Below are 71,929 nucleotides of genomic sequence, written 5' to 3' on the forward strand. Positions count from 1 at the left end.
AAAACTAAAGCCTACAATAAGTTAAGTAATTTCAAAACTAAAAAAACAACAACAACCCCCACGAAAAGACGTTAGCATCAACCCATAATAGTTGCAAAACATTTAGTTTCTTAATACAAATTTTGATAAAATCATAGAAATGAAAGAAGTAGAAGTTATACTATGAGCGTGATGGTAACACATTTATTAAGTTTAAATTCCAAGTAATTTCCTGGTCCAACTGAGAGCTAAGAGGTTCATTATGACTAGTTTACTAATTTATTAATGCAGTTCTTCTTGAAAACTACTCAATATTCTACAATTTGCTCAAATATAGAAGATGTGTAATTTCTTAAAATATTTTTATTCTTTTTATAAAAATGAAATGAAAATATGTTTATCAATATGAAACATTTGAAAGGGAATGGGCATTGGTCTCTTTTCTGAATAAGGGGAGAGAGTCAATGACAACAATTTTCTCTGTTCATAACTCTCTTTAATATTTTTTTTCCTGTTAAATCATTTAATACAATGTGCAGGAGCTTCATTTTTTTTACTGTGTTTTGACATTGGTTATATGCAGGAAGGTAAAAAGTATATTCCGAAATATTATTTTTAGCAGAAAATATGTTTTTAGAATTATTTTTAAGAGCTGACTTCAAAATTTTTGGACAATGGCTTAACCCTTCCAAAATTATCTTTCCACATAAAGAGTTTTCTCTTCTGAAAAATATTTTCGGGCAACTTAATAGTCAAAATATCAAATCTCCCTGAAGATAAACTACTAGTTCTCAAATTTAAAAACTAAATTTAATAACAATCAGAAGGGAAAAGATATATAACACAACCCTGCAATCAAAAATCAACATCAACATCATCAATTATTTTGTTATTAAAGTGAAAAACAAACAAATGAACAGAGTAAGAGCAACAAATTGCGGTGTCGCGGGTTAGTATGTGTGGGTGAGAGAGAGTATGGAGATGAGAGAGAAACAAATTGGATAAGTGAGGAAGGTGAATTAGAGTTAGGCGAGTGTTTCTGATTTTTTCAGTTGGAGCTACAATAGGGATGATAGAGAAAAGATTGGAGTGAAAGAGATCAAAGAGAAATGATTGAGAAGAACGAGGGAGGTGAACAAGGATTTGAGAGTTTCTTGTTTTTTTCCTTTTTAGTTTTGAGAATGAAAATTATTCAAATACTCTTTACCTTAAAACTTAGAATTCATAATATTTGAAGATATTTTTATCTACTAAAACCTGATACACATTTTTAAAATGTACCAACTGAAAAAAGATCGCATATGCAAGTTAGCAAATTCCATATATATATATATATATATATATATATATATATATATATATATATATATATATATATATATATATATAATACAAACGGTATTAACCTCATTACAAACTGGATCTTTATCACTGCATTCAAGTTTGCCGAAATAGAGGAGAAAAAGTGTGATCTAGCATCTTGTGCTTTCATATACTTTTTTTGCAATAATAAAAATTTTAATTTTTAAAAAAAATTTACTTTAATAGAAAAATATTTAAGTAATTTTATGAATAATAAATATCCATACATACATGCAAATGCGAGTCAATGATTTGATGAATAAAATTTGATTTAATGTGTTTTATGCACAAAAGTCCTTCTATAAAGAAAAAGTAGATAACTTTATTTTAGGAAAAGACAATTTTTTTTTGTCATGGATGTTTTCCACCTCATTTAGTCAAAGACTTGTTCACTTCTCATTTCCTTTATTACATCTTAATTTTTTTTTATTTATTTGATATTTATCTAATTGTGTAGTAATATTCTTTTTTTCTTTTATCTCCTTTTTTTATACCGAACAACTTAAAAAACAATCTAAGTTTATATTTGTTTTCTTTTATTTCCTGGGCTTTATTTTTTTTTTCCATTTAGAACCAAACATAACATAAACTAAAAAAGAAAATATTGAGTGGCTATTTAATGTTCCATAGTTGCATAGCTATTTCAAACATTGAAGTCAAATCATAATTAACTCATTAATCATGTAGGTTAAGTCAGCATGGGCAGGGATGGTTAACTAATAAATAAAAACCACATAACATATTAAACATTATATAATAAATAAAAAATACACATATCATAAATTAAATAAAAAATTATAAACATTAAGACATAACGTCAAATCTAAATAAAAAACAACAAAACTTAATATCAATTATATTGTGATTAAAAAATTTAATATATTCTAAATTAAATTAAACGCTAAAAATATTATTACATACTATATATTAACTAATAAATAACAAATAACAAAATACTTTAAAATTTAAATAACAATTACAAAATATCAAAAGGTAAAAAATATTAACACGTAAGACAAAATTAAAAATTAAAATATAAGAAAAATATTATGAACTAAATACTAAATAAAAAAACAAAAAGTTATTAAAATTTAAATACAACTTAAAAACATAAACATGTATAAAAGTAAACTGATTAATACAAAATGGTGATGTCGGTTAAGGATGTTCGAATATTTATACTACGAAAACCAAATTAAAATAACGAATATTTATAAACTACTTACAATGAAAGAATGAATATAAACTAGATACAACGAAAGAATGGATATGAGCTACTTACAATGAAAGAATGAATATAAACTGCTTAGAATTGAAAATTTGAATTAATACATCACAAACTTTATTTCAAAAGTCTTCGAGATCTGTATAAGTCGTACTAATTTCCATTAACTCAACAAATGATTGCATCCTATGTGTATAAAATGAAGACCATGCTCGCGCCTCTGGATAACAATGAGTTGAGGAAATGATGTCCACCATGGGTAATGGACAACCATCTTCTAAGTGAACCTGCAAAGTTAATATTAGTTAATGAATCATAATGGGTAATGGGCAACCATTTTATAAGTGAACCTGTAAAGTTGATATTAGTAAATGAATCATAATTGGTAATGGCACAAAAAAAATGGAACTTTACCTGTACGAAATGACATCCATTAATGAATCCAATGCATATCAATCGATGTTGTGTCATATTTGTAGGCAGTGAACTGCGTAGTGGGAATATGGTAAAATTCTGACCATAGGACAAACAGACTAAGATGACATTGTATCGATTTGCAATGGCATACCCAATGTCCGGTATCGTCATCCACTTCATACGATTAACCTGTAAGACATGAAGTTAAGTATTTATGCAAACAAATAGAGAACATATAATAAGTAATCTTTTTGAGCTAAAAAACAAATACTTGTGATTGATCGTGGACAATCAAGGATTGTCGTAGTTCTTCATATCGATCGTCGCTTCCCACTAATGTTGTGTATTCATCACGCCATAGAGTAAGTTCTTCAAGGAGGTCATGTCGGATAATTGGCCATGCCTCTTCACCTAGGCCCAACAAAGCAGCAATGCATCGATAACCGCAATGACCATCGGCTACAACATCGACAACATCGAGAATGTATGGATGACATATCGGATGGAACTGATCTAACATCGGTACTCGCATTCGTGGAACTTGTTTAGCCCTAGATTTGACTTGTGATTTCCGTGATGAAGGCTCTGTCATCAAATGGAAAGTGTCAACGTCCTCAAAATATGATAGGTCACGTTTCGTAAACCTTTCATGACGTGCAAGTTTAGTCTTTTGTGCACGTTTTGTTTTCACTCTATGCGAATGAGGTACCACAGATGTCATTTTTGGGCAAGCAAATTTCACTAGGTTCTACTTAATGTTAACCTTTTCTCCAATTTCAACCTTCTTTAATTGTTCCTGAACCATATAAAGTTCACAGTCAATGATAAAGTTTAAAAAGCCATTCAATTGACACAATACTTGAAAAGCTACATTGAGTCCACTGATAATGTTGTTGTTGATGGGATCACACAAATATTACTAAACTATACCAACTTTAGTATCGCTAATATAGTAGCCAACAAAATAAAAACGACAAATTCAACCATAAGTCGTCTCCCAATAAACACAAAGTTAATTATTACCAAATTAGGTATTATAAAAACTATACAAAACGGTTAGTGAAATAATAAATAAGATAAAGATGAAGAAAAGACTATAGAACGAACTATAAAAAAAAACAATGATAAAGAAAATAGGTTGATTTCACTGTTTTCTCAAAATATGAATCATCATTTCTTATTATCTTAGATTTTGAAATTTATCAATGTAAATTAATTTGTTTGCATTCTCAATCTTAACCTGGGTACAATCTCAATTTAATATTACTATGCATAATCATGTCTATTTTTTTTATTTCTTAAATCAAGTAACAAGCTAATTAACCAAAGTAAATACTTGATTAATTCTTGTTAAAGCTTTCACCTTTAATCAATTTACATTCTCAATTATTGGTAAAACTCAATCAATCACATAAAAGTTTCTAACTTTAATCAAAGTAACTTCTCGATTAAAGATAAAAACCCTTAGACTCTTATGATTGTTATGTTATGTAGATTTAAATCATGCTAAATTGCTGTAATGTAAAAATCATTACTTTTACTTGACTAAGAAGAAGAAAAAAACAAAAGATAAAAATAAATTACAACAACAATCAAAAGAATTAACAAATTTATTCATCTAACTTGAAAATCCAGTTAAGAAATTACTGTAGAATCAACCCCAAAGGCTTAGCACTCCATGGAATGTTGAAATAACATGAAAATAGAAGAAGAAAGGGTGGAGAACAAGAGAGAAGAGAGGGTGGACGAAATTTAAAGCCCCCAAAGTGTTCCTAAGCTCCCTAATTTATTTCCCCAAGGCTCTTTATATAGAAATTGGATTGGGCTTTGTTTCAGGCTATTGTATTGTTGTAATCTGCTTTATCATAATGTAATCTCCTCCAATTATCTTCTATATAATTGAATATCTTCAAAATATATTTGATTATTGTGGAGATCTAAAAATATTTGACAAGATATATGCTAGATTAAAAAAGATTGGGTAAATATCTTTTGATATTTATTAATATACTTAAATGAGGAAATTATTTAACAATATCAAATAAAATATCACAAGTATTTGTTTTTTAGCTCAAAAAGATTACTTATTATATGTTCTCTATTTGTTTGCATAAATACTTAACTTCATGTCTTACAGGTTAATCGTATGAAGTGGATGACGATACCGGACATTGGGTATGCCATTGCAAATCGATACAATGTCATCTTAGTCTGTTTGTCCTATGGTCAGAATTTTACCATATTCCCACTACGCAGTTCACCGCCTACAGATATGACACAACATCGATTGATATGGATTCATTAATGGATGTCATTTCGTACAGGTAAAGTTCCAATTTTTTTGTGCCATTACCAATTATGATTCATTTACTAATATCAACTTTGCAGGTTCACTTATAAAATGGTTGCCCATTACCCATTATGATTCATTAACTAATATTAACTTTGCAGGTTCACTTAGAAGACGGTTGTCCATTACCCATGGTGGACATCGTTTCCTCAACTCATTGTTATCCAGAGGCGCGAGTATGGTCTTCATTTTATACACATAGGATGCAATCATTTGTTGAGTTAATGAAAATTAGTACTACTTATATAGATCTCAAAGACTTTTGAAATAAAGTTTGTGATGTATTAATTCAAATTTTCAATTCTAAGCAGTTTATATTCATTCTTTCATTGTAAGTAGCTCATATCCATTCTTTCGTTGTATCTAGTTTATATTCAGTCTTTCATTGTAAATAGTTTATAAATATTCGTTATTTTAATTTGATTTTCGTAGTATAAATATTCGAACATCCTTAACCGACATCACCATTTTGTATTAATCAGTTTACTTTTATACATGTTTATGTTTTTAAGTTGTATTTAAATTTTAATAACTTTTTGTTTTTTTATTTAGTATTTAGTTCATAATATTTTTCTTATATTTTAATTTTTAATTTTGTCTTACGTGTTAATATTTTTTACCTTTTGATATTTTGTAATTGTTATTTAAATTTTAAAGTATTTTGTTATTTGTTATTTATTAGTTAATACGTAGTATGTAATAATATTTTTAGCGTTTAATTTAATTTAGAATATATTAAATTTTTTAATCACAATATAATTGATATTAAGTTTTGTTGTTTTTTATTTAGATTTGACGTTATGTCTTGTTTATAATTTTTTATTTAATTTATGATATGTGTATTTTTTATTTATTATATAATGTTTAATATGTTATGTGGTTTTTATTTATCTCCTTCATTACTTGTTGGATATCTGTATAAAAAAAATCTGCGAATTTTTTTCAATCCACGGATACCCGTTTTTCAAAAATATGTGTATTACCAAGCTCAAATTCTAGTCCAAGACTCTATTCTCCTTTCTTATTCAGAACTCACAAATCCTAGGGTCTTCAGTTCAAAGAAAGCAATCGTCTCATCCTCCACTCGCATTAGTCAACTGCCCTCTGTCCATCTAGCAGCGTCGCGTCCTCCTCCGGCCAGTCGAGACCGTCACCAACATCGCCGCTTGCGTCGGTCGTAGTGGCTCACTCCTTCGTTCTCCCATTCGCGCGCGCAAGAGAAGCTTCGCTGCTCCATGGAACGTCCTTCCACCAGCACGATCCAAGCTGGTCATCCTTCGCCAACCAACATTCGACACACCATGTCGTTACCTCTCGCCGTGAATGGCGACATTGACGGTGGAGCCGTTTACCTAGGGTTGAACTTCATTTTCTTCTCTTCTTCTATGACGACAATGTTAATGAAAGGAGAGTGTATGAAAAAAAAAAGTGAGATTTAGAGTTTGATGACAGCCTGAGGCCAAATGAGAAGGAATGAGACAACTCCTTTTTCCTTAATCTCATTTGAAGAATAAAACCCTAAAATGGGATTTGGGTTTTGACCCATTTTTACAGAAGATTGAACTACCCATTTTCACGTTAGAAAAAAAAAAAACTAATGAAATAAAATTGTAATTTCATTTTTTAAACGGATAACAAATACGGTATGAATAATGATGTCTGAATCCAATTCGTTAACAAGTGAATATTAAAATATTTGTAACGGATTTTATATGGAAATACGAGTGTTTTTGCCATATATGAAAAAGGGTTAAATATGTTTTTAGTCCCTAAACTATTGGTCGTTTCTGGTTTTCGTCCCTCTTTCAAAGTAAGGTACAATTTGGTCCTCATTCTTTTCGAAACGTTCGTTTTAGTCCTCGGAATTTTGGTTTTAGTCCTCATTTGTTGCTAAATGAGGACCAAATTTTTAAACAGTGTTTAGTTTTCGAGGACTAAAACGAACGTTTCGAAAAGAATGAAGACCAAATTGTACCTTACTTTGAAAGAGGGACGAAAACCAGAAACGACCAATAGTTTAGGGACTAAAAACATATTTAACCCTATGAAAAATGAATATAATATAAGTTATTTGAAAAAGAAAATTGTGCATTTATCAAATTGAAAACTTCGTATTTTCCTTGTGATATTATCATGAAATTAAAAATGAGAGTCAAATAAAAACTTTGAATTAATTGTACTACTGAATACTAACTCTCTGGACGAGAAATACAATTGTGTGTTCTTCCATCGTGCGAGAAAAAAAATATTTTTTAATACAAATATTTTCTTTTATGCTCACTTTCATTTCTTCTTTTACCACAAATTATTTTAAGCACAAGTAAAATAAAAGTCTACTTGAGTTTTTATTCTTAATTACTAAACTGTCTTTTTATTATTTTAATTTGTTTTGATGCAAAGAGACGTCGAAAACCATTTCTAGACCTATATTCAGACATCAACATTTTACGCCCAAATTGGACCAACCATAAGCGAAAAACAAAAACAATAACTTACCTTGATTGCTTTCACCTGTCTTTCACACCCAACGTTTCTTTCACGACCACCGCAAGGAACACCGCAACGCCCACCTTGATAGAATGACTCCAGTATAATGTTTCGAGTACAATGGTTGGAGTAAACCTAGTTTTCCCCAACTGAAAAAAAATAAGTTATGAACTCTAATTGCTAATCTGATTTCATAAACCTCACGTGTCAATGACTTAATCTCATCAATATGAAAGTGTGGCAGAGAATAAACTCATACCTAGCATCAGACGTGGGCTGGCCGTTAATCACGTCAAAATAAAGTTAACGCCATCCAAAATTAGGGACCATTTATAACAGTTTCAAAACTACGACTAAAATGAACAAAACTTTCGAGTAGGGACTAAACCCAAAATTATGTGATAGTTAAGGAACTAAAAACATATTTAAACCTTCATATTATAAACTCTAGGTTTAATACCCAATTTTGTCCCTAGTTTGGTTCGAAAATCTCAATTTAGTCCCTCTTTATAAAACTAATTGTAATGGATCCTTACTTGTAATTATGTGAGTCAAATTAGTCCCTTCCGTTAAATATAGGCAAACGGAGTTAATGGGCTGATAATGTGGCAGTAGTCACTGGTTAGGTGTCTAACACGTAATTGTGTGGGTGCTTACGTGGTGTTAGGGCAGCTGATTTTAAAATTGGATTTTAATTAGAAATTTGGTTTATTTAATTGGGTTTATCTACAACACCATCTCCCCAATCTCTCGCCTCCCTCAGCAACAGCGGACAAATCCAAATGCTCAAGCTTCCAACAATTCTCCCCAATCTCTCGCGGAACAACCCCACTGAACTAATTAAACGAAAGATACACCCCTTTTAGCCTCCCAACAAAACCAGGCACAGAATCATTCAATCCATTACCAGCCAAATTCAAAACCTCCAAACTCTCAAGAGACGAAATTGAACCAGGAATCTCCCCCACAATCTTATTAAACCCAAGATTCAAAACCCTCAACTTCCTCAAGCCGTTAATTCTAAACGGAAGATATCCACTTATTAGATTCCCTTCTAAATCGAGAACCTCTAGCTTTTCCAAGCCCCAAATTGCTTCGGGAATTTCCCCCTCCAACGCGTTGAAGGGGAGAGACAAAACCCTAAGCTCCGTGAGCACACTGATGAAATTAAAAGAAGAAACGTTTCCAAAGAGAGAACCTTTACTACCTTCGCACGTTCGCCGAACTCCGAATCCATAAAGAGGGAATTGAGAGAAACCTTTGCACGGGTGAGAGGTTCCGTTGCGGCGGTTGCCGCCGTTTCCGGTGACGTTGACGGCGACCACCCGGGAGTTCGCGTTGCAGAGGACACCAGACCAAGAGCAGTAGCCAGAGTCAGTGCCGGCTGCGGAGGTCCATGTGGAGAGAACGCCGGCGGGGTCGGAAAACGATGCCTTCAGACGAAGGAGAGCAGATTCGTCCGAATCCCCCAATACTGCGTCGCTTGGCGACAAGAACAGAACCACAAAGAAGAGAAACTTCACTATGGAACTCCATTTCATCACTGAACTGCAATGAGAAGAAGAAGAAAACATCTCACAGTGAAAGAAAACCGAATCGCACGGAAAACCCTTTCTTCCCCGTTGTAGGAGTGACGTCGAAGAGAAGAAGAAAGGGTTTTTGAAAACCCTAATCCTGTGATATGGAAGAAAAAAGACGATGGAAAATGATGGGGAAGAAGGAGAAACAAGAATCGGACTCAACAGTGTTCTCTTTGCTGAGGGAGGCGAGAGATTGGGGAGATGGTGTTGTAGATAAACCCAATTAAATAAACCCAATTTCTAATTAAAACCCAATTTTAAAATCAGCTGCCCTAACACCACGTAAGCACTCACACAATTACGTGTTAGACACCTAACCAGTGACTACTGTCACATCATCAGCCCATTAACTCCGTTTGTCTATATTTAACGGAAGGGACTAATTTGAATCACATAATTACAAGTAAGATCCATTACAATTAGTTTTATAAAGGGGGACTAAATTGAGATTTCCCAACCAAACTGGGGACAAAATTGGGTATTAAACCTAAACTCTACTATTTTTTTCAATTTTCTCTCTCATCACATCCGCTTCACTCTTTCTTCAAAAACGTTGAGTTCATTTATTATCTTTTCTCTAATCAAAAGTTACCTCTTAACATAAATTAAGATAATTTGATTTAATTAGATTTTGTTTTAGAGAAAATTTGATTTTCCATAAAATCTTAAAATTTTATTTCTTGATGTGGTTCACATGAAGTGAACATAGGTTTCACATATGAGATTTAAGTCTATTAGATTAATTAATGTCTATATTGCTATTGGTTTGGGAATTAGATACTCTGAGAGTAAGTTATGAATAATTAATGTTTGTTTAACATAATTTACAGTGGAGTTTTTACTGGTTGAGTTTAGAGTACAGTTTTTCTATTTTAACCGGAGTCATTTTGTGGGTTTTTTCAAATTGACTTATTGAATAATTTTATCAATCATTAATTTCGGAAAAAAGACACTTTTTTTTTTTTACTAAAATTGATGTTGTGAACTATTTAGAAAATTTGAATTTGAGGAACTGGGTTGATTGAAACCAAGATCAGAAAGTTGTTGATATTGTATTGGTTTTATGATAGTTTGAGAAATTATATGCAAAATAGATGTTTGAAAAGGAAGGATTTTGAAGACATTGAATATCTCAACAAACAATTTGATTTGAAGTACTATAGAGTGGAAACACATGGAGACGCTAACAAAATAACAACGACCTGTCCAAGATAAGACCAAGGCCGTTCAATTCCACCACTCTCGAATCATTGCTTCCATCCACCTCACAGACAAGAGCGCCACAATTTGATTAAAAAAGGAAAGAATTTTGAAAGAAAAAGAGATTTCTGTTAGTTGCAGCGTTGAGTCCCAAACCGAATCTAGGACGAGAACAACAACTTCTAGGGTTGTCTTTTCAGATAACACAACCACCTCGTTTTCGTCGCCTAATGTAACGCAAAAACAACAACATCATCGTCGATGAGCTCGAGCAATTTCACGGGGTTTGTGTTGGCCGTGGTTTCCAGCGCTTTCATTGGCTCCAGCTTCATCATCAAGAAAAAGGGTCTCCAACTCGCCAGTGCCAATGGCCCACGTGCAAGTCTCTGCTCTCTCCCTCCCAACTACTTTTTTCTAATAAGAAAAATCGTTTTTTTTTTCTGGGAAATAATGTCTCGTACGTGGTCGTGTATTGCGTTGTAATTTGCAGGCGTTGGTGGCTATGGTTACTTGCTTCAACCCCTCTGGTGGGTCGGAATGATTACCAGTACGCAACGTTTTCTCTGATGGGTCGGAATGATTTCCCGAATTTCTGTTACCGATTTTAATACAAAATTGTTTGCAGTGATTGTTGGAGAGATCGCTAATTTTGTAGCTTACATTTACGCCCCTGCTGTGCTTGTTACTCCACTCGGGGCTTTGAGTATAATTGTAAGGTAATATTTGTTATTATTATTATTATCATTATTATTAGCGATGTTATTGGGTTCAGCTATTCACTTCGGGGCCTGGATATCTCCATTCTAAGTTTTAGTCCTTGTGCGAGAAAAATGTAAGTTTTGGTACATATATCAGAAAGCTGTTAGTTTTAATCCCTTTCTTATTCATCGGTGCCAGAGTATTCTTTGGTCCTGGGAAGAGAGACCAAAACTTAGAAAATCATGCATGTCTATAGACTAAAACTGAAGATTTTATGATATAAGAACTAAAACTTAAAATGGAGACAAGTAGAGGAACCTATGAATAGCTTAGCTTTATTATTATTACAGAGCTAAGATTTTATATGGATATGGGCAGTGCCGTCTTAGCTCATTTTCTCTTGAAGGAGAAGCTGCAGAAAATGGACGTGTTGGGGTGTCTTCTATGCATTGTGGGATCCACTGTTGTGGTGCTCCATGCACCTGAAGAGAAGTCTCTTACTTCTGTGCTAGAAATATGGGAATTGGCCACTCAACCTGGTATTCTGTCAAGCTTTCTTTGGTTTTCCATGAAACTCCTTAGGATAAGATTTAGGTTCAGTACTTAAGTATTTTTTGTGGTGGTCTTCAGAGTTGGAGTTTTCCGTTGGTAACCTATGTTTAAACTTCATAAATTATTATACAGATTGTGAGATTACCAAGGAGAAATTATAATTGTGACTGGAGAATAATACTAAAAGCACCTAGAGAACTGTATCTAAGTTTCGTTCAATGGTTAATGAGTTTTTCCTGATTACTGCTTTCTATTTTGGCATCAGCATTCCTCTCGTATACGGCCTCTGCAATTGCGGTGACATTGTTCCTGGTTTTGTATTGTGCTCCCCGCTATGGCCAGACTAATATTTTTGTTTATATTGGAATATGCTCGATAATTGGGTCCCTGACTGTAAGTGACTTACTCGGTTAAGCTCTTCAGTTGTTACTACTTATGTGAAATTTATCATTTTGGATATTTCTGAATGTTTTAATTGTTGACTGATTTGCATACTTAGACCACCTTTTGTTTGATCTTTGTGATAAAAATCTTATTTATCAGGTCATGAGTGTAAAAGCAATTGGCATTGCGATAAAACTTACAATAGAAGGTTCAAACCAGGCTTTCTACTTTCAGACATGGATTTTTCTAATGGTTCTTGTCACCTGCGTCATTGTCCAACTGAATTATCTTAATATGGTCAGTGCCATTTTTTTTTGTGCGCATAATTTTTTGCGTTATGAACTTATGACATTAATTAACTGTTAAAAATATGCGTGCTTATTTCAAATACTTCTTTGGTGCATTCTGTTGCTTTATTCTCTATGCTTTAGACGTATATCATATCCTATTGAAGAACAATATCAGTTAAAAGGAAGTTAGTCTGTTTGTGTTTCTTTGACATAATACAGGATAATAACAGTAGGCATTTATCATTTTTTAATTGTAGCCGCAGTGAGACTCTGATTGCTGAAAACATTTTATTGTTTAATATCCTCTTAATTGTCCTCATTATGGAGGATCACATTCATTTATGCAGACTATTTATAAAGTCTTAATTATAAAAATATTAGTTTTAATATTTTCTTTGACATGATGCATTTGTCTGCATCTTTGTACGTTCTCATCCTCTAATCTAACCAAGACTTTGATGAATTCTAAGACAAGTATCACGGCTGTTTCAAAGTGAGCTTTAGTTATCATCTTCTATCCTATTATTTTGCAATCTTACCTTATATTTTTATATTCAATTTTTTTCCTACCAATTGACTGATTGAAAGTGACAGGTGCATTTTTCGTTGATGTCTAGACTTGTAATTTTGATTGTTGTAATATAATTATTAAATGTAGAAAACCCATCAAAATTTTCCGTCTACTTTCTTAATGTTCTTCCCCTTTTTCCCAGCCTAACTTGCATATTTGGAGGTGCAAATAAATAGTTTGGTTTCTAATCAGTTATCGCCTATATGTTGGCTGTAGTGCAGGTCATAGTGATTCAAATCATGAACTGCCTAGTTAATATTTTATCATAAATAATAAATAACTCATTGAATCATAAAATTTGGGGACACAATGAAAAGAATAACTCCTAATATATAATATGAATGGTATGTGTTGATATTGAACTAGGAAATGACATAAACAGCTTAACCATGAATCTTACAAAACAAAATCACGATCACATGGCATCTGTCAAAGATCAGCACATAAGATAAGCAATGGTATAGCCAAATAAGTAAGCCTTTGATTTAGAAGAATGAAAGTAGAAGGACCAAACAACTAAATAGGATGCATAGAGTGAGTGAGTGACTCTGTGAAGTCCTTTTTCAGGAAAAAGAACACATTAATGAAATGATCAAATAGGGTATGCTTTTTATTGCTCCTTCGATTTCTTTTCATTCAACAGGCTTATTTTACTTTTCAATTTCTTTGACGAAAATAGGTTAACGAAAAGTGCAAAAGGAAAAAATAAAAGAGAAGATTAACATATTAAATTTTTTGGTTTTTATCAGTGATACATCATAACACCAGTTCATGCATGCCTTGCGTGTTTGAAAACTATTTATGGTTTATTACGTGATATGAATGACTTACTAAATTGAATTGAATCACTCAATTACAATAACCATGGTTCATGTAGTTTTCAATTAGGAGCAGAAGCAACTAAGGTTAAGAGAACTTGAGATTAGCTTTGAGTAATTTAAGTACTGAGGTTAAGACTGTGCATATGCCCACACTGCTTATTTTTTTTTTTTAATTTTTATGTTGAGTATTTGAATAAAATTTTGAAGTCCAAAATAATATGAAATTATCTTCCTTTAGAAGAAAAGATCTTGCTCACGTTGCATCGTATCATGTCTATCATCTTATTATATTAGTATGACGAATTATTTTAGGTTGTAGGCTTCGGTCTTACTCTTCGTGGCTTAATGTCCACTTTCTTTTCTTTGATTCACTGACTATAATCATGCTTGTAGTGTGTTCTGTTGCAATTCTTTTAACTCCTTATGTCCATTTTTTTCCCTTAATGAAATCGTGTAATTTTTTAGTGGTTTGAAGGATGTGAAGTCATTTAGAAGTTTGAGATGTATATCCCTTGTCCAAATTGCATCCATGTGATGATTGAGCTTTTATTTACCGGAGTTTTTCTGTTCCTCTTTTTGTCATCATTTCCTTGTAATTTATCCTTCAATCCTGTCTTTTTAATGTACCAACTGTTTAATGGTTGCAGGCATTGGATAATTTTAACACAGCAGTTGTTTCTCCGATCTATTATGCATTGTTCACAGCTTTTACAATATTGGCCAGTGCAATTATGTTCAAGGTTGGTACTTTTCAGAAACAAAGTAATTTTGTGGCTGGAAGGAGACATTTTATGGATCGAGATTTTTTTTATATAATGTTGCCTCTTCTTTTCATATTTTAGGACTATTCTGGTCAAAGTGTAAGCAGCATTGTGTCAGAGCTATGTGGTTTAATCACTATTTTATCTGGAACGACTCTTTTGCACAGTACAAAAGAGCCAGATTCTCCAATCCTTACAGGTAATACTTCTTGCACTTTATGGTGGGGGACTTTGGTGATAAAAACTCTTCTTTATTTTGTGTTGCAATATACATGGTTGTTACGTAATAGGCTAAAACTGAATTCAAATTTAGATAGCTGGGAAGAATTGATTATATTTCAATTCTAAAAGACCTGACAAATATTTGCATGGAAGTGATTCAGCAAATGGAAATGTTTAAGCAGGATGGCATTTATATGATGAAATTAAGAATGACAGAGGTCAATCTGATATCTTAAACTATATAGGAGGGGGGGTTCTGTAGGTTTTACATAGCTTAGAGAAATGCATTTCTTTTTCTGGTTGAAGAATAAACGAAGAATGCATTATTAAAAAGAGGGAAGGGAGAGTACAAGTAGGAAGGGGGTGCGAAATCTTCCAAAGTAGAAGACAATTAGAGAACAGTGGGTCAAAAATACAACTAAGCAGCCGAGTTTCATTGCGTTTGAAGTGTAGAAATTCCTTTTGAAATTGATGTCAACTAGGACCGAAGATAAACCCCGTACTACAGTCATATCATGTGACAAATGTTAGGGCCCAGGAACACCATATAAAGTAATGGACATTTCTCTGTGGTTAAATTCACCAAAGAATTTCGTGAACTGCACACTGGAATCATTATATAGCCTTTGTTCATTCCAAAATATTTAAAAAAGATCACAGCAAAGTACAAGGTAAAAACACATACACAGTGTTTGCAATAAATTTATCACGGTACTGTATTACAAAACAGGCAATTTCCTGTGTAAATGAGGTAACAAAAAGTGTCGAAATATCTTCTGCAGTTTGGGCAAAAACTCAAACTGCGAAGATACTAAAAGGGGACCTTATTGAGTCATGAGAAGTAAGCCTTCGTATAGTTAGATTTACAAGTCTAATAGCTTTAGATGCCCTAATAGTGTACCAAGATAAGCTGAAATACGCTTATAGCTCTATGTGCTGAATGATTGTACATGAAGAAATGGGATAGTTGGTTTATTTGCCTTATTGACTAATCTTGTCATTTATTACTGATGCTATGACCGTATACAACTCAGCATTAAAGAAAACTCTCTGTATAACGTAGCTACCAAAGTCATCTCACAATGATCTTCAATGCAATCAGCCTTATGTAGAATTGAGAGGGGGTTTCCAGGGTATTGTGTGCAGAAAAATTAACTTATACGACAATATATTAATTAAACCAAAGAACTAATCCACTAGTTAGGTTTTGTTAAAAAGTTGACTTTAAGCCTAACTTAATTCTACAAAACTAACTTGTAAGGTAGTTTGCACCTATTTATATACTTTAAATTGGACTTAAAATTTTTATCAGGTTTAATCAATTACACAGTGACAGTGGTATGTGGACAATGAATATTGCTCTCTACTCAATAATTTTATGGGTTTTGCTTACAACTTTTTACTTTACGCACGAGATATCTATTATAAAAGTAAAAGTTAAGTATGTAGAGGTCTATTGAATGCTTACTGTTGTATCAAAGAAAATAAATTTATTAATATCTTGTGCTTGTGTAAGACCTTTCCGTTTTGTACTGCTGAATAATATACCTTTCTTGTATAGAAGGGGTAACGTAACATACTCAACAAGGAAATTATTTGCTACTTTCTAGGTATCTTGAAATGAGGTAACTAATGCTGTTTTCCAGCAGTACATATATTTTCTGATTTTTCTCCATACACAGATTTATACACACCATTGTCTCCGAAAGTGTCATGGTACATCCAAGGCAACGGTGATCCTTGGAAACAGAAGGAGGAGGATGCGCCGCCACCCTTTAATTTGATTACAGTCATACGGCAAGACCATTTCAAGTGACATGTGCCTAAACTGCTAGAGGTAGATTTATCATGTGCAATCCTTCCATTGAGCAAGAGACAGCATCTATATTTTTCATGTTCTTTCAGCTTATTTATATATTAATAAACATGAATGTGCTAGCATTGTGCAGTTTCACTCTGTAATCTCCCACAATATTTGTTTCTCTTACGTTGTGCAGGCAGAGAAAGCTTGTACCATGTTTCCAAGGAGTGAACTATAGTCTAGTTTGCTTCCTTTTTTGTCCCTCCTGTATTTTTCCAATGATTTTGTTCCTTCCACATCAGCCTGTCTTTTCTACTTCTATTTTTTTTTAAATGAAGAATATTTCACTGTTCTGGTGATTAGTAGGCTGAGGAAGCTAATCAATGTATATTGATCAGTGTAGTTTCAACTTTCAACTATTTAGTTCTTGCTTGGACATTATTGGTAGTATATATGCAATATATATAATACATATATATAATTTCTCACTTTAATTTTTTGAAGTAAATGCTATGTTTTGGAAGAGATAATCTTAAAATACACTGATTGTTATATATTAAAAGATTTTTTAATATATTTTAAAATATTAAAATATCATTATATTTTGAAGTGTAGAAGAACAACTCCTAAAATTCAGAGAATTCAAATTCGAACTGGAACTGTGTGATGACAGCTGTCAATTGCATGTAATCCAACGAACAAAAGATGGAAATCTATTTTTTATTTTTTGCTAATTTCATATAATTGCTTTATTGATAATGAGAAAACACAATTTAAGCACTGAATAGATTGTTTTGTCTTTATGATATTTATCATTTAAAGGTTATTATTTATAATTCATTATATTGAAATCACTCAAATAATTATATATTTTTAATTGACTCTACTCAATTTGAAGTGGCAGTCTTTAAGTATGAGTTTGATTTTGAAAACAAAATAACTGTATAAGAAACTAGCAAACAAAATAGTATAATTATTATGAAAAAGACTAAACAGTTTATCAATTCATGTAAACATTTACTAAACATAATTAACAGTACCAAATAAGGCTTTTAACTTTTTGTTTTGCATCCTTTAATTTTACGCAACTTATAATGACAAAATGTTCTTTAAGTTTACGCTTAAGAATCAAGATCTAAGAATATAATAATTATTTAAACACTTCTTTCACCTTCTGAAAAGTTTTTAAAAATAAAATCATAATAAAGTTTTAGTTTCAAAACGAACAATTTTAACCGTTAAGAAGAAATTATATGAATTAAGAACAATCTCAACCGTTAAAAAGAAATTATATGAATTATTAGCCTTCAAAGGTTTTATATTTATAAATATTTTACAATAGCTTCTCCAAAGAAGAGATTAACGTGGCTGATACATGATTTTGAGAAATAAAGGAAAAATAATGGCATAGACGTTGACCAGCATGTGTAGTTATGAGTTTATCTTTAATTATATTTTGTCTTAGGGTTTGTTTATATGTTAATTAGGAATATTCGTGTTTTTGTACTGGTGGAATAACTTCGAACTCACGTAGTGGGATTCCATTTCATCTTCCAAGGAAGATCCAAAAATAAAATAATGTTAAAAGATTATACAATAATGCTACTGCCACCTAAATATTCAGTATTTTGAAATTTCATTACATATTTTGTTTCTTATACGTTTTAATTAGTATACAAATACATATTCATATTAAAATTTGCAGAAAAAAAAGCTATATATGCATTGATATTATAAAATAATTTTATTCCATCATCTATTACCAACTATGATACATGCCATATTTATAATAATTTATTTATTTATTTTAATGTAAAACTATTATACTGTTAATATTAGCATTGATTTTTAAAATAACGCTATCAATGTACTGTATAAAAAACATAATAGAAAATAAACTATTCTTGTCAATAATAATACCTATTATTTTTCTTAATCATTCCTGATTTAAGAAGGAAGCCCCGTTGACTGTGATTTTCAATTCAACATGATTAGTGTATATGTAAAAAAATAATCAAAAAAATTCTAGAAATTTATTTCAGCATGCCACTGCATTTCAATTCATTATAGTCTTATCTACGGAATCGAAGATATTCCAGAAAGTAAATAATAATAAAAAAAAAAGAAATAATGAATGCTGAGAAAATTTGTCTAAAAAACCTTGCATGAGAAAACTTTTAGTAGATATATTCTGGATTCTTACTTTAATATTGTGTATGTGTGGTTAAAAGTAATTAATATGTCAAGAAAATTTTTATATGTCAAGAAAATTCCATTCATAAATACAAAATTTCTTTTAATAGGTTACCTCTTAAAATAGTGAGACTCAATTCTAACACTTTATTAATAATGACACTAGATTAAAAAAAATGAAAAAAGTAATTTATAAATACAATGAAATGAACCATTTCACAAGAGACTCACAAAAACGCTAAATCCTGATAAAGACTATTTGGGTTGAATGCTTGGTCTCTTCTAACTTGTTTTTGTGTAATAAATGTATTTGATTAAAATATATTATTCAAAAATGATTATGTAGCTGTCATAATGGATTATAAGATTTTTTTTTATTTGAACAATAATACAAATAATATTAACAATAAAATATCCTTTTATCTTATTTTTATCATTTTTTTTTGTCTCATCGAAACAAACAGTATATTCATGCCAAGGTGGCTAATACGACAAACTGCATGTTCCAGGAACAGATCCCTCCAATTGTCAACTTTTTCTCCCAAGCCAAGGAGGAATCTGTTATCATATTCTTTTCGGGATATTCCTCAAGATTCTTACCACATTTGAGGGACCAGAATTTTATTTTTCTCATATAATACATCATCATCATCTATATATGTATAAGTTTGGGCAGAGATAAATCAGAAATGAAAAGTTTACGGTGAGAAATCAGGCGGTGGAGATGAGCAGTCCTCCTGTGAGTTCGTCGGCCGTAGCATACGAAGCATGGACAAGCCTGGCAGTGCCGGATTGGTTGAACAAAGGAGACAACGCATGGCAAATGGTGTCAGCCACGTTGGTGGGGATTCAAAGCGTGCCGGGCCTCGTCATTCTCTACGGAAGCATAGTCAAAAAGAAATGGGCCGTCAACTCCGCCTTCATGGCTCTCTACGCTTTTGCGGCGGTCGTCATCTGCTGGGTCACCTGGGCTTACAAGATGTCCTTCGGGGAGAAGCTGCTGCCCTTCTGGGGCAAGGCCGGGCCGGCGCTGGGCCAGAAGTTTCTCATAAAGCAGGCGGCCCTCCCCGCCACACCGCACCACTTCAGTAACGGCGCGTTGGAGACCGCCGAGATCGAACCCTTTTACCCCATGGCTACCATGGTCTGGTTCCAGTGCGTGTTTGCCGCCATTGCTCTTGTCATCTTGGCCGGCTCCGTTCTGGCTCGGATGAACTTCAAGGCCTGGATGATGTTCGTGCCGCTCTGGCTGACCTTCTCTTACACCATCGGCGCCTTCAGCCTGTGGGGCGGAGGCTTCTTGTTCCATTGGGGTGTCATGGATTACTCTGGCGGTTACGTCATTCATCTCTCTTCTGGGATTGCTGGTTTCACTGCAGCCTATTGGGTTAGTTCTTAGTTCACTTCTTCCACTACTACACTTCTCACACACAGACACACACATGCATGCATATTGGGCATCAAGTTGTGGTTTAACTTGTTCTAAGTTGAGACGCTTCATTCAGGTGTGAACTCTTCCTTGGTGACGTAACCACAGAATTTAAATAAATGAATGAAACTGGAATGATGGAAACATGGTGTGAAGAAGAGGTTGGTGATGGTGAAATGATGTAATAACTAATAAAATGAAAATGGAACAGGTGGGGCCGAGATCCAAGAGGGACAGAGAGAGGTTTCCGCCCAACAATGTGTTACTGATGTTGGCAGGTGCGGGGCTGCTGTGGTTGGGATGGGCGGGTTTCAACGGAGGAGATCCGTACGCGGCAAACACGGACTCATCGATGGCGGTGCTGAACACCAACATTTGCGCCGCCACCAGCCTCCTCGTATGGACCTGGTTGGACGTTATTTTCTTCAAAAAGCCCTCAGTCATCGGAGCCGTTCAGGGCATGATAACTGGCCTTGTTTGCATCACTCCCGGAGCTGGTAAGTAACCATTCTAATCTGCATACAAATTATTTTATTCTTTTTTTTTTAAATATACCAGGTAAGTAATTCTTAAAAAACAGTACAAATTAGTTTGATTAATAAACTTAAATATGGTTAGTTGACTTATTTTTTACTTGGAATGAATTTTTTTTTATAATTAAATCTAGACGATGTATTCACTTAACCTGTTTATTTATGTGTGCTTAATTTAGAAGACCCTGATACGAATTTCAATTGCCTGCATGATCCTTCGAATAGAAATATATATATTTAATATTTTTTTAGTACTAATAAAACCAGCTGAGATTCCTCAGTCTTGACTTTGGGATCCCAATAATTAATATGCTTAATAAACAAGTAGTGTAGCAGAGAAACTCCATCTTAGAATTATTTCACAAGTCTTTTAGGATAAATTTATACAGACAAAATTTAAAAATCGAATTACAACAAATAATTTATAAATTTAATTAAAATTATCAAATAACTAAAGAAATAAAGAAATAATTTAAACTTTCTTAAATACATTTAATTTATTGTCATTCCCTTCTTCTCTTTTGTTGCTTTTCACGCATTAATAAAAAAAAAAGGCATGAAACATTGCACATTAGCGGAAACCAGCAACTGTATTAATTGTATTTATATTATGGTAGATTTCCCAAATCACTATTTAAATATTTGAGTTCATGCTAAGAAGGACTTAGGTTATTAAATGTTACTATGTAGTATATATTAAAATATACTTTTACCTAATATTATGTCTAAACATTTTTCTAATAGCATGGATTTCTCTAATACTACGTATGGATCGAGTTTTGATCTGCTGCTATTAGTTAATAATTCAATTAGATGTTATTGTAAAAGTTACTATATAATGAAACACTTCAACATGCGTTGATCATATCAAAATTAAGTTCATATAAAATATTAAGATAATTATACGCTTGGTCAATCAAAGTTTAAAGTTTCAAAATCACATTATTTGCATTTAAAATTCACATATTTACACGTCAAAACTTAAAATTTATATATATTTAAAAAAAGTTAAATATATTTTCATCTTCAAATTACTATAAAAAATATGTTTTTTTATATTAAATTATAAAGTACTTTACTCTTGATCTTTATAAAAGTTAGTGTAAGACATTCTTTCCACAAACAATATATAGAGTTATTTTTATGTAACAAGCATGGTTTCATAGTATACTATAATAGAATTTCTAAATGTCATTTGTTGTGAAAGATATTTTAAATAATTTTTATAAAATTTAGGAATGAAATAGTTTATATATATATATATATACCTGAAACTTAAAACAGTGACAAGATATAAGACAAATGAAGTGAAGTGTTGAAAGTATAAAGAAAGAAATAAGGAATAGATGTTTATGAACAGGTCTGGTTCAAGGATGGGCTGCGATAGTGATGGGAGTGGTTTCAGGAAGTGTGCCATGGTACAGCATGATGGTGTTGGGAAGAAAGTTGAAAATATTTCAAATGGTTGATGACACACTTGCAGTCTTCCACACTCATGCTGTGGCTGGTCTTCTTGGAGGAATACTCACTGGTCTATTTGCCGAGCCAAGCCTAAGCACACTCTTTCTTCCTGTCACCAATTCCAAAGGAGGAGTCTATGGAGGCCCTGGAGGAATCCAGATTCTCAAGCAAATCGTCGGAGCTCTCTTCATCATTGGCTGGAACCTTGTGGCCACTTCGATCATCTGTGTCTTTATCAGTTTCATAGTTCCACTCAGAATGACAGAGGAAGAACTTCTCATCGGGGATGATGCAGTTCATGGGGAAGAGGCTTATGCACTTTGGGGTGATGGAGAGAACCTTAGCCTCTACAAAGATGATACCACACACCATGTTACGGTCTCTAGTGGTGCCACTCAAGTCGTCTGATCAATCACCAAATTAATAACATTAAAATAACTTATTATTCTTTAATCACAATTACCAATCGTGCAAGTACATGTAAAAATAATTATGAGGACTGTTGTTCCATTGCTTTCGGGTCGCACTCAACGATTAATTAAATGTTATGTGAATAGTGTTGTTTCCAAGTTGATGATTCTTCGCAATAGATATTTTTACTCATCGAATCTTTACCTAAATAATTCTACTTTCTCAATTCAACTAACATCAAATTCAAATTCAAATTCAATTTCATCTTAATCTCTCCTTCCAATTTCAACTTTATAGAATGATATTGTTAAAATTAATCTCTAGAGTTAATCACTGATGATTTAACCGCAAGTTCCATTATATTATTGCCAAGAGTTTAATTCTTGGTATTAAATTTAAAAAAATGAACATACACCTAATCTAGATATGTGGTAAAAGGGAAATAAACTCATTTTATAATAGAAAAGTCTCCAAAAGAGTGCTTATTTGTGGCATGATTATGGCTTGATCTAAATATGGGAATGGGACAATATTTTTGGTGCCGTTTTTCTCAAATTAACTTTTTATTCATTTATTTATAAATATATATTTTAGTCTATTCACTTCTGTCCCAAAATATTAGAAAAACAGAGAAAAAGATTTGTTAATAGAATTGTAAGAACTAAGCCTTTTTTCTTGTAAAAAAATTGAAAAAAATAATAAAGAAAGAGAGTGGTTTATCAAGATTCTCATGCTACCATGTAGCATAGTTACCAATAAAGCAATTTCATGCTATTCTTTAATAAAAAGTTACATATGAAACCTAACTTATATAATTTTAGAGTTATTGATATTACAATATTCTTCTCAGTTTAATAAACAATACCTAAATCTTATGTAGCGGTATTATTAGTGATATCTTATAATAATAAAAAAAAAATGAATATCACGTGTAACAATTTGGACTCATTCATTTATTTCGTTATCATGTTCATTCACCCTTATGATTCTAACACAGTTGAATTTATCAAATATATAACAAAAGTTCGATTTTTTTTTTTATTGTTTTGATTGAGTATATGGAGAAAACTGTGTTGGAAGAGACAAAACACATTTAACGATCTCTATAAAGTATATTAATCTCCTATATCTTTTTATCTTTTATTATAAAAATACCTCATTAATCATCATACACGTGTCATCATGTTAATCATCTGATACCAAGAGATTAATAAAATATAAAAATAAAATATCTATCCATTTCACAGAATTTTTAAACCACTTAATTTTGTTTCTTTGGATATTGATATGCATTGATGCAAAAGGTAACAAAACATTAAGAAGTTGTGACGCGGGAATAGAATTAATTCTGGGACCATATCAGGATAGAGGGTGCTGAATGGTGTGATGTGATCAATTAACACTAAAAAAATATGTAAATTTATAAATTAATTTTTCATTTAAAAATCACTTTTCAAAATATAACAAGTATAAATTATTTCCAATTTAAGTAAAAGTTATGTATCTTTGTTAAAAAACACTAAAGTACAAAAGCAACTTATTTTTAAAAGTCCTTTAGATTAGTTTCTTTTGAAAAAAATATATTTTTTCTTCTTTTTCTTTCGTGAAACTAAGGTCCTTAATTTTTTTTCAGATTTTAATTCAAACGTAATTACTTGACCTTTGAAGGAGAAAAATTAAATAGTATATAATTTCCTAAAAAAGAAAGTGAACACGTGAGCATTTGGATTTTTGAATGAAAACAAGTACAACTATAGATAATGTATCTTCTCAGTTTCTTTCCTTTCGTTGTTCATTGTCCTCCAAAAATCCAACACCTTCCCCAAACCTTCATTTCTTCCACTCCCAACACTAACACCATCTATCATTCTGCCTACAAAAGTTGACTGCCACGTCAACCACCACTTTCCACATCACACGTGTCACAATTCCACTTCACCACAGTCTTAGGTAAATGCCACAAAAAGTTACAATGACTCTAATTTTAGCAATTTTTTAGATGCTGCTGTCAAGAAAACTAAACTCAACCAAAACGTAAAAAATTGAAGTTATGAAAATTGTTGAGCATGTAATATAGTAAGTGAAAATTGGTGGAAACTATGCAGACATAGGAGTTATCTGATAATGTATATCGTGGTGCACAGGTGAAGGCACAATTATCCAGAATTCCTTATCCTTCTTGGAACTTTATGATGAGTCTTGGTCTTGCTCCACGAGGGTCCACGAATTTTGGTTAATTATTAATGGTAATGGGAGCTTTTAGAAATGTAAAGTGGTTCTTTAACTTTAAAAAAAATGAAGAGGCACTGTCATGGAACAGGAGAATAATATATAATGAAATGATTTTAGTGGAAGGTTCATTGGTGCCGCAACACAGCCGGGCATAAATAAAGATGGGAATGAGATATATGCGTTGGAGTTGGAGCATTTTTTTCTGGTCAAATTGTGTTAAAAGAGATATAAAGGGGTGAAGAAGAAGGTGATTATTATCAACAAAGTGAAAATCCTTGTTTAGTGGGATTCTCATTCTCTTCCCACCACTCACTCACTCACTCACTCGTTCACACTAACCAAATGCCTCTCATATTCTCTCCTATTTTCCCTCCTTCTGCATTTCTTTATTATTATTGTTCCAACCATTTTCATTCTTTTGCTTCATGTCTTTACTGTTTTTTTATGAAGAAAAAGGACTTCTCGTTGTTTCCCTTCTCAGTCCCATTGCTCGTTGCCACGTGGGTCCCTTGCACTCAACCCACATGATTGTGACACTCATCATAGTGACACACAACGATAAAGTTTCCTTCTTCAACTGCCCCTCCTTTCAATGTTCATGGTGTGTGCAGATAGCTAGCAAGCTAAACCAGTATGCTTCTTTTTCTCTTCATTTTGTCCCTTTACCATTCATACAAATACTAGTTTGATACCTATCTTCTTTTTACATACACATTAGACAGAGATTTCTAAAGATAGATTTTATGTGAAAATATGTGTATTGCAATCATTGGCTCTGAAAACTCAGACTAATAATCTAGGTGCATGCTTATTTTGTTCTCTACTTATGTTTCATCTTTTTTTTTTCCTCTGGCTTACTCAATCTAATTTTTTACTCTGATAAGTTCAGTATTTAGAGTACTTTCAACCGTCTCCCTCTGTCTAACGGCTATGATTAGGAACTCACCCCGTTTTCCAAGCTGTTATGCAGTTCTATGTTGGTTTTTTATGCTGCTATGTTGTTCTGTGTTGCTTTCTTAAGCTGCTATGTTGTTCTATGTTGGTTTCTTAAGCTGTTATGTTCTTTGTTTGTTTCTTAAGCTTTTATGCTGTTTTATGTCGATTTCTTAAGCTTTTACGTTCTTCTACGTTGGTTTCTTAAGCTTTTATGTTCTTCTACGCTGGTTTCTTTGGCTTTTATGTTGTGTGCTGGTTTTATATCTGGCATTCATTTTGAAAGCAAGTAGTTGCTGTTGTAAACTTTATATCCTGCTCGCTTTAGTGTTACTATTTGGAGTAAAACGTGCATATGATTCTGGGCATGACATGTTTTTTTTTTTGCATAGTTTTATAGTTATTTATTTTAGAATGTTGTTTAATTGTTTTTGTTGGTGAATTTTTCCCTGTGGAAACTTCTGAAAAGGGACTTGACCAGGTGAGTTTTCCTTGGAGATCAAAGAAGTTTATATGTTTCGCCGAAATCTTAGCAGGGTTCCTCTCAAAATATTGACGAGGTGGCTCATATTCCTTACTATCTTGAAAGTCAGTTCAGCTATCAAAGATCCTGATGTAGAAGGTGTCGTAAAATTTACTGTTCACCTGTTTCTTTGTCTTCATTCTACGATTTAGTTATTATACTTGAAAATTTGAAGTTTTAGGTTCCTCTACATGTATGCTAGCTAAGTTTTGATTCCTAGAGTTCATAGTAGAGAAGAACTTTTGGCTGTATTAAACAGTTACAATAACTTTTAGATAGTCACAAACCACTGCAAAAAACTCTGTAGATGTAAAACTAACCAATTTTTTGTTATATAAACTAAAACTAAAGATAAAAGCAATTATAGAGTTCAGTTGAATAGTTTAACCAAATTTTTTAGTTTCATTACTTTGATAATTTGTCATTTAGGATCACTCTTGTGTTGCACTATTCTCACGAGTCCTCTTGGATGTTTTTACATGTTATAGTTAGATTGTTACTAAAAAATTTCGCAGACCACTTTTTTACTATGTTGTTCTATAATTCACGAATAACTTCAACCCCTACCTAACAATTTTTTATTATTTACTGATACTCTTTGAATTGTTGAGAGCTAACTATTTTGGCTAATATCCAGGTGAAGCTCTGCTTGATCTTTTACATTTCCTCAATGATTCCAATAAGCAAATAACGGACTGGGACAGCCATATGGTTAGCCCGTGTTTCAGTTGGTCTCATGTCACTTGTAGAAACGGACATGTCATATCACTGTAAGTTCATCATCCTAGAAAGTATTAAGTTGCATGTTTGGTTAGACATTTGGAACCTCGAATCCAAGCTTTTGGATGTGAAAAATAGAAGTTATTCAAAGTTCCTTCAACTTGAATGTGGATCATGGATCTAAATTTAATTTGATCTGGAGCCAAATTAAACTCTCAATAAATGTTGTTTATTGCTATTATATTCCAAGTCAAGTCTCATCATCCTTTATTCAAACACCTTTATTGCATATAGGAACCTCTCAAACATTTGGAGGAATTTAACTTGTCGGTGTTATTCAATCTACAGGGCCCTGGCTTCGGTTGGATTTGTTGGAACACTGTCTCCCTCAATTACCAAGTTGAAATATTTGGTTAGCGTGTAAGTTGTCAGCATGATAAGTTGACATTTATAAGAAATCGATGTAAAATATACCAGTCTTTGGTTTAGCGAAACAGATTGACCAGTGATGTGTTTTTTTCCTTACATTATATAGTGATCTGTCTTGTAATGCAGGGAATTGCAGAACAACAATCTTTCAGGACCCTTGCCCGATTACATTTCCTACTTGAAAGACCTACAATATCTAAATCTTGCTGACAATAATTTTAATGGTTCTATACCAGATAAATGGGATGAACTATCCAATCTAAAGTATCTGTAAGCCATCACTTTCCATTTTTCTGGTCTTTCTATCCTTTTATAGCAATTGAAAATGATGGTCTCATGTGATTCAGTGTTTTGAGAATGAACAACTGTTCCTCAATCAATTGCAAATCCTAAAGGGTCAGCAAAACTATACAAAATTGTAACCCAGAGACTATTTTGGTTATCTTTAGTTGTTGCCATACTCATTCTTAAAATATCTGTCCATTATGTCTTCAAAATATACTGATTGACATTGATTTTAATGTTTTAAAATATATCAAAAAGAATTAAAATATACCAAAACATCTGTGTAACACCAAAAAAACCCAATACAGAATTTAGACTCAGTTCTTTCTACCTTGATCTTGAATAATATAACTGACTTGTGTTTTCATTTGACAGGGATCTTTCGTCTAATGGTCTTACTGGAAGGATCCCAATGCAACTCTTTTCAGTTCCAATGTTTAAGTAAATTTTATTACAACTATGTATTCATTTGAGTATTTTCTTTTAATGAAAAGCATTTTTTCATGCTCTTATGAAATTTTGTTTCAATATTTGCTTTCAGCTTTTCAGACACGCACCTTCAGTGTGGTCCTGGCTTCCAGCAGACTTGCACTTCTAAATCTGAAAATCCAGGTTTGATTGCTTACACACAAACAAGCAGATTGTGCAAATATGCTTTGTTACCTATGAACTTAAATGTAATCTAAGTTGAAGAATATGAGCTATAAATGAAATAAAAACAAAAAAGGTTTGCTAGTGGCTACCTAATGTTGACATCTTCCTGCAGATTCAACCCACAAATCAAAACTGGCAAAAATTGTACGTTATGCAAGTTGTGGTGCCTTTGCACTTCTGTGTCTTGGGGCTATCCTTACATATCGACACCATCAAATGCGTAGGAACAAAAGGGACGTCTTTGTTGATGTTTCAGGTCATTCTTCCTTTCCTTAATTAGCTTAAAAAATGTCCTAGTAGCACATAAGGAAATGCTCGTCTGAGAAAAGAATGAGACTAATTTACACTCACAGTTTTGTCAGATATTATTCGTTCTCTTTATCCTAATAATTCTTTTATAATGACAATATAGAAAACATTATATTTAGATTTGGCTCCTGGAAATAAGCAAATTGGCTAGAGCACGTAATTTTACTTCTTGACTAGAAACTTATCGGCTAATATTTTAATATATTTATGATCTGGTTTAGTATTTGTTAATTTTCATGTGTGAAAAATAATACTTCAATATAAAAAAACAACCATTTAACAACTATATTATAATAATATAATAATAAGAATGAATGATTGTCAAGTTAAATGAGGTTTTCACAGATGAAGTTGTCAAAGTATCATTGTACCTTTCATATTAAAGACTCTCATTATTTATTTGCTGATTTAGAGATTGAACATTGATTTTACAAGAGTTGTTTTTAGCAGTGTTAGAAGAGTTACATCCGTAAACATATATGTATACAAATAAAATGAGCATTGACGAGTATCATAATTCATTTGCACCCTCCAAGTATTATAGATTATTTGAAGAGTTTTAAGCTATGTTTAAATATATAGATAACAAAGCTTAAAAAAGAAACTTCTCATAAAGTTTAAAATTTTCTTAAATTTCATTTTAGTTCTGTTTTCTGTGAACAAACAGGGTTGAGGCATATTCCATACAACTTAGAAAAGTGATAGTAATATCTGACAAATTTATTGTACAGGTGAAGACGAGAGCAAAATCTCCCTTGGGCAATTGAGAAGATTTTCTTGGCGTGAACTACAGCTTGCCACCAAAAATTTCAGTGAAGGCAATATAATTGGTCAGGGTGGTTTTGGAAAAGTGTACAAAGGAGTACTCTGTGATAACACCAAAGTAGCTGTGAAGCGCCTCGTTGATTATCACAACCCTGGTGGAGAGGCTGCATTCGAGAGAGAAGTTCAACTTATAAGTGTTGCAGTTCATAGAAACCTCTTAAGACTGATTGGCTTCTGCACAACCTCAACTGAAAGAATCCTTGTATACCCTTTCATGGAAAATCTCAGTGTAGCTTATCGACTGAGAGGTAAAACTACATTGCTGACTTTAACATTTTGAACATAATGTGTATATTTTCTTTTACTATTCTGTAATGCAATTTGAAAGGGTGAGCAAAGATGAAGAGATATCATCAGTCTTTAGTCAAGGGAAATAATTGAATTGGTTATTTGCTTCATCCCTTTCCAAGTTTTGTTCTTTTTGTTTAACACTATTTCTCTATGCTGCCTTAGAATTAAAACCAGGTGAGAAAGGCTTGGACTGGCCAACAAGAAAACGTATTGCTTTTGGCACGGCTCATGGTTTGGAGTACCTACACGAGCAATGCAATCCGAAGATAATACATCGTGATCTAAAGGCTGCAAATATCCTTCTAGATGATGAATTTGAAGCTGTTCTTGGTGACTTTGGGCTGGCCAAGCTGGTTGATGCAAGGATTACTCATGTCACCACTCAAGTGCGTGGCACAATGGGTCACATTGCCCCAGAATATTTGTCCACAGGAAAATCTTCAGAGAAGACTGATGTATTTGGATATGGCATAACACTTCTTGAACTAGTCACCGGTGAGCGTGCAATAGACCTCTCTCGGCTTGAAGAGGACGAGGATGTTCTTCTCATCGATTATGTAATCTGCCTCACCATTTACTTTATCACATCACATAAATGCTGCTTAATAAGATGAATTCTGATTAGCTGACAGTGAAAAAGTCTTTACAATTTAACTGACGAAGTTTGAATGTATAGGTGAAAAAGCTGCTGAGAGAAAAAAGGTTGGAGGACATGGTGGATAGAAATTTGGAGAGGTATGATCCAAAGGAAGTTGAGACCATTCTTCAGGTTGCATTGCTTTGCACCCAAGGGTACCCTGAGGATCGTCCAAGCATGTCAGAGGTGGTAAAAATGCTGCAGGGAGTGGGATTGGCAGATAGATGGGCTGACTGGCAGCAACTTGAAGAGGCCAGGAATCAAGAATTCTCACTCATGACTCACCAATTTGTTTGGAATGATGAATCTACACTTGATCAAGAAGCCATACAGCTTTCCAGAGCAAGATAAGCTGGAGAGTCAATTTTGAAATGTCTAGTTTCTTGTGCCATTGAATATAATATATACATACATATTTGTACTTAATGTACTCTAAAGAAAAATGTATAAGTGCCTAAGAAGGCCAGTGTTTATACAATGGAAAAGAAAAGAAAGAAATGAAGGGGTTTTAGCACAGGCATGTTGGAACATGAACATAGGGGAAGATTCAGGTTGCAGTATGTATAGCACAACTCTGTTGCTTTTGTAACCTTTGTAACTTGGAAATGCCCTGTGCTTGTATCAGTTCCTATAATCTCTCTTTTTTGCAGTTTCTTCCAGTTTTTGGTTTTCAGGGATCCGAAGGCATGAAAACCAACCAATATCTTGAGAAGAGAACGGTGTTCATATTAAAAAATGTTATTAATTAAATGAAACTCCTAAGACTTAAGATAAGTTATGTCTTGCCAATTTTTCTTCAGGTTGATTTTGCTGTGATGTAATTTGAATTGTTGTCTATGAATTGCTTTCATCATACCAATGATAATAATTGCTTAACTCTCAACTACTACTTTTAGTATAGGACTACTACCTGTTATTATTAAGTATATTCATTCTTACTATTTTACTCGTTATAAATATAAAATATTTTTTATATATTTTTTACCTTGAACTTAAAATATTTTTTATATACAGCATACAAACATAGACCAAACCTAAAAAGCATATGTATCACACTGAAAACAGAACTCCAAAATGAGCTGAAACGTGGCAAGGTGTGGAACAGAGGAGTTTGTGAGTAGTTAAAGAGTCAAAGGAAGAAATCATGTTGGATTTTTCTTCTTCTTTCTCATTCACACTCACTTTCCCTCCACAAGATGACCCATTACACAAAAACATTATCCTCTCTTTTCTTTACATTCCAATCAATCATCATCACCAACTCAAATCATAATACAATTTCTGATTTAAAATTTTAAGACAATAAATTTACAAATTTTAATTTTTTATTTTTACTTAATTATAAACTTAGATTCAGAGTAAAAATCTCCACGTAAACAAAATAAACAATGCTAGTTATTATCTTAAGAACCAAAACTTAGTATTCAAACACTTACCCGAAAAATCATTTTCTGGTGAGTGCCTTTACAATTTTCGGCAACAAATCAGAATTCATCCGTAAAAAAATCATAAAAACCTTCTTCTCCTTTACACTGTCGAACGTACTCAAATTTTTATGTATCTTTAAATAAAAAAGAAAAAGTTGTACGGTGCACCGCCGCCCCGCAAAAGTCGGGGACCACGGTGACGTTGATATTCATTCAAGTGTCGTTACTTGCAATATTTAAATTTAATTTTTAAAAGAAATTACAAATAAATGTGACATTTGAGCGCAAAGAAATTTAAAATAAAGAATGTTTTAATTTTTTTCAATTTAATTTTGATTAATTTAATTTTAAAATGAAAAATTAATCACTTTATATTTAAATAATTTTTCTTCCTTCAATCATTTGTTTTATATTTAACTTTCCCTCTTTACTTACTTTTCTATTATTTTCTTAAAAATCTCTAATAAATATTGTTTTAAGAAATATCTTTATTTGTAAAATGTTTGTGAGATTTATGATAAGTTAACATATAGATTCATGACAAACTCTTGAACGCGTTCGGATCGACAATGTATTACTTTTTGCAAGTATTTTATACCATAACTTCAATAATTTAGTATAACTTTTATCCAAAACTTCATTTCTTGTTTTAATATTGACAAATTCTAATATTGTTGATAGATGTGTAAAAATTGTTTTACCTAAATTAAAACATTTTTCTTAATCATCTTTTAAAAAATAATGTATGTGTTTTAAATTGTATTATATAAAGTTATCATCAAACTCGACAAAAGTTGTCTTTATTGAATACATGTTGGTTTATTAAATTATATGTATTTAATCCCTACTTGTTCAGTGTTGAGTCAAAATGATATCATGCTAATTACATTATTTTCAATCAGTTACAATAATTAGATATTAACAGGTAATTGGATCATTGACTAAACTCATCCAGGTAAATATTCTTAAACAGTAGTATAAAGAGCATGTTGTTTTACAATATATGCTAATTATGTTTATTAATTATCGTATTTATTGTTACTTGACGTATTTCGTTGATTTGAGTGTCAGAACGTCTTGCTGACATAACTCTTACCCAATTTAAGAAGAACGAGTATTTTTATAAAAGGTAAATACCCAAAAGTCAAAAATATAAAATATTAAAAGTGTTTTTGAAGTTTTTATATAATAGATTTGGTTATGTAGGAATAATTGGCGTTCATTATGATACTAACTTATATTTCTTGAAAAGAAACGTTTTGATGTTTATGAGAAGTAGATAGTAGAAGGAAAGAAAGAGAACCCTCCTAACGTAATATTTGAACAATTTTCCTGTTGTTGAAAGGAATAACGTTGATGATAGTAGTATTATTATGGTGGCCAAACAAACTATAACATATATTTTTCTTTTCATTATCAATTTAGTTTAAATTAATATAATATTTCAGCATAATTTCTTGTTATCACGCAAATGCAATATTAAGTGTAAACCTAAATACAATATAGTGGGGTCTCTGCAAGGAAGAGAAAAGAGATAAGGATGACTTCAAAACTCCTAATTAATAATATTTAAGAACACATTGCCAAATATATTTTTTTATCTGTGTTATTCAAAATGCATATAAAAATAATTAAATAATAAAGCTTTTTTATTTTCCCATATGATATTCAATTCATCTGTTGAAACGATAGATAAAGAAATGGCGAGTTGTGGTTGTTTAAGATAAGAATGACGTCACGAAGGAAAGTTTCAGACATTTTCATATTTTTATTTACAGAATCACGTTATCTACTCAAACACTTATCCTCAGAATCAGCTCTTTTCATTTAAACTATTCATAAATGAGTAAAACATTTAAGGCGTGTTTGGATAAAATTTAAGAAAATTATTAATATATATTAAATTTAAATTAGTATACTTTCAAAATACTTTATTTCAATCGAATAATTCAAAATTAAGTATATGTCAATTGATATCAAATACAAACATTTATTTTAATATTAAATAATATTAAATTAAGAATATTAATAGGCGATATTTTCTGTTTTTTTATCTAAATAAGATTTTTTAGTTTATCTAAAGTTTTTTTTCTAAAACACGATTGAGGTTTTTTTATCAGTGTTGACCATGGTAATTTAAACAAACATTTATCGGTTTTTTTAAGTTGTTGGTTGGTGTGATTTTGTTGATAATTTTATTTATATATGTTGACTGAAAATAAATTTAGTTAATATAGATAGAAAGTTTTTATAGTTATTAATAGGGAAAAATAGCATTAGTGGTATCAATTGAAAAATAATTATTTCTTATATTAATAAAAAAACTCAGCACATGTTAATCTAAAATGAAGCGGAAAAGAAAAATTACTTAGGACAACTAAGAAAGAAATTTCCGTTATTAATTATTAATGAAAACACATGTTTTACACATTAATATTTTTTATAATAATAAAATAATTATTATTTTTATTTTTATAATTATATAATTAAATATAATTTTTTTTATAATTTTATTATAAATATTTTTTATTTATTTTATAAGTAATTTTTAATTAAAAAATAATTAAATACAAAAGAAATACTTAACATAAATAAATAAAATTGACAAAATAATTATTTTAATTTGAAGAATAAAATTGAAAAATAAATATGTAAGAAAAAAAGGAATCACCTTGATATATAAGTATAAACGATATCTCTTTATGTAAGTAGGATAGAAAAAGATTAGACAAAATATTTCCTTTCTTTATCCTAATAAACATAAAAACTTAACTTAGTTTATTCTTTCCCAATAATAAGAAAATCTAATTCATGCATGTTACACGCTTTAGTTTATTGAAAGACTTTTATGTTATGAGATAAGGAAAATCTCAGCTGTCTTCTTTCTATTTTTATGATTAAAAATATCAATTTATTCAAAGTACACCGCCCAAAATTAATTTAAATTAATGTGAATGGTGACGTTGTTTGACCAAAATAGTTAGGATTTTACTCTGATTTTTGAAATTGAACAAAAAACCTCACAAAGAACACAAATATTCATAATATGTGTCAAATTTTTAAGAAAATATTAATCTATACATTCATGTATGATGAAGAAATGTTATCTAAAGATAAAGACAGAGGAACGAGCGACAAACTTTGACTAGTTTTCTTTTCTTTTTCTTGTTTTTTTCTTTTTGAATTTATAATACGGTGCCGTGTTGCACTGCGACTTTTAGTTACGCTATTAGATCTAACGGTTGGGATTTGAATAAAATTAAAGCATATCCGTAGGATGCTTAGGCATAGTTATTGTGGCATTAATTTGAATATGACTATTATCACGTTGTCTTCTTTTTCTTTTTTGATCGATATCTTTGAAATTCCCCTCAAAGCTTAGCTTGCAACAATACATTAAAAACAAAAATCCAAAAGAAAAGATAACGTTTGATATGAATACTTTATTTTTAGGAAAACGATACTTAGACAACAAAATTTGACAACATTTCGACACAGTACACGTGTCAGCGAATGAGAGGGCCACGTTTAAAACGAAAAAAACTGCTGCGTTCTGAGAAAATCTGATAAAACCTGCTTCAAATTTGACGTGGCGAGGACGGGCACGGGCAGCTTGCGTTTGTGCGTTTCAAATTTCAAATGGTATTCGAACTTCGTAGACAGAGAAGCGCGAACAACCAAAACCCACTTGTGTGACCTAGACGAGAGAGTTGGAGAAAAGGGTGCACGAGCGAGAGAGAGAGAGAACGAGTCCTAGCCGGAGTGCCGTCGTTCACTGCCCGTTCCGTTTGACGGCGCCGCAGCTCCGACGTGGAGCGCTGTTCGCGAAGACGGCATCGTGTTTCCTCCGTTCCGGCCCAGCGACCTAGGGAGGCGTTGAAGGTGTCGCTTCGTCCCAGGTGGTTCCGTCCCTGTCCCGGAGTGTCGCCGGAGTCTCGCCGGAGTGTGGGCTGTGAGGCGGACCAAAAAGAGGGGTTTTCCGCACTGTGAGTTCCACGGACACCTTAGGCAACCGTATCTGTTCCAACCGCCACACGTCGTCTTCACCCAAGGTTGGTTTGTTTTTGCATTTTTCAGTGGAATGAACGTTGAATACATGGATGATGTTGTTTTTGGATTGGATTTGGTTTTGTATGAAACGTCTCCCAAGTGGATGTTGTTCTGTTTCTTATTTTTATACAAGTTCTCTGCTTAATCTTACATTGTTGCTGTAATTGTGTTGGATTGGTAGTCATGGACCTAGTTGGCCTTGCTGTAAAAAAACTTCAACCGAATCACCCACTTCATTCGGGTTTGGTAGCAGTAATGTTGGTTTAGGGTTTAGAAGTAGGTGAAATGAGGAAAAACAAACAAGGTACCCCAACATCAGACTGATGGACGTAGTTGGTCTTGGTGTGCAAAAACTGGAACCCAGGTACCCAGTTATTATGCCTAAGGTACCAGTCCTGTTCCTGTAGCGTGAGTGTTTGAAAATGTTGTTTTGTGCGGCACGAATTATATGAAATAATGTTAACATGAGTGTTCCCAGATTACTGAGAAGTAGTTAAAATGAGGGAAAACAAACAAGGTACCCCAAAATCAGAGTGATGGACGTTGTTGGCCTTGGTGTGCAAAAACTGGCACCCAGGTACCCACTTATTTTGCCTAAGGTACCAGTTCTGTTCCTGTGCCATTAGTGTTAGAAAATGTTGTTTTATGTGGCACGAATATGTTAAAAAAATGTTAAGAAATTGTTCCCAGATTACTTAGAAGTAGATAAAATGAGGGAAAACAAACAAGACACCCCAAGATGAAAGTGATGGACGTAGTTGGCCTTGTTGTGCAAAAACTGGCACACAGGTACCCACTTATTTTGCCTAAGGTACCAATTCTGTCCCTGTACCATGAGTGTTAGAAAATGTTGTTTTATGTGGCACGAATTATATGAATTAGTAAATGACTATTATTTTTTTGTTCTCTTTTTTGTCGTGGTTTAATAAATGCTGACAATGTTTGTTATGATTTCCAATTTGTTGTTTTAGTTGATTGTGTTGGTGTAATGTAATTTCAGTTTTTGTGTTGGTGTAGTGTTATTATACATTGAATTCAGTGTTATTTTGATTTGGGGATTACTGTCATGTTGGTCACCTCCTGTCTAGTTCAAATATCTGGCATTTCTTAAAGAGAATTTAAATTAAATTCATTGTGCTTGAATATGAATACTATGTATTAAGTTTCCGTTTTCTGTTCATTCACACCCCATCCGTCTAGCAGTTCCAGCAGCACGCCCATGAGAAGCTTGGGAGCTGCAACGTTGGAAGCATTGACGTCCAGCTGCATCAAACAGCAGCAACGACAACACACACCGTCTTCAAGTCCAGCCGAATTGGATGCACATGTTGAGATGGGAGAGAAGTGGAAAGCTGACACAAACCTTGTTTATTCCAGCATGGGCAGCGATGGTGTGCAGAACATGCAGAAGTGTAAACAAAATGGAGGGCCCCACATGGCTTTATCTGACAGAGAAGCAAAAGAGTGATTGAAGAAATTCATTAAAGGTTGCTAATGGGAGACAACAGCATGGCAACCTGGCTGGAAACGCACGAGGCAGCACCAGAACGAGACTTGAGAATTTGGCTTTAAAAGAGTGAGAGGCCGTGAGTGAGAGGGTTACGCTTGGGAGGAGGCTCTCGGTTCTTCTCCTCCTCCAAGTTCAGTAGATTAGTTTTGAACTCCAGATAATGTAATGTAGTGAGATTGTTGTATGAGAGTAGAGGTGCCGTGAGGTGCTGTGAGGTGCATAGTGAGATTGTAATGAATTTTAATTTGAATGAACAATGTCATTTAATTTCCTGTTACTGAATTGTCAATTTTATTCTACTGATGCGATTAAATTTCTGCTGAAATCTGATCTGTGTTGTTGTGTGTCTGCCATTTAATTTATACTGTTGTTGATTGTTTGCAATTTAATGGCTTTGTTACCAAAGTAGGCAAAAATGTAAAGCGCCAGTTTTGCTGGCCATAAGGGACAGCAAACGTTGCTTCCATTCCCCATTCAAAAACAAGAAAAAGAAAATAAAAGGAGGCTCGTAGGAGAAAAAGGGGGGTATGGGTTCTGCACTTGGAAGGGAAAGGATTTCTGCAAAACTGAGAGAAGGTGAGGTGGGGAGCTGCTGAAGTGCAAGGAGGCTTTGGTGCTGCATCTGGAGGAGTGGAAGAGTGGCTGCAAGTTCTGGGAAAGAGGAGAAGTGAAGAACTTTTGAAGTTGGAAGGAGATCAAATTCTCTGGAAGTGATTCAAGGAAGTCTTCAAGAGGTAAGGGGAGCTAGATCTTTTGTTTGATTGATGATATATGTTGTGTTTAATGCAAATCTGGGAAGGAAGGGATGAAAAATTGGGATTTCTGGGTTTTCTGGAAAACCTGCGATTCTGCAGAATTCTGCAGAAACGCGCGTTCGTCCAATTTGATGAAAATTGGACGTTCGTCCTAAATGGCTCGACCAATTAGTGGTCGGCCAAGATATTGGCGCGTTCGTCCAAAACGGCTCGACTAGTGGTCGGCCAAATTATGTTGAGCGTTCGGTTTTTAGTTCAGGGTCAGCGTTCGTCCTTCAATCCTGTATAGCGTTCGGTTTTGTTCTGTTGAGCATTCGGTTGTAGTTTTCAATCTGATTGTGAGCGTTCGGCCTTAATTCAATTTCCAATCTTAAACGCTCGTCCAATCGGCCTGCTATGCGTTCGTCCAAATGCCTAAGAACGTTCGTCCAAGTTGGGCGTTCGGTCTCATATTGTTAGGAGTTCGTTAGCGTTCGTTCTTGTTGAGTTTTAGTGATATTAGCGTTCGGTCTTAGTAGATTTTGTTTCTGTATGTGTAAATAGTCAGTGTTCGGTCTTGCTTTCACTGAGCGTTCGGCTTGATGAGGTTAAGTGAGTGTTCGGCCTTGGCTTCTACACGAGCGTTCGTCCAGATTACTCAATAATGAGCGTTCGACCAAACAAGCGTTCGTCCATTCGAAAATAGCGTTCGTCCTGTTCGTTTAAATAGCGTTCGTCCAACGCGCAGAGGACTGCTGTTGCGCGTTCGTCCTTTCATATGAGATTATCGTTCGTCCTTCCATTTCGAAATTAGCGTTCGTCCAAATTACTCAATAGCGTTCGTCCAGATATGTGAATAGCGTTCGTCCAGATTTGTGAATAGCGTTAGTACAGCTCGCTTAAGAGCGTTCGTCCAAAAATGGGTAGTGAATAGTGTCCGTCCAAATGCTGTTCTGCAAAGGGTGATGGGTTCTAAGTTCATTTGCTCTTGTTTTGGGTTGAATTAAATATGTAAAATGTTGAAAGTATGGTATGATGTGATTTATTTGAAAGTATTACCTTGCATAGTGTTCGGGAGTGCCAGCTGAACTATGCGAGTGTAAAGAAGAGTCGGGTGTATTTACCTTGCATAGTGTTGGGGAGTGCCAGCTGAACTATGCGAGTGTAAAGATGAGTCGTATGTATGGATTTACCTTGCATAGTGTTGGGGAGTGCCAGCTGAACTATGCGAGTGTAAAGATGAGTCTTGTGATGTCAATTTACCATGTTTGGAGGACTTTTGCATGACGTGTTAGTGTGTGATTTGTGGTTTAACGAGTATATCTTATTTGTTCTATGTATGATAACATAAATTAACTGTGCTATATGTATAACATGCTTTTTACATCTAGCTCACCCTTGCATTGTTTGTGTTGTGTGCTGTTTGGGTATGTTTCTCTGGCGATGATCATCCACTTGGATGGGAGCAAACGTTGTTGAGGAGATCTCTTTGGAGCAAGAGCTGGAGGATACTAAGGTTGACATCTTTATTATGTAATATTTGTTATTATATAATCGGGATGTTACATTTGCTCCCAATGTTGTTTCTGCACAATGAGTTTTACGGAAAATGGTTCCTTGAGCATGAAGTTTGATATAAATGTGATAATAAATGCCTGAATATCACTTGTATGTCCAATAAATCTTAAAAAAATTGGTTCACTTAAAAATCAATGTCATTTTCACAATTGACCTGTGTGTGCAAAATCTTTGCCTGAACTCCCCACTTATTTGGCCTTTGCTCCCAGTGTTGTTTCTTCATAATGAGTTTTACAAAGAGTAGTTCCTTGGACATAGATTTCAATATAAATATCATAATCATTGCCTAAACATCACTTGTATGTCCAATAACGATTAAAAAAAATTTGCACTTAAAAACTAACGGTATTTTCTTTGTTGACCTGACTATGCAAAACCTTTGCCTTAAGTCCCCAGTTATTTAGCCATTGGTACCAATGCAATTTTGCATGAAGAGTTATGCAAAAAATGGTTCCTTGGGATGAACTTCGATATAAATATCATAATATTTTTGCCTAATATTTCACATTATCATGCTTATATTTGTGATTCCATTCATCAACAGGCCGAAACACTTCTCTGACGAACGTCATAACTCGCTAATAATGCCGAACGTTATACCATTTGGAAGGACGAACGCTACACTCATAGGAAAGGACGAACGCTACACTCATAGGAAAGGACGAACGTTACAGTCATAGGAAAGGACGAACGCTACACTCATAGGAAAGGACGAACGCTACACTTTAAGGACGAACGCACATACAGTCAAAAACCGTACGTTCATAGACGATTACAATCGAAACAAGATATATAAGCACCGTCTGGAACGAACGTACATAGATAACGAAACTCAATAGGTAAACAGTGTTTGGGACGAACGCACATACAGTCAATATTGAGAAACCGAACGCTCACCATTTCTCTTACATCAAAACCGAACGTTTAAAAGGCTGAGGTGGAGTACTGTTTGGACGAGCGCTAACACTCACGAAACCGAACGTCTAATATTACTATTTCTCAAAAGACCGAACGCTCTTAGCGAATGGGACGAACGTCCCATTTTCACTCCAAAAATTTTAACGAACGCGCGAATCTGCAGAATTCTGCAGATTTCGCAGGTTTTCCAGAAATCCAGAAAATCCCAACTTTCAAAATGACATTCATTTTTTAATGAATTTTTTTTAACACTTATTGGACATGCAAATGATCTTCAACCATTGATTATGTCATTTATTGAACATTTCTTTGATGATTTGTAACAAAAAATATGTACATTCAAACCTAATCATCACAATTTCAAAGAGTGATAAGAAATCCATAAATGACATTCGTACTATCCATTTTGTAACAACCCTAAATGTTGCAACACTTCATTCCTCCACACAATATGGCGTCCGATGAAGATTGACTAACTGTATTATTTTCATCTGTAGATGGCTTACTGTTATCATCCTCGTCAGCAAACATATCATAATCACCTTCACCAGTGCTAGAGGCTTCTCCACTAGCCAAATGTTGATTTGATGGGCCTTCTTTTGCCCGGGCTAACTTCTCATATCCTTCTGAAAAGGGGAGAATGTAGAAGGCATAAGCATTAAGCAGTTAATACCACGAAACAGGCACCCTTCACTCCTTCTCATAAACCTAAATATCGACAACATCATAGAAAGAAGAAAGAAGAGCCAAGGAAAAATTGACAATTAATAACCTGCCCCAAAATCCAACACTTAACTAATATGGAGGCCCAAAGATAGTTTCTCCAAACACTAAGAATAAACAAACACCATGTATGATATTGATAATAGAACAATAAGTTCTATCTTGCATCATGACCATAATAACAACATAAGTTGAACAGTATTATAATAGTAAAACCAAGTAGTTAAATCAAATAAATTATAAAATCAAACAGCATATTACATCATGTTGTTAACAATGTAAACATAATGAAACAACAAAACATAATATAAGTAGAATAAAGCATAGTGTATAACACTAACCCGCTTCACGATCAAAAACCTCTCGCTTTTCATGATAAACATCTGCGAAAAAGGTCAAGGAGCCAAAGTTAAGCATAATGTAGGCATAGCAACTAAAGAAACAGTGAATCAAAACAAGCCGCATGACATAGAGTCTCATCAGCCTATCTAAATGATTACATGTTTACACAATGCATAATATCTACAAAGCCCGGAGGGATTAACTCAACTGTATTCAACATTCTCCATCAGCTTCATAGCATCCTCAGTTAGCTGGTCAAATACAACCTTAGTCTCAGCAGACATTTTTGCCTTTCTGTCACTGTTACCTTTTAGCCTTCTCAAGGCTTGCAAAACCTATTGGAAGAATATCGGTTAATACTGCCCAACTAATGAACCTCAAAAAACTCTTAACGAAGTAGATATATGATATATAATTCCAGCCTAGTCAAGTATAAAGATTTACAAGATATAAAGAGAACATGTAAATGAACATGATATAAAATTAATAATTGCAGTTAGATACAAGCCAAATATAACTTTAAATATTGTTTCTTATATTTTTATCTTTATGAACACCATTAATCCTTTATTTTGAAAAAATGGCAATTAACAGGCTTTCTCTGATAACGGTTTAGGGTTGCCATACTCAACTCAAGTTAAAAGTAAATTTGCATACGCAACTATGGAGTCAACAGCAGATTCGGGTTCTCTTATTTTCTGTATTTATTTGTTCCAACTTGAAAAGCACAATGTCAAAATTACACATTCCTTACACGTTCAGATTTGAGAGTAAAATATTTTTAACTGGATAATATTTTTTAAGGATATGAACTACCCTTAGCAAGAAATTCCACAACTCCTTGGCCACATAAAAAACCAATGATTGCCTAAACAAATGGATGATCTACAACTACTCTGGAGTGAATTGGAAAATAAATATTGTATTTTACAATGATACTTCAGTAGAACAAAGAAATAAAAAATCAGAAAATTAAGAATGATAAAATACATACATACCGTTTCCCCAAGTTCAAGAACATTTGCAATCCGCCTCTTCATGACGGCAATATCTTTAGAAGAAAGGTCCGGCGCCAGCTGGGACGAAGCGACACCTTCAACGCCTCCCTAAGTCGCTGGGCCGGAACGGACGGAACACTGATGTCGTGTTCGCTTCGACCGGTCGACGTCGGACCTGCGGCGCCCCTGAAACGGAACGGGCTGGAGGCGTTCGATCTCTCCGACACGGCCTTCGACAGTGAACGGCGGCACTCCGGCAAGCACTCCGTCTCTCTCTCGCTCGTGAACCCTTTCTCCAACTCTCTCGTCTCTCTGTCTAGGTCACAGCATCCGTCCCCAATGTTCGCGCGGCTTCTCTCTACGAAGTTCGAAAATGAATTTCAAATTTGAAACGCAACTTTTACTCTGCCCGTGCCCGTCCCTCGCCACGTCACAATTGAAGCAGGTTTTCTCAGATTTCAGCAGCTTTTTCCCTCAAAACGTGGACCGCTCATATGCTGACACGTAGGCTGTGTCGAAATGTTGTCAAAATTTGTTGTCTGAGTATCGTTTTCCTAAAGTATATCCACATCGTAGTTTTTGCTTTTGCATGAAAAATCACTCCCATTTATTGTTTAATTTTTTTTTTTTTTTTTTCATCAGCCCATTTATTGTTTAGTGGTGTCCGCGTCTTTGTTTCTAATTTCACGGATCTTTTTATTTTTAAGTTAAAACTGTGTTACACCAACTTTATATGCGCTAACAAATACTCTATCATGTGTCTAAGGTTTAAGTCATCGTCAAGATGAGAATAATTGGTTTTAAGTGCATGTTTAAAAACTTGTCATCATTTAAACATCACTTCAATTTATATTTTCTCCACCAAATATTTATAAAATGTTTAAAACCTAAAATGTATGAAAATCTAATCAACATAATTGAAATATAGCTTATTATTAAATAGAAAATATTTAGATTATTTTTTTTGTAACAAAGAGTTTAATATATTTTTCACAAACAAACAAAATGATGGATATATTGAAGAGAGAATTCACGATTGACATAATCATAATTAAATTTGAGTTCAATTTATATAAAATATATGATATCATTTTAAACCAAAACCTCTTCCAATCTAAAATCTTTAAATAATGGATTTATAAGTCTTTATTTTATATCTTCGTCAAGTTTTTCATTTTTACATGTGAAACTTAGACTCACTTGGATTCTCAATAATCCTCGTCTTAAATATGAGTTCTTTCCATATTAATGTACTTTTTCTTAAATGAAAATATTCTCGACCATAAGTGAGAATTTATCAGAGACAACAACGCCAATGAGACCTTAGTCTTCCCATATAAGAAATTGACACTACTTCCAACTCAAAAATTTAAGGCAGTAAGTTTATAGACATTTTATTTTATAGGTTAATTTCCTTGTTACCCAATGTGAGATTTAGACTCACACTTATATTCTCAACACAAAGTAATAATTCATTGTAAACTAATGACATATGCATCACAACAAAATGAGTTCATAAAGAGAATGAACAATACATTCTTAGCAAAAGCTTGTTCCATGCTCTCAAATGTTAGTTTTCCAAAATAGCTTTGGACAAAAATGTCAAATGACATGTTATTTGATGAATATGTCTTGTTCTACAATATTGATGGTAAGACTTCATAATAATAATATGGTAAAGCTCTACAACAAATTGTTCAATGCTATATTATTTAAGTGTCCAACTTATGTTCATTTTAATGAAGGGAAATTAGATGTAAGCTATAAGATCTAATGACATTTTTTAAATTATTTGCAAACCAATAGACTTCGATTATTTTGAAACCGAAGTCTATAGTTGGGCAACAAATTTAAAAAAGGCCACCACATTTTGAAAGACTTCATTTTTCTTGAATTTGAAGCATATTACACACTTTAAAAGACGTTTTTTCACTAGTTAAGGGTGGCAATACGGGCCGGCCCTACTCATTTAAGCCCGCCCTGCTCTGGACCCATAAATGCGAGCTAGGCTGGATGCAACTTTGGATGATCCTTCATTTAGCATTGCATTTTGATAATTAATATCTTCTTATTCATTTGTTGCATAAATTGAAATGAAAAAAAAAACAATAACAATTATGTATGAATTTACAATAAAAATCATACAATAACAATTACAGTCAACAAAAGTAAAACAATTACCTTCAACAAATCCATGCTTCCAACTAGAAGTGTAGATAATTTCTTCTGAATTCTCAAGCAAAAGTCAATTCGTATATTTGTTAAGGATCCGAGACCCATGCTAAATGAAGATTCAAAAAGTCTTTGACTATTATTTTTCCCCCACTTTCAGACATCCATATGCTCCAAAAAATCAAAATCTATACTTGGTTCATCCAAATAGGTGTGAAGTTGGGTCCTTCCATATTTATTGCTTAATTGATGCTTGCACTCTTTTAATTCCTATTATAATATAAGTTTGCAGAATTCATAATGAACAATTATAAAAAAAATTAAAGTAAAAGAAACAATCAACTTAAATAAATAAAAGGCTTCGATGAGAAGCAATTTAGGATGACGATTGTCCATGTTTGCACTTTAAAACATTTGATGATCTGGCACACCTTTACCATTATATTCAACAAATAACTTGTATAATTTTTCCTTGAGTTTTGTAAATTTTAGTTCCCATGTAGGTGGATCAATCTTTTCAAAGCAAAAACCCAATGTTTCTAATTTCATTCTTAGGTCTAAAATTGCTCCAAAAGCAAGCACAAAGTTATATTCATCCCAATATTTTTCATATTTAACCATAATCAATTCAGCCATATTCTTTATGACTTCGTCCTCATCCTCCGCATTTTCAATCAACAAACTTTGAATCTTCCAAATTTGCAAAAGAAATACAAATTGAAGGTAAGGTAGCTTGTGGAAGAAAGTAAGGTTGTGATATCATCCAAAGACAAGAAGAATTTTTCAATTTTTCAGCCCTGTCCCAATCATTTTCTGAAGGGTAATATTTGTAACATTCATCATCTAATGGAAAGCTCTCAAAAATACGTCGATATTTCAAGACACTTTGGAACATCAAGTATGTTAAGTTCCATCGTGTAGGGACATCAAGAGACAATCTACATGATGTAGTATCAACATCATTAGTAAACTTTTGAAGGCATTGTTTGAATTTTAGCATTCTAGTCTCTGAACCCCTAACATATTTGATGGTATTTCTTATTTGATCTAAAGCATTGCCAAGCGCCATTAATCCTTCTTCAACAATCAAATTCAATAACAAGTATGAAATAATTACCCTCCCCCCTATCATCCCATTTTGTAGACTAAGTTGACTTCTTAAGGTGTTTTTAATATCATCTTCCTCAATCTCATTTTTTTAAAGAAGGGCACGTTAAAATCTTGCTCATCCATTCTAAATTCCAATTTAAGCTTATGATTACAGATTAAAAGTAAAATTTAAGTGCAACAAGCAATGGATACGAGAAAAAGAAACAAGAACATAAATGACTAATGGAATGAGATGACCCAAAATATGATCGAGGCACCTCTAATAAGAATTAATCTTAAATTCAATTGTCATACTTGTTTCTAGTACTAATGGAACTCGCATAAGAAGTACTCAAAAATAGTACACGTATGACAACCTAAGTGGTTAATTACTAAAAAAAAAATCATAATACCTACCTAGAAGGGCTTTGTCGTAAGAGAAACAAGATTGTATGAAGGTGTTGTTTAGAGAAAAAGGGAAAAGAAGACGTGTTTTGCATTGAATATGCTATTACTGTGTTCAATGTGAGTTGGTTTTCATTAATTTAGAAAATGGGTCAGCGGGCCAGCCTGCCTACCCGATCATAGATTCACCCAAACCGCATGTTATGAGGGTCAACAGGTCAAAACCATAACTCTTTACTACATACATGGAATTAACTCGCTTGATCCACCTTGCATTGTCACCCCTAGCACTAATGTATGACATGTGACATTTATTTATACACATTAAATATTTTGAACTAATAAGTGTTGTTATAATTAATTCTAAAAAAAGTTAAAATAAAAATTATGAAATAGATTGTTATATGTTAAAAAAAATCATAATGTTTAAAAGAGAAATCTAACAAAACTATTCTTCATATCACTTAATTTTATAATTAATATTACACAAGAAGATATTTGTTGTATTATCCTATAAATTACATAGTATTTCTGGTAAATAAATAAAATAATAAAGAGAATAATGATATTAAAGTTATAAATTATTATAATAATTTATTTGATTAATAAATATTAAAATATAAATATGTTTGAAAATCGTATTGAAACATATATTTCGAAAAACTAATTTACCATACATATTTTTTTATTAATGAAGTTTTTCTTTCACTTACATCATATAAATTTGTATGACGACAATTCTCAGCAATTATTTATATAAATACTATTCTTCAATGCTGTCAACTGTGACATCCCAAAATATATAACAAAGTATATACGTAGAATGCATCGATTATAATAATAGAAAGCAGTTGAGGGTACACAATAGATAGAATTAAGGAGTACAGTTATCCAAGTCTGGCTGGAAAACTTGAAAACATAAGTACAAGCTCATAATTCTCCAAAATACAGATCATGCTAAAATGAAGGCTAGAAGTTTTTCAAAATAAAAAGCTATTTAACATCACAGCTAGCAGAAATCCTAAGCACTAGGAGCTGGGTCTTCCTCATTCTCCAACGCTTGCTCCAAGGGTACATCATCACCTACTGCTCACATCCAAAGGATTGGATGATCATCGCAAGAGGGAAAGCAAACACATGCAACACACACAAATGCAAGGGTGAGCTAGGTCTCAAACAATCATACAATTCATTTTCAACCAATCTAGCATTTACCAGAATATCCATACACATAAGTCATCATAAACATAAGCATTCATTTCATAAGACTCATCAAGACAAGTATCATATCATGTTAAGACTCTAGACACGTCCGGACATAGAATGTATGTAGAGCTGGGGCGGGTTGTGCACTTGTGATGGCCTCTACTGCTTTGCAAAGCCATTGCCGAGGGGTTCCACCCGACCATACACAAGGCTAATCCGTTACCGCGGAATAGACCTCCAGTGATAGCGTCTACCCTAGGACCTCCCACTACTCCCACCACACGCGTCGATCCTCTCTAAGTGAGAATGAAAGACCGTTGGAGTGTTAGGGATAACCCCCCATATGGAAGCCTCTTACATTCATTCAATACACTAACTGATCTCACCGAGAGATCTAAATTTCCGATTTAATCCGACCATTTTAAATCTCATAATATTCCTTTTGAATCAACAATGTACATCATAAACCACTTATAATCATACACTTTCAACCAATCTGGATCACATGAAGATGCATTCATAAATTGTAACCGAAATATTTAATTAACAAAGCTTACTGGAATGAGAGAAAGCACAAAAGAAAATATCACTGGACGAACACTGTTTGGACGAGCGTCCAAAAGCCCTTGGGCGGACACTGTTTGGACGAACGTCCTAACACCATTGGACGAACTACTTGGACGAGCGCCCAAAAGTCCTTGGACGGACCCTGTTTGGACGAACGTCCTAACCGCTTGGACGAACTGCTTGGACGAGCGCCCAAAAGTCCTTGGACGGACCCTGTTGGACGAACGTCCTAACACCTTGGACGATCCCTATTTGGACGAACGCCAATAGCACTTGGACGAACCCAATTTGGACGAACGCTGTTATAACTAGGACGAACGCTTCAATATCAAGCCTCATCATGACCGAACGCTAACTGATTACTAACACCGGCTCAAGGACGAACGCTAATCCCCCAACATTTGACCGAACGTCCCCAGACAAGGACGAACGCTAATCACACCAACCTTTGACCGAACGTCCCCAGACAAGGACGAACGCTAATCACACCAACCTTTGACCGAACGTCCCCAGACAAGGACGAACGCTAATCACTCCAACCTTTGACCGAACGTCCCCAGACAAGGACGAACGCTAATCACTAACACATTCCCATGGACGAACGCTATTACTATCATCTCCTAAGACCGAACGTTCATCCAACCAACATTTGACCGAACGTCACTCAGCACATGCATGGCCGAGCGTTCAGCTCCGCCATGGACGAACGCTCAGTTTGCGCGTTCTGCAGAATTTAATTCTGCAGAATTCTCAGAACTCTGCAGAATGGTAACAGAACCTCCCTTAACCATTTCTAACCACTTTTCCCAACTTCTTAGACTCTTAATTCTCGTTTTAGACTTAATTAAACTTATCCAAATGATTCTAAACATTTCTACCACCATTTTTAAGTGATTAAAGTTCACTTTCAGCATCCAAAACACTAATTTCAACAACTTAGGGACCCAAATTCGATTCCACTACTTGGAACCTGTTTTCAACTACTGTTATGCTTCTAACAAGTCACAATGGACTTGTCTAGGCTGCCCAAACAGTCCAGGAACACTGCAGCCTTCATTTACTCAAAATCCCTACCTCACTTCCTCTAAAATGACCAAAAAGTGACCCTAAGACACTTGATTTTCCTTCCTATCAACACCATAACAAATTTTACACACCAAAACAGTTCCAACATACATAATTCATCACTCAAAATCATCCCAAACAGTTCACATCCATCAATCACCACATTCACGTAGCACTCACACTTTCATACATGCATTTCAAGTTAGCAAAATTCAAAATTATGCTTCCAACAACATACCAATTTGAAAATCATTATGTAATCACGTCATACAGTAAAATCAAAAAGAGAACTAGCTCCCCTTACCTCTAGTGTAGACAACCAAGCTCAAGTAGGAACCCTAGACCACTTGCTTGCACTTTCAAAATGTTAGAGTCACCTATAAATCATCAATTGATGATAGAAAACGAATCTTAGCACCAAATAGAAGCTAGATTATGGAAGAAAACGAAATGGGTTGCATGCAACAAGTTCAATCACATGCTTACAACCCTAGGGCACATGAGAAAGGGGGTTTTCTTACCGGTTCAGATTAGGGAAAATTGATCGACTAAGAGCAACACCCGCTACTTTATGATCGTTGGGGCAGCACCTAATCAAGATTTTAATGGTTCAGTGTGAAGAATGGAAAGAGAGAAGATACAGGAGGAGGAGAGAGCTTGCAGGTAGAGGAATGGTCTCTCAGACAAGAGGAATGAGTTAAAACCCACTGTTTCCAAACTAATGTAATTTTATTTTAAAGTACTCAACCTCTCATCCTTTGCCACTTGTCATCCCCTTTTTGCTGACTCAAACCCAAGTCCTTACATCAACAAAAGATTATATGATTTTCTGATTGGTATTATTTTTAATTAAAACACCTAAAAGTTAAAAGTTTAATTAATTCATCCCTTTTATTATCAATACTATCATTTGTATAAAATATTTTTTGATCAGCTGCACCAACCGTATTGTTTCAATAAAATTTGATTTGATGTCCACATCTGGGTTTTTGCACCAAACTAGGCATATTTGCCTATAATATTACCAAAATGGGCAAATTCAACCAAATTTACGAAAATGGGGAAGTCGTGGGGGGCCCAAACGACTTCAAATGAAGAAGTCGTGCCCCTCCTGCACGACTTCACACTGTTCATAGCAACAGTGTTGAAGTCGTGCACCCCAAAAACGACTTCAAGACTTTGTAATCGATTACAATGTAATGGTAATCGATTACAGAGTGTTGAAATCATGACCACCCTGCACGACTTCAAATTTGTATGCCACCAAAAGCACTGGTAATCGATTACAAAACATGTGTAATCGATTACCAGGTTGTTTTGGTGCAAGGCGGAAGAGACGCTCGTCCAGGCAGAAGAGGACGCTCGTCCAGCCAGGCAGAAGAGGACGCTCGTCCAGCCAGGCAGAGAGAACGCTCGTCCAGAAAGCTAAGAGGACGTTCGTCCATCTAGCTAAGAGGACGCTCGTCGAGATGCGCTCAGTGGACGCTCGGCAGGAGAAGTGGACGCTCGTCCATTTTCAGTGAACGCTCGTCCACATACAGATCGTCCGCGCGCGATTTTTTCAGAAAGTTTCAACACTCTGTAATCGATTACCAAATCAATGTAATCGATTACAGGATCCAGAAGTCGTTTTTGGGATGCACGACTTCAACACTGTACCTATGAACAGTGTGAAGTCGTGCAGGGGGGCACGACTTCTTCTTTTGAAGTCGTTTTGGCCCCCCACGACTTCACTTTCGGTCAAATTTTGCCTATTTTGGTAATAAAGAAGGCATATTTGCCTACTTTGGTGCAAAAGCCCCACATCTGCTACCATGGTCCCTCCATTTCAAGAATGGGACGGCACTCAGACGGAGGCTACCACTTTAAACCACCCTTTCCCCACTCATTTTCTACGCATATTTATTTTATTATTATTATTATTATTATTATTATTATTATTATTATTATTATAATTACCATCCGAAATTTACAACCTCAATCAGTGTCTGTCTATATAAAAAACATAAACACAACCACATAGACATTGACGAAGCAAGCACCAAGAACAAGGTCGATTCGTTTCCTCTCTGAAGAAGAAATATAGAAGATGAAGGTGAAGAAGGGTTGGCTTGCAGTTGAGGTAGAAGAAGAATCAGAAGAAGGTTTTGGCGAAGGCTCTCACAGATTTATGATTCCAATTTCGTATCTTTATCATCCTCTCTTCAAGAACCTTCTGGATAAGGCCTACGAGGTTTATGGGCTTTTGCACCAAAGTAGGCAAATATGCCTTCTTTATTACCAAAATAGGCAAAATTTGACCGAAAGTGAAGTCGTGGGGGGCCAAAACGACTTCAAAAGAAGAAGTCGTGCCCCCCTGCACGACTTCACACTGTTCATAGGTACAGTGTTGAAGTCGTGCATCCCAAAAACGACTTCTGGATCCTGTAATCGATTACATTGATTTGGTAATCGATTACAGAGTGTTGAAACTTTCTGAAAAAATCGCGCGCGGACGATCTGTATGTGGACGAGCGTTCACTGAAAATGGACGAGCGTCCACTTCTCCTGCCGAGCGTCCACTGAGCGCATCTCGACGAGCGTCCTCTTAGCTAGATGGACGAACGTCCTCTTAGCTTTCTGGACGAGCGTTCTCTCTGCCTGGCTGGACGAGCGTCCTCTTCTGCCTGGCTGGACGAGCGTCCTCTTCTGCCTGGACGAGCGTCTCTTCCGCCTTGCACCAAAACAACCTGGTAATCGATTACACATGTTTTGTAATCGATTACCAGTGCTTTTGGTGGCATACAAATTTGAAGTCGTGTAGGGTGGTCATGATTTCAACACTCTGTAATCGATTACCATTACATTGTAATCGATTACAAAGTCTTGAAGTCGTTTTTGGGGTGCACGACTTCAACACTGTTGCTATGAACAGTGTGAAGTCGTGCAGGAGGGGCACGACGTCTTCATTTGAAGTCGTTTGGGCCCCCCACGACTTCCCCATTTTCGTAAATTTGGTTGAATTTGCCCATTTTGGTAATATTATAGGCAAATATGCCTAGTTTGGTGCAAAAACCAGGTTTATGGCTACCACACCCAAGGTCCTCTCAAGCTTCCATGTTCAGTTGATGACTTTCTTCATCTCCGATGGAGAATCCACAAAGAAGCCACCACCCACCATCGCCATAACCATCTTCATCATCACCAACCTCATCGTCAACTTTCTAACTCCTTCTCTTTCCACTCTTGTTGATTTCCACTTTCTTCAACAAATAAAACAATCACACCGCTCTGTAATTACACGGCTTTTGCACCAAACTAGGCATATTTGCCTATAATATTACCAAAATGGGCAAATTCAACCAAATTTACGAAAATGGGGAAGTCGTGGGGGGCCCAAACGACTTCAAATGAAGAAGTCGTGCCCCTCCTACACGACTTCACACTGTTCATAGCAACAGTGTTGAAGTCGTGCACCCCTAAAACGACTTCAAGACTTTGTAATCGATTACAATGTAATGGTAATCGATTACAGAGTGTTGAAATCATGACCACCCTGCACGACTTCAAATTTGTATGCCACCAAAAGCACTGGTAATCGATTACAAAACATGTGTAATCGATTACCAGGTTGTTTTGGTGCAAGGCGGAAGAGACGCTCGTCCAGGCAGAAGCGGACGCTCGTCCAGGCAGAATAGGACGCTCGTCCAGCCAGGCAGAAGAGGACGCTCGTCCAGCCAGGCAGAGAGAACGCTCGTCCAGAAAGCTAAGAGGACGTTCGTCCATCTAGCTAAGAGGACGCTCGTCGAGATGCGCTCAGTGGACGCTCGGCAGGAGAAGTGGACGCTCGTCCATTTTCAGTGAACGCTCGTCCACATACAGATCGTCCGCGCCCGGGCGCGCGATTTTTTCAGAAAGTTTCAACACTCTGTAATCGATTACCAAATCAATGTAATCGATTACAGGATCCAGAAGTCGTTTTTGGGATGCACGACTTCAACACTGTACCTATGAACAGTGTGAAGTCGTGCAGGGGGGGCACGACTTCTTCTTTTGAAGTCGTTTTGGCCCCCCCGACTTCACTTTCGGTCAAATTTTGCCTATTTTGGTAATAAAGAAGGCATATTTGCCTACTTTGGTGCAAAAGCCGTAATTACACACTGGAAGAGACAACTTGCACTGCATGCTAAACTTTTTCTATATCTCTCTTTTCGTTTCTTTCTATACGGATAATCATACGCACGCCACGTGTGCTTCCTGTTCATGCTCATCTTCATCTACTGGCTTTTGCACCAAAGTAGGCAAATATGCCTTCTTTATTACCAAAATAGGCAAAATTTGACCGAAAGTGAAGTCGTGGGGGGCCAAAACGACTTCAAAAGAAGAAGTCGTGCCCCCCTGCACGACTTCACACTGTTCATAGGTACAGTGTTGAAGTCGTGCATCCCAAAAACGACTTCTGGATCCTGTAATCGATTACATTGATTTGGTAATCGATTACAGAGTGTTGAAACTTTCTGAAAAAATCGCGCGCGGACGATCTGTATGTGGACGAGCGTTCACTGAAAATGGACGAGCGTCCACTTCTCCTGCCGAGCGTCCACTGAGCGCATCTCGACGAGCGTCCTCTTAGCTAGATGGACGAACGTCCTCTTAGCTTTCTGGACGAGCGTTCTCTCTGCCTGGCTGGACGAGCGTCCTCTTCTGCCTGGCTGGACGAGCGTCCTCTTCTGCCTGGACGAGCGTCTCTTCCGCCTTGCACCAAAACAACCTGGTAATCGATTACACATGTTTTGTAATCGATTACCAGTGCTTTTGGTGGCATACAAATTTGAAGTCGTGCAGGGTGGTCATGATTTCAACACTCTGTAATCGATTACCATTACATTGTAATCGATTACAAAGTCTTGAAGTCGTTTTTGGGGTGCACGACTTCAACACTGTTGCTATGAACAGTGTGAAGTCGTGCAGGAGGGGCACGAGACTTCTTCATTTGAAGTCGTTTGGGCCCCCCACGACTTCCCCATTTTCGTAAATTTGGTTGAATTTGCCCATTTTGGTAATATTATAGGCAAATATGCCTAGTTTGGTGCAAAAACCTCATCTACTGTACAGAAAATTAGAACTGATGAGTAAAACAAGAAACAAAAAAATCTGACTTAGTGATGCAATTTCGTTTGGCAATGGTTTTCCCATCTGATAAAATGCAATATTATTGTAATTTGATTTAGTTTTTTTTATTCTCTTATATATACGGTTAAGATAGATTTTCAGTTTTTTAAATACCGTGTAAGATAAATTATCTAAATTGAATATACATAAACAAATTAATTTTAAAATAAATAGAGATTACTAAACTGAAGAAAAAAATATTTCAGGTAGGTGAGATACGACATAAAAAATCATATCCTAGTAAAGTAGAATATTATGAGAAAAAATACTGCACTTAATTATATTAATAATGATTTATAACTAAATGACATTAACCTCAAATATGAATGTGTAAACATATGATAATAACAAATGTTTTTAGGCCCACGTGAATAATAGTGAAAAAAAAATACTTAATTAAAGGAGAAGTATCTGTCATGCTAAACTGTACAAATAATTGAACACTTTCTCGAAGTAATTATATGCATTTAAAAAGGTGTTAAATTAACCGTCTGGATATTATATACTCATCCATAATTTTTTAATGATTAATTATTAATCTTAGTTTTGTATTCATAAATATTTTGTAATCTCTGTACATATAAATTTTTCAAATTTATAAATGACTAGATGATACTAAAGCTAAGTAGGAAGAAGATATAACTAAAAAGATTTAAAAAAAATGTCTGGATGAACTAAAAGGAAGGTAAAGTAATAAAACTAAAAAAGAAGAAACTTTAATCAAAGGGATAAAATAAGTGATAAAATCTCATAAAAATAACTATTATTCGTTCACAACAAACTAGTCGAACCAATAAATTATTAAATTTATTTAAAAATTTAATTACATATAATGTTAAGAAGTGATTTTAAACTTAACTTTATAAAAGTACGTATAACCTAATTTAACTTTATAAAAGTATTTATATCTGTTTCCATTTTATATTAAAAAGTAAATTTTAAATATAACCTAACTTCATAAAATTAGTTTGTAATATAAAATTTGTATCTATTTATGTGTAATAAATTAATGTTATTTTTAGGGGAAGTAAATTTTGAATTAGTTGTTAATGATTTTAGTGATGATGGTGATTAAAATAATTTGATTGGTTTATGATAATTTAAAGAGTAAAGTTAAAGGAAGTTGAAAAGGTAAATTGACAGGTTTAGGAGTGAGTGGTGGTCTTATTCAAAATGACTAAGGTCTCCTTTTTGGTTGATCCTTCGTAAACTTAGGGATATGCTCTTTCAATAAAGCAAAATTTTGTGGTCTTCTCTACATTCTCTATTCAAATTCCTTTTGGTCAGAAAGAGGGTGTCCCAGCTTTTAACGAATTTTCTTCATTCACAACTCTAGATTTTGGTTGAATTTTTATGTTGCTACACTTTTAAAATAAACTAATTTTAATATATTAATTTTTTAATATATTTAAAGATCAAAATTATTGTACATAAATGTATTTTAAGATAACAACACAAAAAAAAAAAACTTGAAGAAAAGGAAATCGAAATTCATTGAGGCACCTCCAATCATTTACCAACATTTACTTCAATTGTCATATTCTTGACAAGAAGATAGCTCCTTTTCATTTCTTCCCATTCTTTCAAGATATCACTTGTTCCTCTCAAAATTTGAAAGTGTTGTGTATATAAACAAAAAAAAATATATTGTGTTTTATTCATAAAAGAAATCTTTGTTAAAGATTTTGATTGGAGTTTTTCTTAGTTCCTCAATTTTCGCTGACTATTATTTAACAAAAGTTTCATTACTTTTCTTTTTCCTTATATGCAAATTTTATATTTTTTACTCCTTATATTTAAAAATATTTCATGTTAGTTTAATATCTTTTAATTCGTATAAGTTTAGAGGTTAAAAATAATATTTCTATAAACTAAAGAGATTCAAAATGGTATGAATTGAGATTAAAAAAGATTTTTGTTTAATTAAAAAAACTATAAGGTTAATTTTTAAAATTATAAGAATTAAATAAGTAACTAAACCTAATTAAATTAATTTTTTAATGTTGAGTTGATTAAATAGGATTACTGATTTTCAAATATGTTACAAAATGTTAAATAGGCTAGTAGAATGGAAAGAAATTAAAAAACGCTTGCTGGGCATTTTTTTTTAATAACTGGGCCATCTCATATGCCACGCTGAGTTTTACTTTTAGGCTCCTTTTTTATGCACCCCAATAATTTTGAGCTGCACCCTATGATTTTTAAAATGATATTTTATCTTTTGTGAAAGTGACTTCCGAGTTCCTGTTCTGAAAATCTTCCAAAACAATATTTTCATAATTTTTGAAATAATTAGAATGGAATTTATAAAATGGGATTTATGGAACAAGTTTTCTAAAATACATGAAATGCATTTTCGAATGAGTTTTCTGACAGAATTTCTAAAAAAAAGAACTTTTCTCTTTCTTCTTCATGAGCAACGGCTATGAACAGTAATGAAAGCGGTGGTGTGGGGTTAGTAATAAGGGGGTGCAGGAAGAAACAACCTACTTTTTATTAGAAAAGGCCTGAGAGATTATGGACTAACTTCACCAAATTAATCAATTAAAATAGTTCTACTCTCTATTAGCTATTTCACCAAATTATGTCTTGTATGTGTATATTCTTTCTATTGTAATTTTTAGTTTTAGCTATAACTAATGCTTATTAGTAATCACAGTCTATTGACACATATAAGGTTGGTTTTACTCTTAGTGACATGTTTAATGAGGTTTTCAACCATTGAGCTTCATTATTAGTCATTTCGAGAGCAACAAACTCATATTTTATTGTTGATTTTGCAATAATTGCTTGTCTGATTGATCTCCATGCATAACACCATCCTCAAGTTTGAATACATAACTAGTGGATTTTATCTCATCTGAATCGAAGATCTGGTTATTGTACCTTTATAGTACAACGAAAAATTCATTATACTCAATTTCATAATCCATTTAACCTCTAAAGTATGTATAAGTCTTGCAAGTGCATCTTAATGTTTCTTATTAGAGCGTCAAGTACACCTACTCAGTCTACTTATTGCATAAGCAATATCAAATATAGAAAAGCTCCTTAAATACAGTAAGCTCTCAATTATTTAGGCATACTGAGGTTGAGAATAAATTGTCTTCTATTTTTTTATTTTTAATTTTTAGTTAGCATCATAAGAGTGGTTTCAAGTCATGATGTTCAAACTTCCTAAGAAGTTTCTCAATATATTATTGTTGGGATATTAATATGTTATATTCCTTCTTTATGATTATAACACTTAAAATCACATTGACTTCACTCATATCTTTCATTTCAAATTTGGATCCTAAAAATGACCAAGATTAATTATAATATAGCATATGAGTCCATAATGTAAATAGAAAAACTTGATTCATTAACAATTTTAGAAATATTAAGTATAAAGAGATCTTCATCACAATATCACAAAAATATTATTTTTTGTTATAACAATCTTATCAAATTCAAATGACACTTTAATCCAAACTTTTTCGAGTTTCTAGAGAGATTACATTAACTCTAATAGAGGGTACAAATTGTTGGGTACAAACAAAGTCCTACATCGGATAAAATAAGAAATGCACGTGGGTTTATATACACATAAGATACCTCAATTGATAAGAGACATTTTGGAGTGATCATCCAAAAAAAATTCGTAAGGAATGTTTGCACAATGTCTAGTAGTACCAAAGTTTATCGTCCATTTATTCATATTGACAATTTATTTCTGAGATAACTGTAACAAGAGTATCTTCCCCTTCGGCTTTATTTTGCGGAGCACGTTGAGGAGTAAATTAACAATTTCATGTTTCTATAGGATAGTTATGTTCCAATGCAAAAGAGAAGGATTTAGGATTTTGGATTATAATACTGTATTTCAATAACAAATGTGTGTTTGGGTTAAAAACTGAACTGAATTCTTATTAATAAGTCCTTACCAGATAAGCTTACGCCATAAATTTAACCATAAAAGTGATTGAAACTAGCTAAACAAAACTTATAGAACTCAAGCCATTTTCATAAGCCTAAATAAGGTTCTCATCAAAAGACATAATTTTATAGTCTATAAAAAATTGAATGTCCTAGGCTTTCCCCATTAACTTATCTGGCACATGATTTGGTTAAGTAAACTGCAACTTCTTCAATAAAAACTTTCAGCACTTGGGGGAAATGAATAATGCAGCTGCCACTGATTAGTAAACTTTCATACTCAAAACGTTGCATGTGGTGCCAATCACACACACCTGTTTCCTGAAAGCCAGTTAATCATTTTCTGAACTTAGCCGATTTTGTGATTAGTACATCATCATTGAAATTATTGTCTTCGCCTAGCTAGATTCTACTCAACTTTGTGCTTCGGTTTTAAATGAAAACAGTGTGTTGCTTTGCTGTTGGGTATCAAGCAGCTAGATATCCGGTAGTTCCTGTAATTTTGGTTCCTCTTTTTATTCCAATGTAAATATGTTCTTTATTTTTTTTCATCTTCTTTCTTAGGTGTCCTTCAGCTACTTGATAAAAATATGGTTAACGTTCAAATTTAAAACAAAAATTAACTTCCCATTTGACTTTTATAGTGAATCAACTCTACCTTTTAGTTCTCACATTTATTAATCTATGCATACCATTTTTAATATCTTTATAGTAGTAGGTATTAAAATTTAAAGGGATTAAACCAGCGTGCATGAATTAAAATGTATAAATTTTGAGTAATGAAGTAAAAAGTAAATTTATACTGATAAATGAATAGTTAAAGCTTATATTTAGAATATTGTCTGTCTTTGTAGTTGAGTTGTTGAAGACATGACTGTTAATTAAATGAGTTCACAGATTTGACTGTTAAGCTAATGTCATGCATTGACGTAAACTTGCTGTCTTGTGGTGCCTTGCTTCTTCAGAACGTAGAAAGCTAAAAGTGTCCAATCAAAAAGCCCAAAAAGGAAAGAAAACCATAAAGATAGGGTTTTGCATGATCGAGTAGTGTAACTCCCACTCACTTGTAGCTTAAGTTGAAGCAAATTAGCTGCACAGATCAACCAACTATAGCCTAATACCCTAAACAACATTTCACGGATATAATATTCACTTCGGTTCCTGTTCTCTCTTCATCAATTTTTAATTACATTTTACTATTGTTACACTTTATAAAAGAATATGCAAATTTATTTTATTACAATTTTTTAATTTATTTTATTTTATTTTCATGAAAAGTTTCACAACATATACAAAAAAAAAATGGTGACTTTCTGCCAACAATTCTGTTTGAGTCCTAATACGTGTATAGTTTTATGTTATGTGAATAATCTACCTTCATTACTTTTCATGCTATTTTCTTCCTATATATGTCATTTTTTACCAGCCCAACACTCCAAAATGGGGTGGAGCTTTCTCTTCAAGTCGTTTATTTTATTTTTCTTGGGGTTTTGAACTTAAGGATTACACACAAAGCTAATGTGATTTGTCATTCTGTTTGTTCCCCGAGAAAGTTAAACCAGGTGGTTGTAGTAAATTGCAGAAGCAGGCATAATTATATGAGCCTATATGTTGTTAATTGTCACCCTATAGGTGGTGATGATGCTATATATATATTATTTTTTATTCGTATGGATGTTGCGGTGATTGATGTAATGGTAGTGGTATCTGGTTTTGCAAGGAAAACGGAGACACGAAGACGAAGCATTTAGGAGTAGCAGAAAGTGGGTACGGGAGTGGGTAGTTTATGATGATAATATGAAATTGGAATTCCAGTTAATGTTTTTTAGGTTAGTTTGGGTTGTGTATTTGTACGAAGAAGAGATAGCATGACAGTGCATTTATTAAAAGGAAAAATGGAATTGTGAATTTTGTTGAGCATGAAAATGGTTACAGTGGTCCTGTAATTCAGCTTTCTTTGGTGGCATTAATAGTTAGTATTAAGTGTCCTTTAAAACATAAAGCTAAAGTGTTTGATATGTGGAAAATGAGAAAGAAAGATGGATGGATCTTTGGATTCCCCGTCGCGGTTGACATGCACGGATCTTGATATATAAAGTGGATGGTAATAAATGTCTGCGCTGATTAGTCAAAACATTGGGACATAGCTTTCCTGTTGAGCTTATGGCTCGACAATTGAGAGACTCTCCATCAAACCTCATCCACTCATCAACTTTCTTTCCTCTTCCTCGTTTTCTCATAAACACAAACATAATCACCATTTTTCATCTCGTCTCTGCTTTCATATTGAAAAATCCTGAGATGGATTTTGGTGATGATGGAAGATGCAGGCGATATATGAATTAGGGGAGTGCCCGAGAAATGCGCAAAGAGAAGAGAAGACTACAGGGTGTTGAAGATGCTATGCTTAACATAACAACAGTAACATACACAAGAGCAGTGATGAGCATTATGATGACCCCATAATTGAAAATAAGGTGGTCCCCACTCCAACAGTAACCAAACATCTATCTATCTATGTATCATGTATGTGTGGTCCCCCACGTGAACCATGTCTTCAATTCCCACCACGTGCTATTGTCCCCCGCCATGGGACCCACGCTCCGCCGTACCACCCAGCATTTATTGCTATCACATGGTCATGCCTGCAGCGTACCATGCTCGGAGAATCTCACCCGTCCATTCCACCCACACGCCTTTGACTCTTCATTTACTACTACTACTACTACAAATATTAAATTACTCCCTCTCCCTCCTCTCTCTCTTCTAAAATACTAATTTCTCATTAATATCTGTCATATGGTATTAGTAGCTTCAACAACTACAACAACACTATCTGATTAAACACTTTGTTAATAGTCTTCCATGGAATGGAAGAGCCTGGTTTTGAGTGGTCCAGCTCAAGAGAGGCTTAAATGCGGATGCTGCTGTGTCTTGTACTCATAATAATAATAATAATAATTACTATTATTATTATTTCTATTATTATTAAAATATTAAAATATTAAAATAGAAAAATGGTAGCTAGGGTTGGAGTTATTGATGATTTCCTCCTCGTTACTCGGGTTGTTTCACTCCCTTCTCCCCATCCTACGCTCCCGCTGACACCGACATGTCCCCTTCTCTTTCTCACCCTCCGATCACAACTTTCAACGGCTCTCATTCACGCATTCCCTATTCGCCGTCTTTCCCATGACGTCTTTCACGCAACACACCTTCATTTATTTATTATTATTATTCATTATTCATTATTATAATAATGCGTAATCAACAACACCAAACAATACCACTACTGCTACCACAACACTATCACAAAAATGTGCCTTTCACCAACTGCACGCATGCATGCATCATGCATGTGCATTGTCATTCATCGCCAGACAGCCCTTCTTCCATGCCTCATGCTTCCGCTGCTTTCTTTTCTGGTGTTACGCATCTTCTTCTCAACGTAACAGATAACTTCTTCTTCTTCTTTTTCTTCTCCATCTTCTTCTTCTTCTTCCTCGAATCTTCTTTTGCTTGATTAAGATGCCATGAAATCTCACACGGCCCGGCCTTATCACATTGATTAGTAAGACAAAAATAAGATACCGTTGCATGAATTCAATTCAATGAATTACATGGAATTGGTGTACCTACTCAAACTACCTAGGTAATACTGGTAGGGACATGCTATTTCTATACTTTCCATAATGCATCTCTATTTAATATGTCTCACCATCTTACAAAATATTATTATCATTATCACAAAAACAATACTGCTTAATTATACTTATTACTGAGGTTAATTATTTCTACTTCTTTTCTCATATAACGCTTATGGTAAGTAATAGTTAACGTCACAGATCCTAATCGCAATACATTTAATAGAAAAAAACAGTATATGTTAATTCTACAAACAACGACACTGCTTTTTAAAAAATAAATGTAAAAAATACTATGAACTTTATTGTTAGATTATCGTCATAAATAAATTTCATTAATTCAATTCTTAAACATTTTGATGTTAACTTAGTGAGTGTGTGTTATAATAGGAAATAAATCTAACATTATTTTTTTCTTTTGTCAATCTTCAATTACACTGAATGAATTTATATATTAATGAAATATCAAATTATGTTGAAATTTTATATGTAAATGTAATACACACAATAAGAATTTATTAACGGCGAGTTAATTAGAAACTCCTCCTTGTATGCAAATGAGAAGAATAAATTTAGATATATATGTTATAAAAAAGTAAATTTTAAACCTAACTCAAGTTTATAAACTGGTTTTTAAGGTAAGATTTACACCCACATATATTTTAAATTGATGTAAGATTTCCATCACACCCTCTCATGCTAAGGTATATATATCTCGTGTGTGCAACTAAATATCAATGAGTGGTTTGATAACAGACCCAATAGAGGTGGGATGAAATGTCCAACCAACACGAATAGACTCTAATTCATGACTCTCGTAACATGTTAAGAAGTAAAACTTTAAGCTTAACTCAACTCTACAAGATTAAAGTGTAAGGTAAGATTTATACTTACATGTACTCTAAATTGATCTTATTTTTAGCCGTATACAAAACAAAAATATACGCAAATAATATTTTAATGAGTTAATTAAATATTTTAAAGATAACTCAACTAATACTTAATATACTTTATTATTTCTTTAGGAAATCCTGCTGTCATCATAATGTCGACCATATCTATATTAAATTTTGTGCTCTCCTCTCCTTTTCTGAATAGTAAATAGGTCTAACATATATTTAATGTCTATGTGAGCAACGAATACAAAATTTTAACGTAATCTGGCTAATTATGTTAAAAAAATTGACACATAAAATTAGTATTTAAATATTCATTTTAATATAATAAATTGTATTTCTTGAACCATTGTTATAAAGACATTCCAAAATCATTTTGATTATGTAAGGGTTAGTTAGTAAAAATGATTATATTTACTTAAATGTTCACAAATAATTCGATTAAATATTCCGTTGTTTAAAAAACACTATGAAATATGTTTAAAAAACACTATGAAATATGTTTAAAAAACTCATTAGAAATGAAAATTATTTTTATAAATTCAAATATTTTTGTAAGCAATCTCTAATAGCATTATTATTATTATTATTATTATTATTATTATTATTATTATTATTATTATTATTATACAATAAAGTTGTGCTTATACGCTATAAACTCTGAAATATTCTTTAAGTGGTTAGAAATAATTTATATATTACGAAATACCCAGGGTGCTTCAACCCTGAATACATAAAAGTTATAAAATATAAGTGCAAGGTCACATAATGTAATGTCAAAATACCATAAACTTTCTTCAATACAGAAAGTGTAATATCATTTGTCTCTTGAATTTATAATTTAAAAATTATAGCAAGAGTTGATTCTATTAATGTAGATCCAAAAGTTCTACTATGATCAAGATTTTAAGTCATATAATCGAAACGGATTAGACTAATTTTTTTCAAAAAAGTGGTTACTTACAATAATAAGATCCTCACATCCCTCTCCTTGAGTTTTCTTAATCTCGTTTTTATTTCCCCAATTAATTATTGAATAAAATATCGAAAATTAGATAAAATTTATAATTTTGAGTTTGCTAAACAATTTGGGTCCCTAAAGCATTATAATGTAATATGACTTTAACAAACACATAATGTTTGTACCTCAACCATTCATCATGATCGCTCTCCACTACATATTGTAAAGATTTATTACTAATAAAGTATGAGTTAACATAGTATTTTCAACTCAAGATTTTAAAGTACAACTTTTGTGAATTTATGTTATATATATATATATATATATATATATATATATATATATATATATATATATATAATATATTATTATATTTTTATATCTTTACTAAATGTATAAAAGCTAGATTTCACTATATGGATATTGAAAAATACATTACCTATTATCGATTAGCTAATCAAGTCAGATGAATGGACAAAAATCTTATTGGAAAAATCACATAAAGTAATTTTAAGTTTAATTTTTACACTTCATGGTTGAATGTTGACTAAAAATTTTTTAAACTCAGCGGTGGAAGAATTTTGACAATGTTAAATAAAATTATTTGTGAGAAGGAATATCATCATGAGTATTTGTTTTAAAATACTGGGTAGACTTGAACACCTGAGATATATTTATACAGAAACGATAGATAAGAAAGTTATATATTTTGGAAGAAAATACATGCATATGCTACCTTACACGAAAGGAATAATAAAATTGGAAAGAAAAAATAATATGGGAGGGTAAGAAAAAACATTTACAACTCAGTTGATGGATCGTTAGTTTCTTGAAACTGTAAAATGAGATGACCTATAAGAAGGTAGACATTGGACATGACACTGGTTTGAGTCAGAAGTGTATATCTGGCCCTCTTTATGATACTTTTTATCTGCTACTGTTAATCATATCATATTACCTAATATGCACCACCGGATCCATTTATTTATAATATGTTTCTCATTACTATTTTATTTCATATTCAAATATACATATACCTTTCTAACATGTGATTGCAAACATTCTTACGCAAGACGCTGTAAGTGAACATGGCACACGTATAAATCCTTGTTTTTCCAGTATGCTCACACACATACACACATATATACAGAAGGTATTTATGTATTAACGTCCTTGAAGGAGCTGGATATAGTTGAAGGTCAATTAATGCGACCATAACTTCGAGTCTATGAGTGAAGAAAGGAGTTCTGAAACATTGTTTTTCCAATTGATTTGGGAGAATGAGTGATGCCTACAAACATTTTTACGAGACTCATAATTTTTTCTACTGAGTCCAATAATTGACGAGACTGGTGTACACAAAAGGCTGAGACTATTTTCTCTAGCTCAACTAGACCACACAGGTAGGATGAAAACATTTTCTTGGCTACACTTTCACTGTAGCTGCTACACATTTAAGCTGTTTGTGTATTGATTTTATGGTGAATGTTAAAATTAAGAAGAGAATTTTGGTGGGTAATTAGAGAGAGAGAGAGAGAGAGAGAGAGAGAGAAAAGTGAAAAAGAAAGGAAGAAGAGTGTGTGATTGTGATATGATGTGGCCGTGCGGGTAACGTATAGTACAGAGGAGTTTGAAAGTAGGGATAACAAAAGGCTAAAAATAATAAGGCAATGATGAAAGAATCGCATTAAAGACATAGTTGTCTCGTGTCAAGTGTATTTTAAATACTCATTTTGTCTTCTTCTCCGTGTTTGACTACCACCAACTGTTGGTAGCAGGTAACAGGTAACAGCTTTGTTGGTTGACCGGCACCATCAGGTAATTCCCACCACAATCTTTTCATTCAAAAACATTATCATTATTAATAATTCAGAATCAAAATGCAGAACTACTTATTTTATAATTATAGTATTGTGTTTTATTGTTAGTTTGTTACAGAAGTGAGAAGTGGTAGCTAGCCATAATAAGATTCGGATGAATTAACGTTTGGTAACTGAATTTAGAAAAATTTAGAGTAAAACTCGTAACACGAAAGAGATCGAAATGACTCGGTGGTAGTTTGTTGAAGGAATTTGTGCGTGTTTTGTGGGAATTTTGTTGTTTATGATGTTGTTATGTTACAGGTGAGTAGTTAGTTTAAGTTCCGTTTTGCATAAGCTAATTATGGAACATCTGAATGGGTGAGTAAAAAGCAGCATTATGTGGTGTGAGTCAGTGCTTGGCCTTATTTCTCTCTCTTCTCTTATATAAGAAGGTATATGTGGGTTAGGGTTTTGAGGGAGAAAGAAGGAAACGCGTTGAGATGGGTTGGTATTGAGGGGAATGTTGGCTGGCTCGAGGCTTTTCACAAACGAGGTTCACAGTGGATGGAACTATAAGGCTTCGGACCAGGCTTCATTCCCCTCAAAAGTACTTCCTTCATGGATCAGTTTCTACTTTCTAATCATCAACTACTTCAAACACAACATATGTAGCTACCTAGGTTCACATGTCGTTCATTCCTTGCAAAGGTGAGGTTGAGAGGAATGTTGTCTGGCTCGAGGTCATGGAGGAGGAGAGTTCTCAGATCAACTCTTTCACTCAAAGTTTCCAATGGAAATTTACCCTCTAACACCAAAATGATTCTCGGACCAGGCTTCATTCCCCCCACCCAACTTTTGCTTTTTTCTTTCTCACAATCTTCATACTTTGCATGCCCCCCTTGGTAAGCCTTTCTCTTTCTTTCATCTTTCTCTCAAATTTTAACACTCAATATGCCCTTTTGCAGCTTCTTTTTGCAGGGTCAGAATTTTCAACTCACAAGCCGTCTTGTTTTGTTTTACCTGTAAATCTTTGTAAAGGTTGTATTTTTCGTAGCTTCTCACAAATCCTTGCTATAGAACTTCTTTGATGGGTTAATCAATCTGTTTACATGTATGGCTTAAGAAAGAAGCTTGAGTTTGCTTCTGTACAGATTGTTGTGTAACTATGCTCAAGTCTCCCAAGTTTTCGCATTTAATTTGAAAGCATTTCGTATCTGTGAAGAATCAATCCACGTTTGCAAATGTATTCATCTAAGAGGATAGTCATATTTTTTAAAATGAACTGCTATCTTTTCAAATAGGCTTCTTGTTTTTGGTCTATTTTCTCTCTCTCTCACGTTCACTCATGTGGAGCGCAAAGCAAATCTGTCTAGTTTTCTGGATACTAATTGTATATTAACATTTGAGAGAGGTAAGATAGTAAGAATATGTTAAGAAAAAAGTTGGCTAATCCAAGGCTCTCACACCTGCGGGAATGTTTATATCACGTGGACAAGAAAGGTGAATGAAAGCATCAACAGTGAAAACCTATCAGATGTGAAATTCTTTCTTTATCTGCAACTAGCTGCTATACCTCTTAGGTCTTTCTAGCGTTTCAAAACATAACATCCCTCTTCTGAAGTCCTTCCAGATTTGAATAATGTTTCAGCTTTTTGTCAATTAACCTGTTTTCAGGCCGGTGAAAATTATAGGGAAGGCAACTCCATAATTTACTTGGGAAAAAGGCTTTGCCATCATTTTCATCAACATCTGAATGAATGTACTTCAGGTAAATTAACAGTTACCCAGTAAAGCAAGTAATAAATAGATATTTAATAAGCTATTAAATTTAATTATAACACTTATGACATGCATGTACAACTCCTTCAAACGAATACTCTCACAAGTCTATATGTATAAATTAATATGCGTGATGTGAGGTTTTGAAACATGATGCAGTGTTGAATTTATTATAGTTTTGTTGTGTAGTGAAATGACAGTGACGAGTGTTGAAGGCATGCACTGAGTAGCTGGTGAAGGTGCTGAGAGACATAGCTAAAGGAGAAAGAGCAATGAATGAAAGAAGAGAAGAGAAGAGATGTGCTGGAACAGTTAACGAGAAGAAGTGAGAATCAGGAGAAGCTATGTGTCTGAGCCTGTGACTTTTGGTAGCTAGGTGGAGAACAGATATATGATTATGATCTATGACCACACCACGCCAGCTTCCATTATCATGACGACCCAGATGTGTGTATCTAGCTGCATGCATAACTAAGCTGATGCAAACTAAACCTGGAAAAAAGAGAAAGAGAAAATGCAACTTCTCTCTTCTATTCTATAATTAAGACTCTGATGTGTGTTTTAGTGTAATGTATTTATGGAGCTTCTAAAGCTGTTGAAAATTCAGAATCCATCTCCGGAAAAGGTTGGATCAGCAATATCAGGTTCATCACCCTTTTCGTGGAGTCACTGTAGTAATAGTGAGATGAGATCTTTTAGCATTTGAAATTGAAAAGCATTTGGAGAGAGAAAGAGAAAGAAAGTAAATGTAGAGTATCTGATATGTTTCTTGGGAAATGAAACTAAGAGAAAGACACAGCAACTCGGGGACCGGTTCATGACAAACTTGGTCTCTTTAAAGAAGTGAAACAATTGCACTCCTTTTATTGTTGACACAGCTTCATTGTTAATTTATTATCATTTTAGCTAGCTCCTACCTTTTCCACTGTCACCCACCCAGCAACAAAATCTTCAAAAAACCACTTTATCTATCAATAAACAGATTCAAAACAATCCCTGTAACGTTTCTTTTCACTTAACAATATATAACACAGTGACAAATACCAAAATTTGACATTTTCTTTATGGTCCGTACAATTATTTAAGTTGCTGTAACAAGATCATAGGTTTGTTTTCATGTGTAAGCATAGCACTGTTTACTGTTCAGTCAGCTCGATTCCACAGCATAAAAAGAGAGTTTAAAATAACGAAAGACAGTGTTGGTATGAGTTAAAATGTTATTTGGCTGCTGAATGATTTCATTTGAAATGTGTGGTAATTTGAGCCTGGAATTTAGTTAGATGATTATTTGGCTCCTTTTAAACGAGTGGAAGTTTGGTTTGTTGTTGAATTTGGGAGCATAGATAGAAGGGGAAAAGAGAGGGACAAAATGATTTGGGCCATGATTTGTTTGGTAAGGAAAAAGCAGTGAAAGGAAAGGGACAAGGAGATAATACAATCTCTCAGGGAGGATTGGAAAAGGAAATATAGTACTAAAGAGTGTCCATATATGTCTTCATATTCGTTTTGTTTTTAACCGATTGCATCTGTCTTAATCCAATACAAGCTTAACAGTACTTCTGCACTTGCTTCCTCACTCATCCAAACCTCATACATCATATACATATTATATATATATATATATATATATATATATATACACACACACACACATAGATCGATAGATAGATATGTGTGTGTGTAATCTTTTCATTCTCAAACTATTAGTCACATCTCAAATCCTAGCTGCATAACCAAGTGTTCTTAGAATATTTTGTGTTTACCAGCTTATTGTTTAGAAGAGTAATTCCAGTATTTATTTTTCACTTTTATTCTTCTAAATAAATAAAATAACTGGTTAATTTTACGGTAATAAAAAGTTAGTATCATTTAATTTTAGTAATCTCAATTCAATTTTTATAAGTATATCTCATGGGGAACTTGGTAAAAACGATTCATGAAAAATAGATATCACCATATATTATGAGGATGAAATAGAAAATTTGATTATTTTACACGGATTAAATATAGACCCAAATGAATTTATTTAGTTAAAGTGTACAGTGGATTTGAGGTTAAATAAATTTATAAATGCAGAATAATATAAAAGAAATCATGATAAAATAGTGAGATGAAAAAAAAAGGTTAAAAATGTTGCATTAAATTTAAAATAAAACGATTATATAAAAGGCTATAGACCTTTATGTTGCTTTTTATTTGAAGATGAATTTGGATGGATTTCAAGATAAAATTTGTATTAATTTTTTTAAGTGATTTGGAGAGAAAAGAAAGTAGATTTAAAGATAAAATTTATAGAAGTTTGTGAATAATTTGATAAATGTGATAGATAAAATAAGTCTTAATAATAAAATTAAAGATTACAAATTTGTCTTTGAAGTTAAAATTAATATAAAATACAAATTTGATGAGTTTAAATTAATTTTAAAAATAAAAAGTATGTTGAGGAATAGTTTTTAAATAAAAAGTTTTAAATTCAAATTAATTTATGGTTTGAAATATACCAATAGAAAATGGAATATGTAAAATTTACCACTTCCGTATGATGTAATTATTTATCAAGTATAATATTTGAAATATGATTAAAATTAAACATTTTGGTGAACAATGATGGGAGACAAGAATTTTGAAAGAATATATATTATTAAGAATTAAGATGCAACTTTTGATTTTATCTAATATATATAATATATAAGTATGTGGAGAAGAATCGATTCCATTATTTTTATAACTGATTCTAACCCTATACAAAACTAAATTCACAACCAATTCTAAAATCAGCCAGAGGCAAGACACATGAAATTAACTTGGACAAGATTGTAAAATCACTCTTTTCATCCTGAATCTCCTTAAGTGAGATGAGATATTAAACTAATCTCGTAAATTAACGTCTTTGTTTCTATATAACATGTTATCAAAATCCATTTTACATGATTTCTCTTATTTCTCTTAATAATAAATAATTGGAAGCGAACACAATCTTATAATGTAATCGTTGAAATAATAAAATACTTTTTATTGTCTTGTGACGTGATTATTAGAATGGCTTTCGAAATTATTATTTGTAAAAGTTAACAAAACTATCATACATATGCTTGAAACTAAATCATGATACAAATCGAGTTTACATTGTCGGCATATAAATTTATTTTCAGTCATTATAATAATGCATTATGTTCAAACGTCTAATTCAGAGTAATAAAGCTTTTGAAATTAGAGAATGTGAACATAAATTAGATTACTTGGATATAGTTATGAATAATTCAAAGAATAATAAAGGTGTTGGGTGGTGTGAGACAGATGGCACAGACATACTAATGTGTTTGCCTAAAAGATGGAGAAAAATGATGTTAGAAGAAATGAAAGATAGATATGTTGATGCTTAATTAATGGATTATCACATTATGAGAATGGTCATGGCCTACAAAAGAAGCATCCAATAAAGAAAAATGAAAATAATAAATTCAAAAAAAAAAAAAACCATTTGTACATGCGTCTGTCCCTCACCAGCTTGCCATATTAACTGTGTGATGGACAACTATACGTGATTGGTGCTACTTGCATAGTAGAAAAGAAAATAGCTATACTGCCACAGTACTCTGACAATATATGCAATAAAAATTAATACAACCCATTTATTTAGTTATCAACAATTGTTTTTTCTCGCTTTTGTTTGATAGTGTAAAGAGAGGGAAGAGTGTGTTTTAGAGGAAAAAAATGTGAAAAAATAAATAAAATAAAAAATTCAAATTCAAATTGTTATTTTCTATCAAACAATTCAAATTAAATATTGTTTCATTTTTTTTTCTGTCTAATATCTCCTCAAAATCAAGCACGTCAGTTAAATTCTTGCTTATGTTGATTTACCACCATCATGAATGGTCATTTATTCTAATAGCCACTAAACTTTTATAATCCAACTATGAACACTGACAAAATTGTTGAGAAAAATATCATAACACAATGGTAACAAGAAGGATTTCATAAAATGATATTTTGCCAGGTTACAATATACAGAGCGTGGGGTTAGACGCAACGCAAACAATAAACGGAAACCTAAATGATGCCGCCGCATATTTTTCACTCTTACTAAATTTGTCACTTGATGGAGCTAGCTAATCTTTCTGTCTCTATTTCCAATATATTACCAAAAATGGTCCTATAAAAAGAATTAGAAGACAAAACAACCAAAAACCCACGTATAGGATGTATGGGCAACTATGTATAATGCATGCTGAGCCTGAGATGGATCTTTATGAAAGATTGATGGCCATATCCTGGAGAAGAACTTTCTTCTGAGATGCATTAATAATTCCCTTGCACTCGGCATCTAGTAATACCTCTGTCATAATTGCAGCTGCTCTTCCTTTAGGTTCATTTTCTGAAGTCTTCCTCATCATGAATGCCTGAAAATACAACATAAAACCCTCG

The 71,929-nt window shown here is 33.4% G+C and overlaps 5 protein-coding genes and 4 long non-coding RNA genes across 15 annotated transcripts in view; 5 read left to right on the forward strand and 4 right to left on the reverse strand.

Moving 5' to 3' along the window:
• Nucleotides 1-2,688: 2,688 nt before the first annotated feature.
• Nucleotides 2,689-3,704, reverse strand: LOC148205476 (uncharacterized). The gene is made up of 3 exons (XM_088104591.1): nt 3,255-3,704; nt 2,981-3,172; nt 2,689-2,853 (listed from the first exon to the last, which is right to left on the reverse strand). Exons 1-3 carry the CDS (start codon nt 3,702-3,704, stop codon nt 2,689-2,691), a joined length of 807 nt encoding a protein of 268 aa, XP_087960717.1.
• Nucleotides 3,705-10,448: 6,744 nt separating this feature from the next.
• Nucleotides 10,449-17,120, forward strand: LOC124846382 (putative magnesium transporter NIPA6). Of its 2 annotated transcripts, none has more exons than XM_047323625.2 (10): nt 10,449-10,982; nt 11,091-11,147; nt 11,226-11,316; nt 11,678-11,838; nt 12,117-12,244; nt 12,395-12,532; nt 14,565-14,657; nt 14,760-14,877; nt 16,583-16,737; nt 16,898-17,120. In XM_047323625.2, the coding sequence occupies exons 1-9, from the start codon at nt 10,862-10,864 to the stop codon at nt 16,714-16,716; spliced, it is 1,041 nt and encodes a 346-aa protein (XP_047179581.1). In that variant the 5' UTR covers nt 10,449-10,861; the 3' UTR covers nt 16,717-16,737; nt 16,898-17,120. The 2 variants fall into 2 exon arrangements, with proteins under 2 accessions (XP_047179581.1, XP_087959448.1); XM_088103322.1 differs by having other exon boundaries at nt 10,451-10,978.
• A 2,456-nt stretch (nt 17,121-19,576) lies between these two features.
• LOC124846380 (ammonium transporter 3 member 1-like) lies at nt 19,577-22,886 on the forward strand. The gene is made up of 3 exons (XM_047323624.2): nt 19,577-20,281; nt 20,535-20,820; nt 22,217-22,886. Exons 1-3 carry the CDS (start codon nt 19,619-19,621, stop codon nt 22,723-22,725), a joined length of 1,458 nt encoding a protein of 485 aa, XP_047179580.1. The 5' UTR covers nt 19,577-19,618; the 3' UTR covers nt 22,726-22,886.
• Nucleotides 22,887-25,379: 2,493 nt separating this feature from the next.
• Nucleotides 25,380-31,215, forward strand: LOC124846379 (Leucine-rich repeat protein kinase family protein). Of its 5 annotated transcripts, none has more exons than XM_047323621.2 (11): nt 25,380-25,591; nt 26,363-26,515; nt 27,054-27,186; nt 27,485-27,556; nt 27,692-27,835; nt 28,226-28,291; nt 28,392-28,462; nt 28,617-28,760; nt 29,545-29,886; nt 30,092-30,486; nt 30,606-31,215. In XM_047323621.2, the coding sequence occupies exons 2-11, from the start codon at nt 26,407-26,409 to the stop codon at nt 30,915-30,917; spliced, it is 1,788 nt and encodes a 595-aa protein (XP_047179577.2). In that variant the 5' UTR covers nt 25,380-25,591; nt 26,363-26,406; the 3' UTR covers nt 30,918-31,215. The 5 variants fall into 5 exon arrangements, with proteins under 5 accessions (XP_047179577.2, XP_087959449.1, XP_047179576.2 ...); XM_088103323.1 differs by having other exon boundaries at nt 26,375-26,515; XM_047323620.2 differs by lacking the exon at nt 25,380-25,591 and adding an exon at nt 25,610-25,760.
• Nucleotides 31,216-35,417: 4,202 nt separating this feature from the next.
• On the forward strand, nt 35,418-37,830 carry LOC148205477 (uncharacterized). Its single transcript, XR_015783272.1, has 2 exons — nt 35,418-36,045; nt 37,247-37,830. It is a non-coding gene; the product is annotated as an uncharacterized LOC148205477 (long non-coding RNA).
• Nucleotides 37,831-41,166: 3,336 nt separating this feature from the next.
• Nucleotides 41,167-42,920, reverse strand: LOC148205478 (uncharacterized). The gene is made up of 3 exons (XR_015785309.1): nt 42,847-42,920; nt 41,848-42,183; nt 41,167-41,409 (listed from the first exon to the last, which is right to left on the reverse strand). It is a non-coding gene; the product is annotated as an uncharacterized LOC148205478 (long non-coding RNA).
• Nucleotides 42,921-47,330: 4,410 nt separating this feature from the next.
• LOC148205479 (uncharacterized) lies at nt 47,331-50,041 on the reverse strand. The gene is made up of 3 exons (XR_015785917.1): nt 49,872-50,041; nt 49,655-49,727; nt 47,331-47,598 (listed from the first exon to the last, which is right to left on the reverse strand). It is a non-coding gene; the product is annotated as an uncharacterized LOC148205479 (long non-coding RNA).
• Nucleotides 50,042-65,801: 15,760 nt separating this feature from the next.
• On the forward strand, nt 65,802-68,422 carry LOC124834424 (uncharacterized). The gene is made up of 2 exons (XR_007028485.2): nt 65,802-67,490; nt 67,691-68,422. It is a non-coding gene; the product is annotated as an uncharacterized LOC124834424 (long non-coding RNA).
• Nucleotides 68,423-71,454: 3,032 nt separating this feature from the next.
• Nucleotides 71,455-71,929, reverse strand: part of DGK2 (diacylglycerol kinase 2) — a 7,686-nt gene continuing 7,211 nt past the window's right edge. For both annotated transcript variants that reach the window (XM_047309104.2, XM_047309105.2), the window contains exon 8: nt 71,455-71,904. In XM_047309104.2, coding sequence (XP_047165060.1) covers nt 71,752-71,904 — 153 coding nt within the window. In that variant the 3' untranslated portion in view covers nt 71,455-71,751. The remainder of the gene's footprint in view (nt 71,905-71,929) is intronic.

This window comes from Vigna umbellata, chromosome 1 (genome assembly GCF_029865625.1).
Source record: "Vigna umbellata cultivar VRB3 chromosome 1, Vumbellata_1.0, whole genome shotgun sequence".
NCBI classification, from domain to species: domain Eukaryota; kingdom Viridiplantae; phylum Streptophyta; class Magnoliopsida; order Fabales; family Fabaceae; genus Vigna; species Vigna umbellata.

Excerpts from the sequence above, each read along its gene's own strand:
- LOC124846382 (XM_047323625.2), top strand. The coding sequence starts at position 10,862 with ATGAGCTCGAGCAATTTCACGGGGTTTGTGTTGGCCGTGGTTTCCAGC. Across the intron at positions 11,148-11,225 it reads GTGGGTCGGAATGATTACCA|TGATTGTTGGAGAGATCGCT; the intron begins GTACGCAACGTT and ends AATTGTTTGCAG. Across the intron at positions 14,658-14,759 it reads CCAGTGCAATTATGTTCAAG|GACTATTCTGGTCAAAGTGT; the intron begins GTTGGTACTTTT and ends TTCATATTTTAG.
- LOC124846380 (XM_047323624.2), top strand. The coding sequence starts at position 19,619 with ATGAGCAGTCCTCCTGTGAGTTCGTCGGCCGTAGCATACGAAGCATGG. Across the intron at positions 20,282-20,534 it reads GTTTCACTGCAGCCTATTGG|GTGGGGCCGAGATCCAAGAG; the intron begins GTTAGTTCTTAG and ends AAAATGGAACAG. Across the intron at positions 20,821-22,216 it reads TTGCATCACTCCCGGAGCTG|GTCTGGTTCAAGGATGGGCT; the intron begins GTAAGTAACCAT and ends GTTTATGAACAG.
- LOC124846379 (XM_047323621.2), top strand. The coding sequence starts at position 26,407 with ATGTTTCGCCGAAATCTTAGCAGGGTTCCTCTCAAAATATTGACGAGG. Across the intron at positions 27,836-28,225 it reads CTATCCAATCTAAAGTATCT|GGATCTTTCGTCTAATGGTC; the intron begins GTAAGCCATCAC and ends TTCATTTGACAG. Across the intron at positions 28,292-28,391 it reads TTTTCAGTTCCAATGTTTAA|CTTTTCAGACACGCACCTTC; the intron begins GTAAATTTTATT and ends ATTTGCTTTCAG.
- LOC148205476 (XM_088104591.1), bottom strand. The coding sequence starts at position 3,704 with ATGACATCTGTGGTACCTCATTCGCATAGAGTGAAAACAAAACGTGCA. Across the intron at positions 3,173-3,254 it reads TTGTCCACGATCAATCACAA|GTTAATCGTATGAAGTGGAT; the intron begins GTATTTGTTTTT and ends CATGTCTTACAG. Across the intron at positions 2,854-2,980 it reads ATGGATGTCATTTCGTACAG|GTTCACTTAGAAGATGGTTG; the intron begins GTAAAGTTCCAT and ends TTAACTTTGCAG.